Genomic DNA, 72,089 nt, shown 5'->3' with positions numbered 1-72,089 from the left:
TCTGTTTTCTTCCATACTGAGGGCCGTGATTCTCAAGAGCACAGATGATAGAATTAGAATATCTCACAATTATTTTTTTGTTTCATCCCATATTAAAAATACAGATGTTTCAGGGACCAGCCCAGTGGCGTAGTGGTTAAGTGCACGCGCTGCACTTCGGCGGCTCAGGGTTCGCAGGTTCGAATCCCAGGCGTGGACTGACACACTGCTTGTCAAGCACGCTGTGGCGGCATCCCATATAAAGTAGAGGAAGATGGGCACAGATGTTAGCTCAGAGCCAATCTTCCTCAGCAAAAAGAGGAGGATTGGCAATGAATGTTAGCTCAGGGCTAATCTTCCTCACACACACACAAAAATACACAAATGTTTCAGAAATAACATTAACAGTACCACCACTAGTATAAATAATTAAAGCAGTTACGATTTTTTGCGTATGCCATTTGCATTCTTCTCCATGTTTCTGATGATGTTTATATTGTCGAATCATATATCCACTACATATTACATAATATCCTTCTCTTTACATTCTCATTTCATCTTAGTTCTACCAAGAACCATAAATTTTATGGCCACCTTCAGTCTTATATCAATGTCTCAACTCATTTTGATGCTGTGAAATTCATTTTTTAGTAGATTCCTTATAGATAACTTGGAATAATACTCCATGATTTCTTGAATATTGATAAGTGTATATGTCTCCTTTATATTGGATGGCCAGTTTTTCTGGATATAAATTCTTGGCTCACACATTCTTTCCCTAAATATCTTAAATATGGTACTATATTTTTTTTGGCATAAAAAATTGCTGTCAGAAAGACTGATGATGATTCCATTTTATTTCTCTTCCAAGTCACATGTACCTTTTCTAGCTAGACGCCCAAATGATTTCTTTTTCTTTTCTTAAAAGTCGAGTAAATTTACTAGAACATGTCTTTCTGTCAGTCATTCTAGGTCAATACTCACAGGTACATGGTGTGCTCTTTTAATATGTACTTTTTTTAAAATTTCAGTAAAGTTTTCTGGAATTACAGTGCTTAGTATTTGTTACATTCTCCTTACTTCGGTTTTGTTCTTGAGGGACTCCTATTTTCCGTGTGTTGCATTCTGTCTGTCGTATTTGTTTCATATGGCTGCTGTAAAAAATTACCAGAAACTTGGTGCCTTCAAACAACAGAAATTTGTTCTCTCACAATTTTGAAGACCAGAAGTCCAAAATCTGTATCACTGGGCCAAAATCAAGGTATCAGTAGGGCCATCATCCCTCTGGAGGCTCTAGGGGAGAATCTTGCTTTGCCTCTTCCAGCTTCTGGTGGCTGCCAGCCTTCCTTGGCTTGTGTCCAAATCACTCCAATCTCTACCTCATCTTCACTATGTTGCCTTCTCTTTTATGTGTCATCCAATCTTCCCCTTCTCCCTCTTAGCAGGGACATATATGATTTAATTTATACCCTATTTCCACATAAGGTAACATTTACAAGTTCCAGAGATTCAGACTTGATACCTTTTGGGGGGGGGGCTGGGGGGGTGGCGGGGGCACTATTCATCTACAACACCTGTCTCTCATATTTGTTTCTTCTTATATTTCTTCTAGTTTAGTCTTCATTTCTAAAATGTTTTTTCTTTTGTTTCTAATCTTACTTCAATTCTTTTTCTTCTTTCTGTGGCTTTCTAATTCTCATTTATGTTGTTCTTTAATGTTTTTAATCATTTTCTTAATGTCTTTTGGCTTATTTCTAAACATGTTACAGTTTTGATCTGTTTTTTGTGTGTGTCCTTCTGACAGAATTTAAGCCCTGTAGGAATATTCTTTTCTCTTTATACTCATTTTTCCTATGGCAACTTTATCTGAGATTTGGTCATTTTCGGGACCTCATTTTTGTGTGAATTTCATTTTTCTACACTTTTAGGAGACTTGGTTCAGATATCTTTCCTAACTTCACAAAGCCTTCTCTTCTCTTGTTTTTGTGTAATGTTAAAGATATTGCACCTGGCTTTCTGAGATTCTCTGACTCCGTTCCCCTCCCTAACTCCTAATTATATTTCTTTTTATACTTCTGCCTCTGTCGATTTGTATCCCACGGTCAGCATTTCCCCTCAGGTGGAGCCCTGTCTTGAAAAAGTCCTGGAGCATCAGTTTCAGAAGATCCTAGAGCTACACTGCTGAACACCCTACAGATCCGACCACAAACCCCTGACACTCACTCCCCTTAGAGAGGGTAACACCCATCAGTTGCAGCTGCTATCCTAAAGCTTCCCCACTACACTCTCAAGCTGACTATGCTGGAGTTTTCCTCCTGTGGATGGGGGTCCCAGACTCCCCAGAACAACCGCATACCACACAGAGGCACAGCTGGGGCGGCCAGCCTCACCCCAGACCCAGGGCACTTTGGTTTCCATCTCAGCGCTCCGCTTCCCATGGCCTGGGTAGAGCCCCCCGAGCCCACAGGGCTCATGTTGTAGGGAACAAAGCTCCTATTTAATTTAGCGTTGGCACCCAGGCTCCATCCACCTCAACCTGAGGGGTGGGCATCGGCCACCATCAGCTTAGAAATGGTGCCACCAGCCAAGTAGATGTTGAGCTGCCCAACCCCATTGCAGGCCTCAGCTCTCTGCTCCCTGATTGACACACACATGAAAACACAGTCCAGGAAAAGAGGAAACAAGACACAAAAAAACAGAGACAAAACAAAACAACCCTGCCACTCCCCCACCCCCTACTCCCCAACCCAAAAGCTTCCTCCCTCTGCTTTTCCTTGCACAAATATTGATCACAGCCATGTTTGGGAGTTCTTGGTACTTTGTTCCAGCCCACTTGCATTTGGGAACTTGAGGGGTTGTGTAGTTTGGTTGAAAGTATTATCCATGGGTTTTTGGTTTTGCTCTCTGGTTGCTCTGTCTGTTTTTACGTGAGGATTCGAGACAATCCCAAATGTATGCTGCCAGTGCTGTTACGTTTTCCCAAAATCCTCTTTGGTACTTTTTTTTTTTTTTTTAGCCAAGACTCCTAATAATTCATATTATGTGTTTTTAAATCATAATTAATATTTTAATTAGTAACACCTCAACCAGACATAGCTATTGCTACTCATCTGGGAAGTAAAAAATTTTAGAAGATATGAGTCATTTAAAGACACTTGTATGTAAGAGCCGGCCCCATGGCTTAGTGGTTAAGTGCAGGCTCTCTACTGCTGGTGGCCTGGGTTCGGATCCCGGGCGTGCACCAATGCACCGCTTCTCCGGCCATGCTGAAGCCGCATCCCACATACAGCAACTAGAGGGATGTGCAGCTATGTCATACAACTATCTACTGGGGCTTTGGGGGAAAAAAATAAATAAATAAAATTATAAAAAAAAAAAATAAAGACGCTTGTATGAATATCAGTGTTTTTTCCCGGAGATAACTGCAGTAAGGAAATAGCAAATACATTTTGTTTAAGATATTAACACGGGTATGAATACTCTAGAAAGTTTAAAGGAAAGAGTTATGATGGAGAGCAGGAAAATTAGCATAGCTTTAGGGGAAACCAATAAAGATGTTCCGCTGTCTCTGCCATGAGAAAACAAACTGCTTCTGAATATCTTTAGTGATAAGTTTGGAAAACGAATTTGCAATAGCTGCATATTAGGTACAGGGAATATTTTTATTTCCTCCAATAAAGAACACAAATCTGGAACTACAGCTGGGATTGGTATCTCCAAGTGTAATAATCCACAGTCATTCCCCAACCCCTACCTAGTTTTGCAGCCAACAGGAGATTTAAACCTCCTGCATCTTTCAAGTCTTTGTTAGTGCATCTAAACTCTTAATTCCCCCAGGGATGCAGTATTGACTCACTATCTTGGGGTTTGCGGGACAGGAGCAAGGGTAGAAGGCAATTCCTGAGGCTTGTTTGACGTTACTAAATCTAACGGCCTTGACTCCATGGATCATGAAACTGACTTGGCAGTTCTTCCAGTTACTTAGTGTGTCAACTCTCATTCTACGTTCTGAAGATGGCTCAGTGGTAGCGTTAAACCCAATGTGGGATGGGTTTTGTCTAAGGCTTCACTTATCACATGACCTATAGGTCTCCAATCTGACTGATGAACCATGTAGAGTTTGTTGTCAGTAAGGGTTAGTGTTGGTTCAGATCCGTAATCCAATTACCCCTGAAAAGCCTGCTTTTTCCTTTTCCCCAAAAAGGCTAATAGCCACTCCTTTGGAGTAGGCTTGGGGGATATCAATGGTATGCATACCTCTGGGCCACATTACGTGGTCCTTTCTCATGGAGCTGGCATCACTTTAAATCAGAGGCTCCTACAATGCAAACTGGCTTAGTGAGAAATAAATAAGAAGCTATGAATTCCTTCTAAGGTATCTCAAGTTATGTTAACGTCCAGCAGACCTAGATTTTTCCTACCTATTGTAGTGAAGCAGCCCCTTAGTAGGCTGTGTGTGTATGTGTGTGCATGTGTGTATGTGTGTAGAGAGAGAGATGATAGATGATAGATGATAGACAGATAGATAAAGAGAGAGAGAGAGATCTACATCTATCTATCTATATATATATTACTTTTGAAAGCCCAAATATTTTCTAGGTTTCCCTGTTAGTATGGTGTTTTTCAGAGCTGAATTAACATGAAACCCTTCTTAGGTAAAAGGAAATATAATAGATTTCAGTATCTACTTATTCAATATAATAGCTAAATTCATTTCCAAGATGAATACAGCGTAATATTGACCCTTTTTCTAGAGAATAAGAGCTTTGGTAACTCATTTATTTTTTAAGAAAGAAACATTTAAAGAGCTTCTGTGATGTTCAGGCTTTATTATGGGAGAGCACAGCCATGGTCCTTGACCTCAGGGAGCCTACATTCTTGTATGGTAAGACAAAATAAATGTCAAACACAGCAGAAAAAGATCATTTTATATTGTGAATAATTCTACGGAAATACAGTAGGGATTACAAATAGTAACTGGATGGGTTTGGGTATTACTAAAGTTAGGGTGGTGAGTGAATGCTTCCTTGAGAAAGTAATCATTAAGCTGAGACCTAAGCCATGAGAATGTCTATAAAGATAGTGGAGTACACTCATTAGCAGCAAGGCTTCTGGAGCCACCGTCTTGGGTTAGAAATCCTGCTCTACAATTTACTAGATGTGCAACACTGGGAAAGTTACTTAACCTCTATGCACTTCAGTTTCCTCACCTATAAAGTGGTACTAATCATAATACCCACCTCATAAGCTTGTTTTTAGAATTAAATCAGTTAACACATATCAAAAATACTCCAGAGGAAATAGAATGTTCAAAGATTCTGAGGCAGGAAAGGGCTTGGTGTGTATATGAAAATTAGAGAGCAGTGGGTGCAGGGAAGTGCGCCGTGAGATGAGTTTGAAGACTTGAATGAGGACCCAAAAGCACCTAGGGCCCTGACGACTGGGCAGGCACAGAAGCTCACTACCCAAATCCATCTTGAAGAGATGTCTCACCGCCCAGCTGCAAGAAGTGTGGTTAACTGACAGCTTCCAACTCTCAGCACCATCAGATCCACCTCGGCATTTATGCTAACCATGTGCTTTCCTTGGGGTGGCATCAACAGGTGACAGAGCAAGACTCTAGTACAGGTATTGTACTGGCCATATCCACATCCACTCAATGCAGGACCCCTTTAGTGAGCAACTGTGGCTCCACAGCAAGCTCTTGGGGTGCAGAGACATTTTTAGATCTGCGTTGCCCTTTCATTGCTCTCTCTTCCAAATTCTGCTCTCTCCCTTTTTCTTTCAAAGGTGTTTCTCCCCAAAAACCTTAGCATTCCTAACTCCATCTCTACAAAGACCCGACTGATACAAAGACCATGGCAAATGGTTTATATTTTAATCTAAACACCATGGGAAGCCATTGATGGTGAAATGATCTGTGGTGTGGAGAATGGATTTTAAGAGGGAAAGGACACAGCAGGAAGACCATTTAGAGGGCTATTGAGGGACCCCACAAAATAACAGCATAAGCTTAGATTGTGGCAAAGGAGGTGGAGAGAAGTATTCATATTAAACATACATTTTGAAGCTAAAATTGACAGGACTTGCTATTGGTTTGGATGTGAAGATCAAAGAAATCATGACAAGGCTGACTTGTAGATTTTTATCTTGAGAAACTGAGTGAATTGAGACAAAAAAAAGAAGATAGGAACCAACTTTGAAAGGCAGAGGAAATCAAGAGTTCTATGTAGAGACATAAATTTGGAAAGTCTGTTAGACATTGAAGTGGTGATGTCAGGGGCGCACTTGGATAAACATGTATATTGATATATCAATATAAAAGATAGCCCTTTCGTAAGTTTGCTGTTTTTTTTTTTTTATTTAGTGTGAAACAAGCATTTGAACATTTTTTACTAGCATTTGATGTTATATATGAAAATGATTGCTTCATTTATGTTAAACTCTCCATTGACATGTTTTTGACAAGGCAAGGGTAATTTTGACAAATGCTTTTACAATAAGTTATGAGGTGGATAAATCAATTTAAATTTGATTGATCTTTCACCAGGAAACAAAAGACTTAGAGTTTTTTCATCTAAGTAGTAATTAGTGCTAATTTCTACTTTTAGATCGCTAAAAGGAGCTTCCATTTAATTTTAGACAATTCAACTTGATAATATGTAAATATCTACCGTATGGTGTATAGTCACAGCCACATGTGAAATGAACAAAGAATCAGAGGAGAAATAACCTTTTTAAAATAAATTCTGAAAGAATTAATTACTTTCTATCACAAAAGCAACAATAGCAAATATTGTAAGAACTCTAAAATAGATACTAAATTTTGTAGTTTAATTATGAGAGATTTTTTCATTGTTAATTATACCTAATGACTATTATTGACTTTAAGAATAAGACAAGCCTAATATTTAAATCATTCTAAAATATTAATTGTCTACCATGTTCCAGATACTACTAAGTGGACATAAAACACAATTCTTGTCTGCTGTCATAGGTTTCAGTCTAGTGGGGAGATACACATTGACAAGTAACCCCATAAATAATTACTTTTCATTATAATTAAAATCTTTCTATAAAGGAAAAATACAGAGTGCTAATTTAGTCCTGGTCTGTGTGTGTGTATAGATTTCTCTTCCCCTTTCCTTCACTTTAGTTGGGATTTTAAGGATGAGTAAGGGGTAGAGGTGATACTGGACAGGTCCACAGTGACCTATTCACAGCTTTGTGAGATATACGTATCTGTGCCTACTACTTTCTTTGAAATATAAAAAAGAAATAGATTTTATTTTGAGCCTCCTCCCCCCCAAGCCCGAAAAGAAATAATGCAAAGAATATTGGATAACAGAATAGGAGGAATAGCTGAAGATCTTGTCCTCAGAAAGTACTGGAACTGTATTGGCTATTGTCTCATAGTTCTGGGGGCTAGAGGCTCAAGATCCAGATGTCAGCAGGGTTGGTTCCTTCTGAGGGCTGGGCTATGAAGGAGAATCTGTTCCCTGTCTCTCTTCTAACTTCTGCTAGAAGAGAGACAGGGAACAGTGGTCTGCTGGCAATTTTTGGCTTCTGCTCCATTGCCCTGATCTCTGCCTTCGTCTTCACATGGTATTCTCCTTGTGTGCACGTCTGTGTCCAAATGTCTCCTTTTTATAGGGCACCAGTCACACTGGATTAGGAGTCCACTCTACTCCACTATGACCTGTTCTTAATTAATTACATCTGCAATGACCCTATTTCCAAATAAGGTCACATTCTGAGGCATAGTCTCTGTTTTCTTCTGTTAGTTTAGTACCATACCCTGGGCTCTGCCACATGAGAGTCTCCTTTCTTGCCAGAATCTCAGCCCATTTCAACCGTGGGCCCTTTCACCAGTATCCTAGGCCTAAGAGAGTCATTAAAAGTATTTTCTATAGATTCTAGGGCTTCTTCGTCAATCCATTGTTCAAGAGCTCTCTGGGCTGATAGGTTTAATCCAGAGTTCTAGTATTCAGAGTCTTTTTATTCCTTCCTTATCAACAGGGATCACAAAATCAAATTAAAACGAGTGCAGCGGGCTGGAGCAGGCCTGCCCTGGAGAGTGATGGGCCTAGAACAAACGGAAAAACACCTGCCCCCTCTTAGCAGACAGCGGCCAACTGTTGCCACATAGGAGTATGAGCTCGATGTTGCCAGATCTTTTAAAAAGAGGGTGGAAATAAAAGTTTTATGTGGGTTTCTTGGCATATAAATCAACAGTTTTAAAAGCACGGTGCAGGCCGAAATGATGAGGGCCAGACAAAGCATGTGGACAGGCCAGATCCAGGCTGCAGGCTGCCAGAGTGCAACCTCTGCTCTGCATGACGCATAGGGATTCCCTGGCCAATTCGCCTCTTTTAGCACGGGCCAACTCTGAATCCGGGGGTTTATTATTTGACCTAGAAATCGTTAGAATCACAGCTCTCACTCTGGCTAATCTACTAAATGCAGAATCTCAAAAAAGTATAGCCGTATCAATAAAGAAAGCATAATTACAGTTTTGTTACACCTGCCTTACTTATTATACCCTCAAAACCAACCCCCTGAACTTTTTCATATTTTAGATTAATCAAATTGGTAAATTCTTCAAATTCCCTCCTCTGACTCTGCACTTCAATGCCCTGGCAATTTGGACTTTGGATTCCAGTTACTAACAAGCCCCAGCATGGCATAAAGGGGTTTGTTAGCCTACTGCAGTTGGTGGAGGAGGATTTTCTCTAGCAAACAGCATGCCCACGGGGAGTTTCCAAGGACTGCCAATGTGGCACATTCCACATCCAGATCCTCTAAACCTCTCTAGGTATTTTTTCTCATAGTCAAATCTTCATCAGTTATTGAATAGTTCCCTGACTTTCATGCAAGGGACCTGATGAGGTTATGGATTCAATTGATATGATAATTCATCAATCTTCAGAGTCAATAATCAATTAGTGACTTCAGCACTTCTGCTATAAAAGGAAAAAATGTCTTTCAACAGAGTCAGAAAGCCCCTGGATTACACCCCGTGAGACAGGATGACAATTTAGTAATTTGAACTTTTATCCTTTTACTGTAAGTTATCCAATGCTGTCAGAGGCACTCACGTACGTGGGCCCTGGAATTCATACTCCTTTTAAAATTATTCTGTAGTAGCAACCGCTTGGATCTCAGAGCTTCACCCTCATGGTTCTATTTTGTCTCATGGGCCATTGGTTCCCTTCCCAGAATGTGAACTGGAATCTTGTCTCAGAATACCAAGTCCCATTTCCAAAAGAACAGTATAGTCAGCTAATTCATTCTCCGGAAGCAATTTTTGCATTAGTTAGGGTTCCTTTGTTGCAAGCAACAGTGGCCAAGTTAGTTTAATGCTGATGGAGACAAAAGAATTCTAGGGAATTCTAGATTTTAATTCTGAAAGTATAACTCAAGTGATCAAATATGTAAAGATATTTATTTCTCCATAATAGAATTTAACTTACTCATAAGCTTCTATTTCTACTGATTCTTTTTTCTTTGAGAGGTGGTGAATAAATTTTGGAGGTATGAAGTGAATCCCCTTGTAGAATCACCTTTTTGGTGAAGTCTTCGGTCAAATTCCTTCCTTTCTCCATGCTTGGGGCAGTCTAATGTTGGGGGAGGGTGTCTAGTCATTGCGTAGCCCTCAGATCCTCAATGGCTTCCAATTACTATATAGCTGGTCCTGCCTGGCTTTTGTTGCTTGGAGTGGCATGCCCTTGCTAATGTACATAGTCCCTCCCAGGCCTAATATGTGATATTTGTACAATATGGCCATCTTACTTCAAATTCCAGTTTCTTCTAGTCCAAAATCTGGGAAGAGCACAAAAGGGGTTCCTTACTAATCTAAATGTCTGTCTTATCACCTTAGAATCTCCCTATCCAAGATACTTCTGGTGTCCAGTGTGTATCTTTAAGGCCTCAGCTCACTTCAGTCATAACTGGAGTGGACAGTTCCATAAGGGCTTCAAGTCACTTCATGCCTCTAGATGCCAGTACTAAGACACACCACCTGTTTTACACTTTCTCCCCAGGACCTTCTCCAGTGCTGTGAGAGCCTGGATGGCATACCTAGCTCAGAAGTACAAGGAAGTTAACACTCTCAGGAGTAAGTCTTGACCAGCTTGGGATGGGAGCCAATGAATAAAATTCTTTTGCCTCCCATCCTTGGAAGGACAGTTCTGGAAGGCAGTCTCTATATTTCTCAGGAGGTTGCAGCAAATAAAAGGCTCTATTGCTCACAACAGGAACTTCAATAATATTCTTATATTGGCTTTTTCGGCTTTCCTATCTCACTCTTCCCATTTCCTCCTCCTGTTCCTGAAGATCACCTCCCCAAATAAACAAGTCTCATGTAAGCCCTCATCCCAGCCTCTGCTCTTAGAAAACCCAAGTTGAAATGCTCCCCACCCCAGACTACTTCCCCACTGCAGCACAGGGACGATTTTTCACCTCCTTGCAGAGTGAAATGAAACCATTCCCGTGTCATACTGTGTCTACTCTGTAGCTTAGACTAAAATGCCAGAACACATTTCCAAGTATGCTTTCTGCTACGTAAAAACATCCTTGGAAGTTCAGAGAAAAAGAAGAACTTTTTTTACTCTCAAGTGCCTAACACTTGCGACTGAAAATCAGGTTTCCTGACCTTTGGCACTCCTCTGAGATTTTAAAATTGTCTGGAACATTAAAGCTGAATCTTGTCTTCTTTACTTTCAGCCGTGTTCTGCCCTCTCCCTGAAGAAATAGTTGATTCTATTTCAGTGGACAGAGCACCACAAGGTAAAAAAGAGAATCACAGCAATTTAAAAAAAAAAGGCAAAAATATTATCCTGTCACATTTTTCTGGTAAATTCATTACAAGGAGGAAGTTCAGGTTTGGTGGAACTCAGGCTGGAGTGAGATAAGGAATGACTGGAAAGTTAGAGTGAAGCAGGAAGTCTGGGCTACCATTTTGATAAGCTTGAGAAGGGAAAGGATAGTGGCTGGGCAGGGTTATAGGGCCATAAATGGTGTGTTTATTTGTTTATATTTCAGTTATTCACTTAACTGTTCTAGGTGCTGGGCATATAGCAGTAAATAAAATAGTCAAAAGTCACTGCCTTTATGGAATGTGGCATAGACAGCTAGGCAATCGCCAAATGTTCAGGCTCTCTGTTGCCATCTGAGGGTGGCTGCCCAATCAGCAGCTACTTCCCCCACACACTCTCACCCAGGTGGCTGTCTTACAGGGTATGCTCACTGGAATTGGAATGGAATTAAAGTTGGTCATTTCTGTGCTCTGGTCATTAAGAAACAGGAATGGCCTCCAGAGTGACCTTAGATGATGAAATTAGAGATGGTAGTGCTTTTGTCAGCCTGGGTCACTGAATGACCATGTGAGGAAGAATGCCCTCTTGAACCACTGATCGTAAAATAACTGAACATCTATATGAGCTGAAAATAAACTGTATTATGTTTATTTGGGGGTTTATTTGTTACAACAGCTAGTGTTACTCTAACTAATACATAGGGCTTATATTTTATTGGGAGAGAGAAACAAAAACAAGATAAATAAGTAAAACCTATCTTCTGTTATGGAAAGAACAAAGAAGTAAGGTGAAGAGATATCTGGGGAAAGTCCATTGCAGGCAGAAGCAATATCATGTGGAAAAGTCTCAGCTGCAAGCCTGCTGGCATGTTTCGGGAACAACTGAAGAGCTAAGGGGCTCTTATGGCTGGAGTGGAACTTAGAAATGATGAAGTCCGAGACATCATTTGAAATGAGAACGAATAATGCAGGGTCCCGTTGATCACTATGAGGACTTGGACTTTTACCCAGAATGGAATGCGAAAGTTTTGGAGGATTTTGAGCATGATCTGCCTTTGAGGTTTCACCACATTTACTCTGGCTTCTTCATAGGTTGGGAATAGGTTGAAGGTAGACATAGGGAGACCGATTAAGAGATTTGGGGTGCAAGATAATTATGATTTTGATGAGGGTAGAATGACACTGGAGGTATAAGAATTTGTATCCTGGATATATCTTAAAAGTAGAGCCTATGATCTGAAGTGTGAGGGGGAAAGAGTTATTAAAGATGATTCCAAGCTTTAGCAAAGATTTCCTGAGAAACTGGAAGAGTGAATTTGCTGTTTACTGTACTAGAGGACACTGTGAGAGGCACGGGTTTGAGTGGTGGGCATATAAGGAGCTCAGTTTTGAACATGCTAAGTTTACGATGCTTATTACATATTTAAGCGGAGGAGACAAGTAGGCAGGTGGCTTTATGAGGCTGGAGGTCAGGGAAGAGTTCTGTGCTGAAGGTATTCATTTGGAAGCTGGCAGCTTATACTTGAAGTTCTGAATCTTGATGAGAATTCCAAGAAAGTGAGTTTAAATAGAGAAGAGAAGCCCAACTTGTAAGCCCTAAGCAATCCCATATTAGCAGTCAAGGAGACAAAAGGAATCAGCAAAAGGCAATAAGAGGGAAAGGCCAGAGAATTAGTAGGATAATCAGACAATATCTTGGAAGCCAGGTGAAGGAAGTGGCTCAAGAAAAAGAATGATCAACTATGGCAAATCTTTGATGAAATTTCAAGAAACATCACAACTGAGAAGTGACCACTGGATTTAATGCCTGTTGGTGACCTTGATACAAGAAGCTTGATAAGCGAAAAGGAGAGAAAGACATTAGAAACAGAAGTATACAATACTCTTTCAAGGACTTTTGCTATGAGAGGAGGACAGAAATAGAGCAAGAGTTGGAGGCAGAAATGGGCTAAGAGAGGGTGGTTTTAAGATGAAAAAAATAATTGTATGTTTATATGAAGAGGGGAATGATTATTTTCCTCAGTAGAAAGGAAAATAATTATTAATTTTTCTATGGATTTGTAATTAATGAAATTAGCATATGGTACAATGTATAAATGTATTGATAACACATATTACATATTATAATATATTCAAAATTGAAGAGATACTCACATGTGGTGTATTTAATTGCTAATAAGAGGGACTCAGTTGAGAGGAATGTGTTGAGGATAAAAGAGCCAGAGGGGGTACTTGACAGCTTAGTTTCTGAAAGGGCAAGGGAGTATCTAATCCACATCAAGGGAGGAGACATAATCCCCCATGTTAACAGAAGAGAAGGAGGAAAGGAGAGATGACAGTAAATTGGTAGGTGGGGAGAGGGACAGGAAAATTAATTAGGCGAAGTCTAATGGCTTCTATTTTCTCTCTGAAGTAAGATGTAAAATCATCAACTGTGAGTGATGTGGAAAGGGAAGAGTAGGAGACTTAAAGAAAGTGCAGAATGTGTGAAATCTTATCTGGGTTAGTAGGAAAGTAAACTGACTCCCAGTTGGTTAAGGGCCTGGTTGAGGCTGAAGTTATAGAAAGACCATTGTGTCGTTTACTTCAGCTCTGGCTGTGTTGTGAGAAGAAGGAGAATTGGATCCATTCAGAGATGGTAAAATGTACCTTTTAAGATAGTTGTAATTAGTCTTTGGGTGATGAACATGATGTAATACATGCAGAAATAGAAGTATAATGATGTACACTTGAAATTTATATGATGTTAGAAACCAATGTTACCACAATAAAATTTGAATTTAAATTTAAAAAAAGGTTGTTGTATGTAAGATAAAGTATATCATGTGAGATATATAAGTGTTATATGTAAATATAAGATAAAGTACATGATGTGCCTAATATAGTACCAGCATATCATAGGTAGCCTATAAATATTATTTCACTTTCTCCCACACCTTGTCTTTCCTTCTATAAAGTGAATTATTAACTTCCACATTCACTAGAAGACTGCCAAGACTTTATTGAAAATGATTAAAAAGACTGTTAGGACTGTGTCTTTCTATCAGTCTTTCTCCTTCTCCCAACTCGCTTCCCCTCTTACACTCTCCCTTGACGGGCCAAACACACATTGACCTAAGACAGTACTGCATGTGTTGAATTTATTGACTGGAACTTTTTGTTAGTTACTCTAAATTTCAAACATAGTTAAATATAATACAATATTAGGCAACTGGTGACTGTAACTTTAATTGCTTTTACCTTACTGGCAGCTGAATACTTTGCTTTTTGAGGATATAATCATCATCAATAGAATTCATTAATAAACATCAAGGTGTGAGGGATTGTTTATGTCTCCCTTATCAAGCTCCTAACAGGAAGGGCAAGAGATAGGCAACAATACAGCTGATATTCATTTTTGCTCCAACCTTAGACCTCAACCACCGATACTTTTTGAACCTTGAACTTATTGTTTATAACTTCTTAACTACTGTAATTTTAAATCCCAACGGATTTTACAATAAATGAGAGAGCAACAGAAGTCCTTAATTTTACAAGCTTCTACATCAGTGACAATAGCCAAGTTTCTCTGAGAACTGGATGAAATGAAGCCAAGGACTGAATTTGGTACAAAAGCCAGAAGTTCGCCACCTGTATGAAACTAAGAACAGTCTAGTGAAAATAAATAAGGAAGACAGAGAGACAGGAGACAGACAGAGACAAGGTAATTTTTTTTTTTTTTTTTTTTTTTTTTTGCTGAGGAAGGTTGGCCTTGGGCTAACATCCATGCCCATCTTCGTCTGCTTTATATGGGACATCACCCCAGCACGGCGTGACAAGCAGTGTGTCAGTCCGGGCCTGGGATCCGAACCTGTGAACCCCTGGCCACTGAAGTGCAGCACGTGAACTTAACCGCTACGTCACCAGGCCTGCCCTGAGAAGATATTTCTTTTAAGAACTTTACTCAGGAAGCCAAGACTTCTCCCAGGGAAAAAAAAGTGTAAACTAAAAAGATTTTAAAAATACAGATAATATGTTACTCTATCAAAATACCAGTGAACACAAGCTCAGAATCCAGAGAAAAGCAAATTTAAAAATGTACTGTATGTCAAAGAATCAGCTTTTTTGTTTTTACCTAATTTTACGCAAAATGAAAATGATGAGAATATTGTTTATGAAGACTTTTGGACATGGAGAAGTTCACAGTGAAACAGCTGTTAGAAAGAAGATTAGCAGCAGGTTAAAAAATATTTGAGAAATAATCCTTCTATAGGTAGAGATAAAGAGAAAAAGCAAATGCTCTGGCCCTAAGCCATTTCTCTATTTTAGGGAGAGACAATAACAGGGGCCTGGAGACAAAACTCTAAGTAAAATTCATTCATTCATGTATTCATTCATTCATTCAGTAATTACTGAGCACCAGTAACTACGTGCCAGGTGCTCTTCTAGACATGAGTGACTGAAGATGAACAAGAAAGATAAAGTCCCCACTCTTATAAGATTTACATTTTAATTGGAGTAAGAGAAATAATAAACAACAAAAAAATTAAGATTTTAGATAATGATAAGAGCTTTCACAAAAACCAGATGAGATGATATGACATAGAATATCTAGGAGGGCGACAAATTACCACAAAACTTAGCTGCTTAAAACAACACACATGTATTATCTCACAATTTCTGTGAGTCAGGCATCTGGACGAAATGAGCTGGGTCCTGAAGCTTAGGGTCTCTCACTAGGCTGCGATCAAAGTGTCCACCAAAGTAGCCTTATCTCAAGGTTCAACTGGTGTGGGATATGCTTCCAGGCTTACCTGGTGGCCCTTGGCAGGGTTTAGTTCTCCTTGGACCTGTAGACTGAGGATACCAGTTCTCTGCCACACTGGTTTCTCCATGGGGCAGCTCACAACATGGCAGCTGGCTTCATCAGAGTCAGACAAAGAGGGAGGAGTGGGCAAGAGACAGGGAGAGACGGAAGTCACGCTTTTATAGCCTTATCTCAGAGAGGACATTTGTCATTTTTGTCATAGTCTATTCATTAGAAGCAAGTCACTGGGGGCAGCTCACACACAAGGGGAGGGAATTACACCAGAGTGCGAACGCCAGACGTCAGGAATCAATCGTTGGGAACCACTTTAGAACTAGCCTCCCCTACAGGGAGTCAGAAAGGCAGAAAGAGACACGAAGTTGTGATACCAGAAGAAGAAATACAGACCCGAGTAACACTGCGATGAATCCAGATTTAGCTCATCTCCCTCTCCCAAGAAAGAAACCTTTACGTGGTAACAAAGACAGTCCAAAGAGAGAATATACTGCTCAACTTTCACAAATTTTACACAGGTCTGTCATGGCATTGATACTTCTACTTTTACTCAATATTTATTAAATGTTGAGTACTTATATGTTGAAAACGTTTGCTATTTCAGAAGTAACAAAATTCTCTTCTTCATTCTTTGCAGTACCAATTTCCATTCTCTTATTCAACCTACACACACTCTTCCAAAAAAACAAAACTTTTTGATTAAATTTAGCTCGAGTTTAGCAAAAGTAGGTTAATTCCAATGCTAGAGTTGGTCTACTCATATTTTAGTCAGAAGATAAGTGAGCTAAAATCGTTTAGAATTCTCCTACATCCTGAGTATGCTAAATTCTAGATGATCAGCTATGAGCATATCATTTAACCTCACTGAGTCTCAGTTTCCTGATATACGAAACAAGAAGATAAAAACAGTAATGATATTAATTCCTACTTCAAAGGCTAGATGAAGATTAATGATGTATGTGTTAGCATTTTGTAAAGTATAATATACTGTGCATTTTTAGAAAGCTTCATTTAAAAAGTATTTAACACAAAGAAATTGGAAAGTATAACCTTTGGAAATTATACAAGATTTTTAATATCACCACTCATTTCTCTCCTACGCAGAAAAATGAGAATGTGCTGACCCAGTTTTCTTCAATTCGCAATATTCTTAAATGTTAAGTAAATGCTTTATATCTTTAATTCATTGTTAATACCGTAGAGTGCCCACCAACACATGGCAATTTGAAAATTCTTAGAAGATGCATTTCTCTATTAAATCATAGTAAAATAAAGAGTCACAAAGCAGTTAACAGAGGAATGAAAGCAAAGGAGAATATGATATGTATTGGAAGAAAGAACTATATTAAAATGAGCTCATTTTTATCAGAAGAAAATGCTTCTTATTTTAAAACAGACGTGTGTCCTTTTACAATTACAGAAGCTGAAATATAACTGTAATCTACAACCATAAGGTAAGATTTCCATCTTTATGTGACATGAAAAATGTGCCAAGCCGAGACTTTCCCATAAACAAAATTGCTTTCTTCAACTCACACTTTAATGCAAGGTATCAATCATGTGGTGGATTTTATTACTCAGAATTTAGCTTTGTTTTTTGACAGATTGCTTGCAGTCAGCTTGAAGTACAATTGTATATCATCCCTATTATATACACATCTGAATTTGTGTACCCTTTTTTATTTTCAAAAAGAGTATTATAAATGGGAAGAAATACCTGGTGAGGCAGAATTAGTTTGACATCAACCATTTTAAGTCAACGGTGTGGTTTTGATAACGTGTCATCCTTTATCCACAGTAGGTCTGAGGCTGCGGGCTTTATCGAAGACATCAGGGATGGCAATGTCTCACGGCTGTATGAACAACCCCTCTGTTTTGACATCTCTTTTCCTCTTTCACATGCCTCTATCTGTCAAGCCACTCTCGTTTTGAATAAAAGGGCAGTATTGATATCAATACAATGCACTGACCAGACAATACTTTATAGGAGGCATATTCATCTATGGCAGCAAGACCACCAAAAGTATGATTTTTCTTTATAAAAATCAATCTACTATAGCCTCTATGGAGAACTGAAAGTAGCGAAAACTACACTTACGTTATTTGTGATCAGAAGCTCTCCCGCTCTCTAAAAGAAAGTCCCAGTCTTAAAGGGAGCTGCGAGGATCCCTGCTGTTCACAGCCTCCCATGAATATAGGATTCCTGGACACACAAATAAAGCACAGCAATGCATATTAAATGAAGATGTAGAGCCTTGACATGAGGAGTTCACAGCCCACGTTGCCATAAAATGTGCAGTCTATTTCCAGGTGGGAAAAGTGTGAAGACTTTCTAGGGCTGTCCTTTGCAAGGCCAAACTGGGAGTGATATTTGCTGAGGTCGCGGCAGATATGCAATCCTACCAGATCCCAGCTGCCTATGAACGAGCAGAATACTTGAAAAACCTTTTAACCTATCTGTAATGAGAAATGCATGCTGGTTTAAACTCCCTTAGAACTTTAAATTAGCCACTGCAGCACATCTGGCCGCACGGCCCAGTAGTCCCAAAACCACCAAATGCTAAGAAGAAAATAAGGTCTGCGGTTCCTCAAGAAAACCTTCACCAAGCCCGCTTATGAGGCTTTCCTTCTCCTCAGCATTTCCAGGGCTGCCTCAGCTGTCATCCTGCAGGGTGTGATTTTTGTTATTGAAAATAAAGGATCAGAGCCTGATCCCAGTGCAATCAGATTTAACTTGGGATCAGTGACGAAGAACCACATTCAAATGCGTAGAAGTGGAGATACTTTTAGATAATTCGTCTCTGTAATCCCTACTTACCCATGCTTATCCAGACGAGTCTCATCTCCACGGTTTTACTGTAATATTCTTTTAACAACTCTAAAACGAAGTAAGAGAGCTGCTCAACACACTTCATTATTGTTTCAAGAAGCCTGGTTTAAACACTCGCATTGTAAGGCGTCCCGGGCTCCATGTCTGCGTGATAAGAGTTCAGCTTTTCTTCAGACCAAACCCTATCAGGCTTAACTTTCAGTTACATAGAAATCGGGCTCTAAAGGAGAGTCCAGATTCCCTAAAGCTACCTTCTTCCCCCCTATAAAGAAAAGTCAAGAAATTGTTCTCTCATCTAATTTGGTAAGAAATACATTCCTTCTGGTAATTTCACACTCCTTTAAAATCCTGATCTTTGTGAGCAATTAGTATACACAATATTAGTATATATCCCAGGATTAGTACAGTGGCCAGAGGATGAGGTTCCCACAATGAGCTTATAGCCCCACATTCCTCCTTGGAAAATCATTTGCATTATTAACTCTTCTTAGTAACACGTCACTATATTCAATTCAACCAGAGCATTGTGCTCCTTCACCAGTGTCTGGAACTGTCACATGGTCTCATCAGGGTTACCTGGGGTGAGATATGATCTAGAGATTATTGAAGTTAGAATCAGTGTCAGTCACAAACAAAGTGCTCAGTAAATGGAAGGCATCGACTGTGCCTTTGCTAACTATAGTAAGGGGTTTAACATTTATCTTAATACCAAATAAATCCACCTTCTCTGTTTAGTTTTGGAGAAAATTTGAAATAATACTCTTAGTAGCACATTGATGAGTCAATGTGTCAAACACTGTACTAAGACTTTTACACATATTATTCCAGCAGATGCCGAAAGATTCTAAACAGTGCTTGGCATTCAGAAGGAACTCAGTGATACTTAACCATCTTCTGCCTACATCACACATTTCACAGTGTAAACAGACCTGCTTGGAATTACTTAGCTCCACTGTGAAGCAGTTACATTCTGCACTGCATAAAGGCACGCTGGGTGAAGTCCTAGACTATGCGAGCCAAGTATATTTACCAATGGTACGTGTAATTAGATTTAACCTAGAATGCTCCAGGTTTGGTTTAAGTCTCTAAATAGGACACACTTGTATAAAACTATTGTTGTAGAGGTACGTTAGAATTATAATAACAGTAGGTATTAGCACTATTACTCCCATTTTTTAGATGAGGAAACTGAGGCCAGGAAGGTTTAAGTTACTTACCCAAGGTCAAACAAGTAATAAGTGGTAAAACAGAGCTTCAAACTAACACTGCCTGACACCCCACTCTGGAATTTAACCACCATACTCTACTGCTTCCTACTTTTTGAAGCAGTGGTATTTGAAAGACAATGGCAAGTCCAGCCCCTGGAATAAGTCCCACAGATTTCATTATTTTTAAAAATTAACTTCAGGGAGCATTAACATCTTTATAATCTTTGAGGCTCTCCTATCTGAAGGCAAATCCTAATGAAAAATATTGTTGGAATAGTATCAAGTTAGCCAAATGCCACCTCTCCCTGTCCTGCACCGGGCCGAGAATAAATAGCCGTAATAAATTCCAACACATTTCCACCAAGTCTAAATGTTGCCTCAGCATCCGTGTCAACACCATGTTCCCAGCAGCCCCTCAAGCAGTGAGAACTAGCACGTAGATGAAACTTTTCCCCATCCTGGCCTCAGACCCCCTCATTTCTGTTAATAGATCAGGAAGCATTATTGACATTTATCCAACTAACTTTTGTTGTAGGTCCGCTGCTTCCCAGGCACTGTGCTCAATACTGGGACTACAACAATAGCAAGCACAACAATTGCCCTCAAGAAACTCACAGGCTATCAGGAAAATAGACTGGAAAAGTAAAAATCAACCATTGTAGAAAAAGCATAGATGCACCTATGAAGCAATGAGGGAGATTAATCAGATATTGGAGTGTAGGTGGCTGTAGGTAACAATTCCAAGGGAAAGTGACATTTGAGCTAATCTTCAAAAAATAGATGAGTTGGTCAAGGAAAGACCATGAGAGACAGGTCATCCTAGCAGAGAAAGCAGCATACAGCAGGTTGCTTAAGAATGTGTGACAATACGTAAGGCTGGAAAGGTGAACAAAGCCAGATTATGAAGGGTTTTGTTTGACTCGCTAGAGTCTCTTTTATCCTAAAAGAGTTGGGGAGATATTTAAGCATTTTAAACAGGAACATGACAGAAATCACTATTATGTTTTATAAAGTTCCCTGGCTGTGCTGTGGTAGATCCATTGGAAGGGAGCAAGATTTCAGTAGAGGACTTTTCCGAGGCTAGACCTGCAATAGTTTTAAGTGAAAAATTATGGAAACCTGAACTAAGGTAAGCACAGTGAAAATGGAGAGGAGAGGGGTGATTAGAGAAATATTGAGGAAGTAGAATTTATAGGACGTTGACAGTCATTGGAGGTGGTGGAGTGTGGGAGTGGGAAGAATCTATGAGGAAGGCTAGATCTCTAGCTCGGGAAAATTGATGTGTGATGACTCCATTTAATGAAAGAGGGGACACAAGAGAAGGCAGAGTTTTGAGTGGAAAATGATGAGCTTATTTGGGGATAGGTTATGTTTGACATGTAATAGTGCTTCCACATAGAGTCACACACTTTGCAGTTCCAAATAAAGATATGAAGCAGAGAATATAGTAGATCTGGTATCTAAATGACAGTTAAAATCAGGGGCACAGAGGAAGTCATCCAAGGAAAGTTTGTTGAGAGTCGATGAAAGTTCCTACTTTAGATTGTAGGGGGTAATGTAACATAGTAGTTGTGACAGTGAGCACTGAGCAGACTGCCCAGGTTCAATAATGGTTCCAACACCTATTATATGTGTAATCTTGAGAAAACTGCTTGACTTTTCTATGCCTCAGTGTCTCCATGTGTAAAATGGGGGTAATATTAGTACCTATTTCATGAGATTATTTTGAAATGTTAATACATGTCAGGACTTAGAACACTGTCTGTCACACAGTAAGCATGTAATACATGTTAGCTATCGCAATGATGAAAATGATTGTCAATGATGATACAAAAAAAATATATAGCCTTTCCCCACTCTTAAGACCTTTCAATATAGAAGACAAATACAAACTCATCTATAAAATAAATAATAATAATTAATGGTAGGATCACTAGTATCAAAAGAATAGCATGGTCTCAAGGGCTCGGTGAGTGCTGGGATGATGGATATGTTGGTAACTTAGCAGCAATAAGGCTGTACCTTAATGTGGGACATGGCAATCTTTTGGGCCAAGAAGATGTACCAGTGTGAATGCCCTAGAAAATCTTAGTAAAGACAAATACTACCTAATGAACAATTTTGTTTAAGGCCAGCCCTGCCCATAATCTTCATTGCTCATGCGGTACAAAAGACTCAGCCCAAGATGGAAAAAGTCTCAAAATGCATGATGCTTTAGATAGAGACAGGCTAGCTTGTGGAAGGTGGAGTCGATATTTTTTATTATGGTTCACATAGATCAAACCAAGGATCCTAGGTGGAAGTCATGAGGAGACAAACACACAAGAGAAAGCATCTAAAATCAAACCTATCCCCGGGTAAGAGTGGCAGTCCGGGAAGGTAATAAATAAACGCCCTTTCACAGGAGGTATTCTAGCAAAGGTTGGCTGTGCTTGTCAGGAATTTCATAGAAATGAGTCAAACACCAACTTCTTGATGATCCTTTAAGGCCTTTTGGAATCTTAAGATTCTGTGATAAGTACAATAGTTGAAACACTCTATATCTGTAATACGCATGGCAGAGATTGGGGATAATAAGGAATACTATTACCCCCTAGTATCATCACTAACTAGTATCAACACTAACTAATATCATCACTAACTAGTATCTATATTAATTTTTCTTCTTTTGTTGCACCTCAAACTTTAAAGTCAGGCTAAAAGACTTTTTCCTAGCTTCTCATACAAAACCCTGTGAAGGAGGCCTACCCTTTCTCTCTCAAAACGTGAAATCCCCACTGATATCTTTCGCAGGTCCTGCGGGTTGGAATGACTTGCTCTAATCTGATTTTACTATATTCTGGAGAAGTTCTCTACTTAGGCCAGTTGGCCAGTTTTATGCTTATTCTGGCTCATTTTATGCCTGTTACAGGGAGAAATAAGATTTGTTTTTGTTTGCTTTTTAAGCAAATTTCTGGCTTTGTTTCCCTCTGTGTCACACAAAACTGATAGTACTCTAAGTAATTAAAGAAAAGTCTAAGGCACAGTTAATATTTTTGCATGATTACTGCTATTCAAAGAAACTGCTCCTCTCTTCCCAAAAAAGCATGTAATTAATAAGCTATAGAAATTATCTTTATATAGTATCATGCTAAAGATTTAATTAAAAAGAAGATCTTATGGAAGGATTTTGCAGTGAGATGATAAAGTGTCCCTTCCACTTGTTTTAAGTGCACTGTTCTCAGCCATGCATATCAATTAGGTCACTAAGAAGTATATGACTTCCCTCACTATAAAGCAGCTTTCTTTAAGCAATGTCAGTTACTACTGCCTGTCCAACAAGACACTGTTGTATTATTGTTCCCTGTTGAAATTAGATGGTTCCACACAAAGCTCAACCTTCATCAGCCTTTGATTATCTCAGGGGTTGGCAGTGGTCCAGGTCATTCAGAATAAGTTCAGAAAGATTCTCAGGCATCAAAACGCTATGGTATTGTACATGGTAGATCCAATTTTGATGAATAAGAAAGAATAAGTTAGCTTATACATCATAGTGATAACATGGCAACATGGTATCAGCAGTGCATTCAACAGTTTTACTAATTGATCAGCAGTTGACACTATTATTTGCAGCAAGACTAGATATAGCTTATAAATGTAGAACACATAATGTTGGGATTTCCTGAATAGCCAATTTTTGTTTCATGGACCTAATTCATAAGGCTTACAAATGGGATACACTTTCTCTCGTATGTCTTAAATGTGTCCTATGACAATGAGAGAATATGTCTTTCTTTCTTAGCACTCTATTGCCTTTTACTCCCCAATCTAACTAGCTTATGATATGTTCTTTCTCTCTCTCTCTCTTTCATCTGGTTTGGCAAATACCCTACCGCTCAAAGATCTTGCCAGCTTGCCCATCACCAAACAAACTACTGACAAGAAAGGCCTACAGTAATTGCTCAAATTAGAGGGCCTCCCTGCGGGCTGATGTTGTAGCTCTGACTTCAGCCATGGATATTTTAATTGGCAAACAACCTGACACCCTGTTAACAACATGCACCCAAATCAGCCTCTTTGATTTAAAACCTATTTGTAACAGAACCCGTCTCATCACCCATCTCAGCAAAATTCTAGCCTGTTGGAAACTTGGATTTGGCCACACTTAATTGGAGATTTAATCATGTAGGTTGGGTGCTGGCTTCCATCCCTCTGGCTTCCAATTGACTTTGCCCAGTGGGAGACGTTAGCAGAAAATCCAGCGAGTAGGACAGGAATGATACTGGATATTTGTCCCAATGGCATCTCCCTGCCAGTTGCCATGGATGGGCTGTGTTTCTCTACCAGAGGCTGCAGCTCCTGTCAGGCGGCCCTCTTATCCCTTTTGTGTTCTGGTAACTTCTCTCTTCCCTCACCCCTTCATTCTTCTTTCTTCTTTTCCTGGCCTCACAGAATTGGTCTGTCCCTAGTTGGTTTCCTAAATCCTGCCCTGACCTTTGTAAAGAGTCTTTGTATTAAACTCTCCTCAAATCCCCTTTTGAATGTACCATAGGATTCTTGCTCAACCCTGAATGATACAATACTCTTTAGCCAGTTTTCCATTCCGTGTTTTCTCTTATCAATTTGTAGAAATTATTTTCCTACTCTGGTCGTCAACCTTACGTCAATTGTTTGCATTACAAATGTTTAATCTGCAGCTTGCTCTGAACATTATTTATGGTATTATTTTGTGGTACAAATATACATAAATATAAAACTTAAGGTTGTAAAATACATTAAATATTTCCCCTTTGTCCTTTATTTAAGAAATTCTTCTCTACCCCAATTTTATAAAAAGATTTTCCTATAATTTTTTTTAAGAGTTATAGATTTGCTTTTCTAAATAGGTCCTCAATTTGTTTTTATATAAAAATAAAATATAAATAAAATTAAATTAAATATTTTAGTTTGTTTTCCCACTTGTTTAACCAATTGTTTTAGTACTTTTTATTGAATAAGTCATCCATTTCCAGCGTTCCATGAGAACCAGCTAAACCTCTGCCCTTCCTATGGTTATTATTTCACTTTTTCTGCCTTAATCAGACAACTGTTTTTCTATTGATTACAGTCAAAACAGTGTTGGCTCATATTGACCCTAAGATATACTTTAAAATGAGAAGAAAGTGAAGACAGGAAAGACCTAACACATTAGTAAAAATAATTGTAAATAAATAAAAAATAAGGTGAGCCAGGCCTTGGAAGTCTCCATGAGACCCAAGATTCAGTTAAGCGGGGGGATAGTTGTGAAAGTGGTGGGCAAAGAAAATGCTGTGTTTCCAACAATTTTAGAAAACTAGCAGTTCTAAAAGATAACAAAATCCAGTGTGTGTTCATGGGGCTGGGTTGTTGAAATGGCACGAAGGTAAAGGTTAATGGAGTTGAAGAGGGCAGGAAAGTAAAGGCAAAGGTATTTATAAATATCCACACCCTGATGTAGATATCACTCAGGACAATATCAGAAATAGCCAGCTATGCATCCTATCATATAAGAACACACATGAACTCTAACCCATGCCAATTTTCTAGTTAATAAATAGCGTAAAAAGATACACATTTTCAATAATTAATAGGTTTCTTAAAATCCACTAATATTTTCAAATTCTTTGCAGATTTTAAAATGAGAGAATGATACAACCCCCCAAAATTTTAAAACGTCTAGTAAAGATGAATACAGAAAAAACCAAATTGTAAATGTAACAGTAAATAGCATTTATGGAGTGCCTATCTGCTTCATTGACCGGGTGACGTGCCTTCCATCGGTTAGCTCACTCAGTAGTGGAGGTTGTGGGGCAAGGAATCAAACCTAAAACTGATAGACAATAACGCATCACTCTCCGATACTTTGCCTACACACTTCCTTTCATCTGCAGTAAAAATTTTACAGAATCAGCTTAATACAATGTTCTGATAAAGAGAAACTTCAGCTATTAAAATATATTCCATATTGCCTTACAAACATTTTACTCCGTAGCACATCAGAACGAATTGTAACACGGTTTTTTTTCATTATTAAACCTCTATTGACCTCTTCTCTAATTAATTAAAAGTCTCATCAGGAGATAACCTTTACTTTGACACACCATCTTTCAAAATATCTTCTTGAAATTCCATTTGTTATATATTCTAATATCAAGTAAGAAAAGCTTAGAATAGAAATAAAAGAGTTGAATTAATTAGTCAACAATGATTAATTAGACATTTATCCAAAGTGAGATTTCAATTCTCTTCATTCCCTTGGCTTGATGCCACATTTTGTTTGTTTAATGAGAACTCTATCTTCTGTGAAGTTTATGATGAATTCAAAATTCTGGCATTTAGATACAAACATTTATTCTGGTAATAGTTGGCAATGACAGTAGCCATCCAGATGCTGTATAATTTGGGTAGAAATTTTAAAAAATACTATTTAATTCTTTTCTAAAATACATTTTAAGAGGATTAAGTATCTGACCTAAATTATGTCACTTAGTTGCTCTTTTAAATAGATGTTTGCCAAGTTTAAATAGATAAATTTGGAGCATTTATCTATGAGTCAGCCTAACTTACAGCATAAAAAAGTTTCACAAAAATATGATGGAATTCTTTTGACTTGATTTTTAAATAACTATTGCATAGATAACAAAATTGCTAAGTAACTATACAAACAATAATTGACTGAAAACTACAAAGACTTTGTGCGTAAAGATGGTTGTTCTGCTGTTTGCTATCTAATCTCACAGCAATTAATACATTTGGTTAATACCTTTAATGTTCTGCTTAAGCACTTAAAAGTTTCCCAAGCGACTTTCTCCCTAAATATTTATGTTTCAGGAAGTATTTTCCCTAGATAATTTAGATGGTTGGATTCCAAATTAACTTTCATTTTTAATCAGTTTTCTGCTTATAAATTTTGACTTCACTATACCCATTTATATTATTCCTCTATCTTCAATGGTGTTGGAACATAACATGAAATCAAGAGCTGTTGCAAATTCAATTAATTTTATCTAAGCTTGTTAATATAGATATGAAATAAAAGTAGGGATGACTCATAATTTAGAGTTAATCCTTTACTTAATTCCTGTTGAATCAATATGCTGTAACTGTCTGTTTTAGTTCTTACAATCTTCTGACATTTTAGTCTGTTCATAAGTGTATTACTTTACTAGAGCTGTTGTAACTAATTACCACAACTTGATGGCTTAAAAAAAAAAGAACAAAATTTATCCTCTCACAGCTCTGGAGGCCAGAAATCCAAAATCAGTGTTGGCAGGACTGGTTGCTTCTTGAGATTCTGAGGGAGAATGTTCTCCTAGCTTCTAGTTGCTACAGGAATCCTTGGCATCTCTTGGCTTGTGGACATATCACTCCAGTCTCTGCCTCTATCTTCACATGGCTTTATCCCCCGGGTCTCTCATAAAGATGTGTTTCATTGGACTTAGGACCCATCTTGGAAATTCAGGATGCTCTTATCTTGGGACACATTATCTATTTATTTATTAAATTTCCAAACTGTATTTTTCTTTATTATTATTTCAGAATTATACAGAATTAGCCTCCTACCTGACCCATCTTTCCTTATGTTAGCTTCTCTTCACAATATTCTATTTAACGGCCTTGTCCATTGCATAGTTCCTACTACTGTTCTACTCTCTCTTCAGGACGCTTAATTTCATTTTATCTGTCAAATAAATTCACAATCACAGGTACTAGGGGTTAGGATTAGGGCGTATCTTTGAGGGGACCACAATTCAACCCACTACAATATGTTTCATTACAAATTATTTTAAACTAATTTTTCAACTGAAATCAGATCAAATACATTACCATGCAACATAAAACTATTTTTACCAGAGTCCTTTCCTCTATGAACCCTATCTATGAATCACTAACCGAATCAACTTGTCCTAATTGATATTTCCATTGCCACACTGACAATATTGTGTCAGATATTTTTGAGTAACATTTTGCTAGTTGATCACCACGTAGTCATGAGTCATTTTCTGATTACTTTGATTAAGGTGTTAATGTGATCAAAATAACCACACCAGAAGTAATATCCTCTTTGAAAGCAGCAAACATGACCACATTTCCATTCTTTTTCACAAATCAATAAAACATTAATCTAGCACGGAGATTACTCTCAGTGATCATTTATCCCTATGCAGCGTAGAATTATCATCCAACTCTCTATTCAACTAATAATGTACATTTTGACACTGATTCATTTTATTAGCTATTTCCTGATTTTTGAATACAGAATTTGGAACTTTTTTACTTCAATCAGTCATCCACAAGAATAATCAATATATCCCTGTTATAGACCAACCAAAGAGCTGAAGAGATAATTAACGAAAAAATTAGTAAGTGGAATCTAAATAACAAATTAACATAGCTTGAAAGTTAAACTCCTGAAAAAAAAATTGTTACCCTCTACAGACACCAAATTCCTTGAGCTTAAAATGTGATGCTTATAGTAACCCAAGGGTACAGTGATATTAAAGTCAGAGTAGAGGACTTTGGAGAAGCAAGTGCTAACTCAGATCTAAGAAGCCATATAACTCAAGAAAGGCATGAGGAAAATAAACTTACTGTTCAGTATGCAAACACATTTATTTGACAATTTTACAGGCAAATGAGCATAGATGTGAATCCATTTTTCTGTGTGTGAATTTCCTACTTCATTTTTTTTTTCTATTACTATTTACACTTTATTCACTGCTTTCAGTCATTAGGCCAAAAAAAAAAAAAATTCACATAGGCAATTAATTTATTCACATAAAACTAGGGAAATTTAACTGTTCTCTGTTTTCAATGATATTGACAAAAGGATTGGCTGTTTTGCCATCAACTAGTTGGACCCAGTAAGTTTCTAATTTATTCTTCAAGGTAAAACCACAGATTGGCTTTGGTGATAAATAAAGTTTTTATTGATCCATATTAAAATCTGAAAAAAATAAGGAATAAAATAAGTTTTTCATAAAGTACAATTTTTTTTGGTAAAGGAGTGCACTTTACCCTGAGTTTGGGCTGTTTTGATGTTAAACCCTCTTTTTTTTAATGAAAAGGTAATGGCAGTAGATAGTAGTTGTGTTGATGGTGATGAGTAGCTTCTTATGACCTTGCTTGGCAAAAATACCCTGTGACTGTTTCCCATTCTTTTTAATTTTAAATTATGTTCAGTCTAAAATATAAGAACCATTGATTTAGATAACAAAAATTATAAATCTAAAGGAAGTGTTAAAAAATTATACTTTACCTAGAAATGGTGTAAGACTTATATGTGTTCATATCTGTAATGTGCTGAGGACAATAATTGGCACATAAAAAGCACTATGTGTGTTTGTATTTATTGTTATTATTATCAGGACCAGAAAAGTTTGAGAACCACGAGTGAATTCTTGGATTTCCTGATTGAAATGTACATTACCAGGCATTTTCTCCCTTGTTTCTTCCTTTAAAAGCTCCAGAAAAGCTCTTATGGCATTGCCTATTACATTTTGTGTTTGAACACAACTAAATAGCAGCACAGAAGAAAAGTCCAGGGAAATTTTTATAAAGTTAAGACTTTCTATTACTTAACAGAACAAATTTAATGTATTAGTTAGCAAAATAATTAGTTTAAAAACAATAAACATGAACATGAATGCAGTAGTGTGAGTTTATGGCTCCTAAGGCAGATCCAATTTCTTGAAATAAAATATATACTTACAAACAGAATTGGTTCAGCTACATATTAAAATGAAACAGCATAGTGCCTCTGGCTCTCTGAGCTCTAATCATCTTGGCTTCTGGGAAAAGATAATTGAATTTCTTATCTAAATATTGGATATTCCTCACCAACTAACTGAAAGTCAAAATTCTTCTCTGGGTATAACTTTAAATTATCAGGTATGATCCTGGGTTAATGACTCAAAGGACCACCATAAATTATACATTAAAATAACTTTCAGATGATCTCAGCTACTTTTAAAAGTGTGGATGTGGAAATCTATATTTCAAAATTAAGAAATTGTTGGAAAGCTAGTGTCTAAATTAGAATTGACTGCTTCTCAACGTCTACCTGAGATTCAATGAATTTTTACTGTCATGAGATTATTTAACATTGAGTATCTTATACCCTGAAATTGTTATTTAAAAATCCTAGATCATAGGGGCTGGCCCGGTGGCACAAGCAGTTAAGTGCATTCGCTCTGCTGCGGCGGCCCGGGGTTCGCTGGTTCAGATCCCGGGCGCACACCCAGGCGCCGATTGTCAAGCCATGCTGTGGCGGCGTCCCATATAAACTGGAGGAAGATGGGCATGGATATTATTAGCCCAGGGCCAGTCTTCCTCAGCAAAAAGAGGAAGATTGGCAGATGTTAGCTCAGGGCCGATGTTCCTAACACACACAAAAAAAAATCAGATGATACTGTTAGGATTTTATAACTTGCAATATCCCACATATTTATATTTCCAGATGTGGAAGTAAATGAGGACCACCCAAATGAGAACAAAGAGAGGCTATTTATTCAGAGCTTGCCATAGCAAGGGAGTCAGCCACGATCACTCACATTTGGCAGAGATTCAAAGGCAGTCATGGGAGTGTAAAATCTTTAAAGTGGAAAAGGGAAGGCTTCAAGCGTGCCCTGATTGGAAGCTGTTGGCATTTGGAGGCTGGAGACAGGCTAACTAGAAGTAGGGCATCCCATCCATGGGCTTGGCTAGGAAAGCATATTTGGCTTCCCTTGGTTGGTCCTAAGTTACAAGCGGGGCAAAAATTAGAGAAGCTGGCAGATATTGATCAAGTTCTGCTATTTGGGGCTGATTGCTACAGAGGTTGTGGTTTGGCTTCCATCCCTGGTTGCTAAAGAGGTTGTGGGTCAGAGTTCTATTTTTATTTAAGGCCCGCCATTGTCCATTTATATATTCAGTCTCTCACAGATACATACATATTTCTATATAAAATTATTTCTACTGTAAGTCCCAATATTAATCTGTAATAAAAGCTGCTCTTTGATTTATTTAAACTCTGTGAGATTTATTTATATTTCACCTATAAATTAAAATATAAAATAAGGTATGAATTTTCTCTTAAAGTAGATCAAATTCTTCAAATACAGCTCAGAGATCTTCCTCCAATATCTCAAAAAATAAAAAGCCAAAGTTGCTAATCAGTCAACAAATATTTAAATATTTAAAACATGATTCAGAAAGTTATCATCCAAAATATAGTGACACTAGCTTTATTGCTCCAAATTAGTCACTCTTTGCATCTCAGTCACCTCAGGTTACACTCATATGCTTAGGACAGGATTCTTCATATTTTACTTGACTCCAGGTCAGTACAATGCCGCTGCTGAGACCACTGACCCACTGGACTCGAGCGCTCTCCAGCTGCTGCTGCTATTACCAACGTTCTGGCCTCAGCAGAAAAGACAGGTGTATCTTATAAAGCTCTAAACTTTCTACTGTCTTAATCTTCCAGTATTCATTTCTTAAAGATATTCTACGATATTCATGTGTTCATCTCCTCACCAACAAATAAGATAATTTTTGGATCATAAATGAGCAGTACTAAGGTTATTTTTGTTAGAAAAAATAACTAAAATTTCAAAGCATTCTAAATCAAGAAATACAGCAAAGGCAAAGAATGGTAAAAAGTATATATTAAAATCAGTCACATTTCTAAAGAACATCCTGAAAGCAGGAGAAAAATTTGATAAAAGTAGTTTCTAAGCTAAATGTTGACACCAAAGAACATAAAATGTATTTCTTAACATGAAAGTTAAACTGAAGAATAAAGTAAGTAAAAGAAAAACTGTGAGTTCATGTTTCTACTTTTTTCCATTCATAAAACTTTTATTCTGCTTACCTCAACTCAATACATATATTCTTAATAATTATGCTTGGATTGTTCATGAAAATTTCATAAGACCTTAAATAAAACTAGCCATCATCTCAAGTTATTTCCCTGTTAATTGTTTTTACAGCACATGCATGTTAGATAAGTTTCAAAAAAAATCATAAAAGGAAAAAACCTAAAAGAAGTTAAACACTTGGGTTTTTTATTTTACTTTTCTGCTTGATATACATGAAGTAATGGATATCAAGCAATTCATTTTAACTGCATCTTGTACATTTGTGCTTAGGTTGCTTAAAATGTTTAAACACAAATAAAAGTGTTTCAAAAATAATGAAAGCAAGCAAACAATAGGTAACTTTACAAATAATGGAATGTGAATAATTTCTGCCCTTCCCTAGACTAAACTGGGTCACAACTTTGTCTAAAGGAACACTTCTGCAGCTATAGTCAAAGGTGTGCACATCGAGATTGTGTATTCCACGGGTACATATGGTTCAAAATGTAATGTCCGTGGGGTGTCTATTTCTACCACAGCATTGTTAAGTGCTCCAAACCTTAACGTACCACAATAACTATATCTGTTATAGGAATCAGTTATCCCTCCTATCCTACATGAGGACAAACCAATAGGTAGGCAATTTGCTTAGATATAAAAGCAATTTCAACATAGGCCCTTTTGAAGCCACAATGTAGCAAAAGTACTATGTATAAAAATTCCACATCCCCATATTGGCCACCTCAAGATGAACACAACTCTCAACAAAGTGGGTACAGAGGGAACATATCTCAACATAATAAAGACCATATGTTACAAGGCCACAGATAACACCATACTCCATGGTGAAAAGCTGAAAGCGTTTCATCTAAGATAGGAGTAAGACAAGCATGCCCACTCTCACCACTCTTATTCAACATAGTATTGGAAATCCTAGCCAGTGCAATTAGGCAAGAAAAAGAAATAAAACACACACAAATCAGAAAAGAAGTAGTAAAACTGTCACTATTTGCAAACGGTATAATATTATATATATAAAACCTTAAAGACTCCACCCAAAAACTGTCAGCACTATTAAACAAATTCAGTAAAGTTTCAGAATACAAAATCAGTTGCATTTCCATACACTAATAACAAACTATCGGCAAGAAGAATTAATAAAACAATCCCATTTACAATTGTATCAAAAAAGAATAAAATAGATAGGAATAAATTTAACCAAGGAAGCAAAAGGCCTGTACACTGAAAACTATAAGACATTGACGAAAGACATTGAAAATACAAATAAATGGAAAGATATTCTGTGCTCATGGGTTGTAAGAATTAATACTGTTAAAATGTCCATACCACCCCAAACAACCTACAGATTCAATGCTCCATTGGAAAGTTCCAGTCGCATTTTTCACAGAAATAGAATAAACAATCTGAAAATTTGTATGGAACCACAAAAGACCCTGAATCACCAAAGCAATCTTGAGAAAGAAGAACAAAGCTGAAGGTACCACATTCTCTGGTTTCAAACTATATTACAAGGTATAGTAATCAAAACAGTATTGGCATAAAAACAGACACACATAGACCAATGGAACAGAATACAGAAGTTAACTCACACATATATGGTCAATTAATTTATGACAATGGAGCCAATGGGAATATACAATGGGAAAAGGACAGTCTCTTCAATAAATGGTGCTGGGTAAACTGGACAGTCACATGTAAAAGAATGAAATTGGACCGCTATCTTACACCATACACAAAAATCAACTTGAAATGGATTAAAGGCTTGAACATAAGAACTGAAACCATAAAACTTCCAGAAGAAAACATAGGCAATAAGCTCCTTGACATAGGTCTTGGTAATGATTTTTGGTATTTGACACCAAAAACAAAGGCAACAAAAGCAAAAATCAGCAATTGGGACTACGTCAAATTAAAAAGCTTCCACAGAGCAAAGGAAATCATCAACAAAATGAAAAGGCAACCTATAGAATAGGAGAAAATATCAGCAAATCACATATCTGATAAAGGGTTAACACCCAAAATATATAAAGAACTCATACAACTCAATAGCAAAAAGACAAACATTCCAGTTTAAAAATGGGCATAGGATCTGAATAGACATTTTTCTAAAAAAGACACACAAATGGCCAACAAGTACATGAGAAGGTGCTTTACATCATTAATCATCAGAAAAATGCAAATCAAAACTACAATGAGGTATCACTTCACACCTGTTAGAATAGCTATTGTCAAAAAGACAAGAGATAACAAATGCTGACAAGAATGTGGAGAAAAGAGAACACTTGTGCACTGTTGGTGGGAATGTAAATTTGTGTAGCCACTATGGAAAACAGTATGGAGATTCCTCAAAAAATTAAAAATAGAGCTACCATGTTATCTAGAAATTCCACTTCTGGTGTTTATTCAAAGGAAACAAAAACACTAACTCAAAAAGATATCTGCACCTCCATGTTCATTGCAGCATTATTTACAATAGCCGAGGCATAGAAACAACCTAAGTGTCTATCGATGGATGAATGGATAAAGAAAATGTGGTATATATACACAGTGGAATATTATTCAGCCATAAAAAAGAATGAAATCTTGCCATTTGTGACAACAAGGATGGGCCTTCAGGACATTGTGCTAAATGAAATAAGCCAGATAAAGAAAGACAAATAACATATGATCTGACTTATCTGTGGAATCTAAAAAACAAAAAACCAAGAGAAAACAAACTCATAGATCCAGAGAACAGATTGGTGGTTGCCAGAGGCAGGAAGTGGGAAAAGGTGAAATGGATGAAGGAGGTCAAAAGGTTATAAAATAAGTAAGTCGTGAGATGTAATGTACAGCATGTTGACTATAGTTAACAATACTTATTGTACATTTGAAAGTTACTAAGAGAGTAGATCTTAAAAGTTCTCATCACAAAAAAAAATGTAATTATATGTGCTGATGGACGTCAACTAGATTTATTATGGTGATCATTTCACAATATATACAAATATTGAATCATTATGTTGTATACCTGAAATTAATATAATGTTATATGCCAATTATATCTTAATTAAAAAAAAGTCTAATTGACAATAGCCAAATAAAATGATAAAATATCTAGTAAAGTAATAAAGGTTCAAAACCTATATGAAGAAACAACAAAACCTTATCAAAGCAAGATATAATCTCTTGTTAAAACAAGAGCTGAATAAATGGAGAAAAAAATCAAGTCTGAATATTTAAAAAAATGAAACAAATCTCTAAATGTTAACTGGCTCTATTCCCTTAATATTAAACATAAAAACCATACGGGAAAAAAATAGAAATTCAAATAGAAGTAACATATACTTGTCATAAATCGTGAAGAAAAAACTATTCGTGAGGCAGTATAGACAACAAATGGTCCGCTGTATAAATTTCAGAATGAGAAAAACAAAAATCGGGAGGCTGTTTAATTGTCCCCTTCTTCTCCTGTTTTAGCTTCATCTCCTTGGGTATTTGACATCCACGATGTCAAGCTGCCTCTCAGTCATTGCATTGTTAGCATGCTGTCTTTGTGTGACTCTTTACTAGATGTATCAAGTTCAGCAATGGTTTCATCCAAAGCTGCCTTAACAACCTAAGTGTCTATTGATAGATGAATGGATAAAGAAAATGTGGCATATATATACAACAGAATACTATTCAGCCATAAAAAAGAAAGAAATCCTCCCATTTGCAACAACATGGGCGGACCTTGAGGACATTCTGCTAAGTGAAGAAAGTCAGAGCAAGAAAAACAGCATATGATCTCACTTACATGTGGAATCTAGAGTAACAAAACTCATCAAAACAGAGTCAGATTTGTGGTTGCCAGAGTCAGGAGTGGTGGCGGAGCTGGGAAAATGGATGAAGGGGGTCAAAAGGTACAAATTTCCACTGATAAAATAAATAAGTTCTGGAGATGTAATGTACAACGGGATGACTATAGTTAACAATATTGTATTGTATATTTGAAAGTTGCTAAGAGAGTAAACCCTAAAAGTTCTCATCACAAGGAAAAAAATTGTTAACTATGTGAGCTGATGGATGTTAACTAAACTTACTGTGGTAATCATTTAGCAATATATACATATTTTAAATCATTATGTTGTATACCTTAAACTTATATAATGTTATATGTCAACTATATTTCAATAAAACTGGGAGAGTAAAAGCTATCTTTGCAAGAGGCAGGCTTTCTCTGGGAAGTTCAGAATCATACAATAGAACACAGAGAATTTACAGCCCAAACCCAATACCATAGGACGTGTGGTTTGTATTTCCTTTGTCTGATTTGAAAAGCTTCTTTGTATGCTTGTTGTGACTGATCCATAATCCCTTTCTGGTCATCAGCAGCAGCAACCTGAGCCAAGTAACAGCAGTCCTCTCCTTTAACTTTCAAGTAGAAGACTTTGCTCTGTGCTTGTGAAGCGTTGGGATCAAGAACTTTTCCAAGAGACAGTAAATCCTTTGCAGATATCTCTAAGGTCATTTTCCATTTTCTCTCTGGATTCTCAAGCCATCTGCTGTTTTTCTCAGCACCTTCTATCATTTGCTCAATACTTGAGATGACCCTCCAAGGTGACCTATGGGCTGCTACAACATGTTTATAAGCAACTGAGAGAAGACTTCTCTCCTCGTTGGATAATTCAGCCCCTTGTTCAGTTACGGACATCGTGCAGGCTGCCACATCAACATATCACTCAGCTTGCTTGGCCACTTTGGGCTTCTGCACCAACACCTTTTATCCATGTCTGGAAGTTTGTGTCGGAAGGGGGTGGTGGTGGTTGGAAAGGGACTTTCTGCAGTCTCTGAGCAATGCAGTGGCAGGGCTGAAACTGTCCCTGGATCTCTCTGCTCACAGGCTCCATGTTTACACAGCAAAGTTGTATATAATACAACAAAGGTTGTATATCATCAGCATTGTCTATAATTAACTCTATCTCTTAATACTTAACTTGACCTAATTAATGCAAACATTTTTAAAAATGCATGTTTTTCCTTGAAAGTAACATAGAGTATGGTTTACTACCCTGTGTTAGAAAAATTGACAAAAGTTTAAGTTACTATTGTCTGAATATGTAATTTCAATATGATAATTTAGCAAAGTGGGGCACAAAAATTTGAAGTTTATTAACATATAATTTGCAAATTTATACATTTTTTTAAAATCCACAAAATAAAATATTTTATAACTTTTTGAATCTATTAATAGTAAAGCCAACTGTGTTGAACAATTAAAGTCAGATACGCGAAAAGAGAAAAAATTAGAGTCCATTTAGCTAACAAAAGCAAAGAATCATCATCACAAAACCAAATCATTGTAAATTGCAATAACAAGCCTCAAGCAGAACCACCACATTGCGTTATCCGCAGTATTCCAGCTCCTTAGAATAAGTAAAATTACATGCATTTTCACATAAAAAGTTACCATAAACCCATCCTCTGAGTTATTGTTTTCCATCATGATGACAGATTTATGTTAATCCTTCTATCCTCTTTTGTGCAGTAAAATCTACATTTGTGAAAAAGAACAAAGATTAAGTGTGCTAAACTTCTGGGTAATATTCCCAGTAATTTGTTGACCAAGATGGCCTGAGGCCTTAAAGTTCCCCTCAGTCTGACTAAATTTTAAACAGCTTTCTTTCAGTCTATAAATCGGCGACCTCCCTTTCCTTAGAGCAAGTACTTTAGAAAGTTTTCAATAATAAATTATTTCTCTGTCCCTTTGAGATGTAAATCTTCTCCCAGCCTCTCGCCCATTTTACGCCTGAGGAATGTCTTTCTCAAGGACCTGGGAGCCATCATTTGAAATGTAATCATCAAGAAAGATAGGGACCCTGTCTCCCAGTCTTTGTGAGAGTACAGGGGTCTAACTTCCTTAAGCACTGATTAGCAAACACAGCTGGCCTAATCACAGTGACCAACCTCCCCTTAAAGTCCTCCAGGACTTTCCATGAGCTCACTCTAGTGCTTAAACATCCTCCCGCCTCTTGTTTAGTGGAGCTGAGTTCAATCTCTCTCCCCTATTGCAATGGCCTTGAACAAAGTCATTCCTGCCTGTTTAACTCTATCCAGTGAATTTTTTCTTTGACACTGTGTATAGAATTTTTCACCTTATCCCAGAAATGTACTTATTAATCGCCAACTATTTGCAAAGGAATGGCTTAGGCACTATCAAAGTGAGTGCTCCCCCTTAGAGATTACATTTGAATGTAAATATAGGGTGTCCTAATCAAAATTGTGACTTAAGCCAATTTTCTCTCCAGTGTTTTTAGGATTTTTTAAATCATCATTAAATCATCATTTAAATCATCATTTAAATCATCATTAAATTATCTTCTCTAGCTAAGAGAAGTGTTTTTCCCCTACTTCCAGGTGCTTCGGAAAAACTATACATAGAGTTGCAGATTAAAAAAAAAGTCCAAGGGGCCGGCCCGGTGGCGCAAGCGGTTAAGTGCGCGCGCTCCGCTGCGGCGGCCCAGGGTTCGCTGGTTCGGATCCCGGGCGCGCACCGACGCACTGCTTGGCAAGCCATGCTGTGGCGGCGTCCCATATAAAGTGGAGGAAGATGGGCACAGATGTTAGCCCAGGGCCATCTTCCTCAGCAAAAAAAAGAGGAGGATTGGCGGATGTTAGCACAGGGCTGATCTCCTCACAAAAAAAAAAAAAAAAAAAAGTCCAAATCCTCTAGTCAAACTGATGTTTTCTTTTAGAAGTTTTATGGTTTTAGGTTTCATATTTAGGTCTATAATCCATTCTGTGTTAATATTTTATATGATGCAAGCTATAAATTAGAGTTCATGTTTTTTGTTTTGTTTTGTTTTTGGCATGTCGGTATCCAATTATTCCAGACTATTTCTTGAACACAATGATCCTTTCTCCAGTTACTCGCTTTTGCGCTTTTGTCAAATATCAGCATTTCATGTGTATGGGTCTATTTCGGGACTCCTCTTCTATGCCATTGATTTGTCTAGTTTGATGGGAATACACCCTGTCTTGATTATTGTCGATTTATAATAAACCTCCAAATCAGGAAGTATTAGCTGTCCAACTTTTTTTTCTTTGTTAAGGGTTTTTAAATTTGCGTTTAGTTCCTTAGCATTTCCGCGTGAATATTAGAATCAGCTTGGCAATTTCTACCAAAGACAAATCTCTTGCTAGGATTTTAATTGCGATTTTGTTGAATCTATAGATTAATTTGATGAAAATTGACATTATAACAATATTGATCTTCCTGGCCACGAACATAATTTCTCTCTCCATTTATTTAGGTTTTTTTTAATTTCTCTCAGTAACATTTTATAGTTTTAATGTATGTATCTTACACATTGTCAGATTTATCTCTAAATATTTAATAACTTTGGTGCTATAGGTGGTATCCTTCTTTGTTTTAATTTGTGAATATTTGTTGCTAGTATATCAACATACAATTAATTTTAAGTATTAATCTTGTTCTTGCAAATCTGATAAACTTATTCACTAGCTCTAACACAAAGCTGAGTAGTAGAAGTAGTGACAGACATCCTTGATTTGTTCCTGATCATCGGGGAAAAGCATTCGGTCTTTCATCACGATGTATTACATTAGCAGTAGCATTTTTGTAGATGTCCTTTATCAAATTGAAGTAAGTTCCCTTCTACTCCTAGTTTGCTGATAGTTATCTCAGGAATGCAAATGGGATCTTGTCAATTGCATTTTTGTGTGTCTACTGGGATGGTCATATTTTTTTTTCTGTTTTAGTTTTCTAATTTGGTGAATTACATTGACTAGCTATCAAATGTGCAAACAACCTTTCATTCTCAGACAAATTCCACTTGGTCGTGATATAGCCCAGTTATGTACTGTTGGATTTGGTTTGCTAAAATTTTATTAAGGATTTTTTTGCATCTATACTCTTAAGGGATATTGTACAGTTATTTTTTTATTCTTATGTTTTCTTCTGATTTTAGTGTCATGGTAATGCTGAACTCATTGAAAAAGTTGGGGGATATTCAGTCCTCTTCAGTTTTCTACGGGAGTTTATATAGAATTGATATTATTTCTTCTCTAAACGTTTGGTAGAATTTCCTGGTGTTTTCCATGTGTTAGGACCTTTAAATGCAAATTCAGTTCTTTAACAGATATAGGGCTTTTGAGATTACCTAATTTTTCTTAAGTGAGACTTTGATAGTTTACGTCATTAATGGAATGTGTCTATTTCCTCTAAGTAGTCAAAAATATTGGCATAAAGTTGTTTGTAATATTCCCTAACTATATTTTTAATATCTACAGCATCTGTAGTGATATCATCTCTCTTATTCCTAATTTGTGTTTTCTCTCTTTTTTTCTTGTTCAATCTTGTTAGATGTTTATCAATATTATCAGTCTTCTCAAAGAATCAGCTTTTGGTTACATCATTTTGTCCTGTCTTGTATTTGCTTTGGACATTGTAATCAGCTCCTGTTAATCCATCCTGACCAGAAGCAGAAGTCCTAGTATGTGTGTTCTTATAATTGATTTAAATCCTTTCTTGATAAAGTCAGGAAGTAAATTCACACACACACACACGCACACATTCACACATATGCAAACAAACAAAACCTAAATAACTATTCTCACCATGTAATATCTTTTTTCTCTGTCCAGTCTAAGACTCTAATGCTAAGTCCCATTACTCCTGGGTCTGTATATCTTACTTGCCCTGGGCATTTCAACCTCATACCATATTCTGTGACTTCACTTTTCATTTGCTCTCAGAACACCTATTGATAGGTGTCTTCAGTATAGACTATCATTTAAGCCATCAATATTTGTCATATCCCTTATGTCTTCCCAATGCCTTCTCAACCTGCCCTGTCCCACTTTCCCCATAGCCTGACTCAAATAAGTCTATCCTGACCCAAATAAGTCTATCCTGCCTACAAGGATTTTGATAACATTAATAAAATATAATTATTTTAGAAAATTCTTTATTTCTGAGACAGTGCACATATAATATCTGGGGGAGAGAAGGAAGAAGGAGTATGAGAAGATATCATCAGGGGTAAACAAGCAGAAATAATATTTTTCAACTAATGACAATATAATTTAATGTAACTTTTTATCCTCTATAGTTCCATTACTGACATAATTTTTAAATGTCAAACTTCTTGTGGAAACGTTCTGTGATGCTATTAAAATCAAAAGAATATGGGCCGGCTCCGTGGCTTGGTGGTTAAGTGCGCGCGCTCCGCTACTGGTGGCCCAGGTTCGGATGCCGGGTGCACACCGACGCACCGCTTCTCCGGCCATGCCGAGGCTGTGTCCCAGTGCAGAAACTAGAAGGATGTGCAGCTATGACATACAACTATCTACTGGGGCTTTGAGGGGAAAAATAAATAAATAAAAATCTTTAAAAAAAAAGAAAAAAGAATATGATCATGTTTGTGATTCATATTCTCTGAAGGAATACTGACTTTGAAAAATATGAGATTTTACAAAATTGCTGCCATATTGCTTGATTCTTAATGAGACTATATCCGTCTTTTATCTGAAAGATTTTTTAAAAATCAAACGTATTTTTTAATAAATAATACCCCAAAAATACATTATATAAAATCTATGTTCACCTAACAATGTGCATACGCATACGCCTAAGCCCAATTTAGGAGCATATGTCCAAAGCAGGAAAGAAAAATCTGTTTATTACCAAAATGGCCTTGGGAGTTAGTGACTTAACTTCATTCGGATATATCTTGAGGACGCTTATCACCCCACTCAGTTTTAGATAACTTCAGTGACACCTTCCCAAATCCTTTTTAGAAAACGAATATATCAATCTTAGACATGGGCCCATCCCTCAGTGAGTATATCATCTGATTTCACCATTTCCCAAGAAGAGGTAGCAACCCTCATCTCTGCGCCCATGGTACTTTGGACATATGTCTTTCTACTTCAGAATTGCTTGTTTAATTCTACAGTTTATGTTTTTGTTTTTATTTTTAAGTAGTGAGAAATAACACTCCCCAAGTAGAGTATAACCTCTTTAAAGGGAGGGAACATGTTTATTTTTATCTTTATCCTTAAGCTCTGGCAGCGTGTCTGACCTATTTTTAGGGACTCAATAATATTTACTGAGCTCGTGAATGAATTAGAGGAAAAATAAACAGAATAATAAATAGATTTAATACAAATGGACAGAACCTATGGCTTCATAGAAATCAAATATTCACATCTCTTTTATATAAGCACATTGCTTTTTAGGATTTATTTCCTTTTTAGATATACATCTATATTACATACAATATATATATATAATATAGATATATAGATATACAGTATTATATTATATATATATTATATTATATATGTTAATTATTATATAAATATATTATATATTTTATTATATATATAATATATATTATATATATAATATATATAATATGAATATATATATTATTATAGAAATATAATATTATATATATTCATATTATATATGTTAATAATCAAAAATCTCAGAGATACTGTTTATAGTTAATTAGAACTCATTTCTTCCTTGCTAACCAAGTCCATGACTCAGCTCCTTCTAACTATCAATGATGAAAAGGTATTGGATCTAAAACAAGTGTGTCTGAGATGCTGTGACCACATTTAGCTCTGGGACTATACTTAGAAAATGGTGGTTGGGAACCCAAAAAACAAACCATTCCACTTATTTCATTTTTCAGATTAAATCTATTTGTTTATGTTCATAGAAATTAGAAGACGCCATGAACATTTTTTTTAAAGTATGTGGCAGAGACAATGCTATATATTCACCCAATTATTCCATATTTTTATACACACAGCTAAACTTCATTTCCCAGCCCCCTGCGTCTAGAGGCCGTCATATGAACAATTCTCACCAATAGAAGGTGAGTAGGTGGGATGCCTCACTTGCAGCCTGAGGCGGTAAAGACCAGGTGTGCCTTCTCTGTGCTCTGGGTTTTCCTTCCTGGCTGCTGGAATAGACTCCGAGGAAACCAAGTTGCGAGATGGAAGAGTTCCCGGCCCCTTCGCCACTCCCTGGAGGAGAGGCACGCAGACAGCAGCCTGGACTCCTAGGTACTGTAGGCTTCGCAGGAAGTAAACCTTTGCTGTTTAAACCACTGAGAGAACAGAGTTTAATTTGTTTTTTTCTCTCAGCTTAGCTCAGGCTACCCTGTCTAATATAAAATTTAAATCTCACTAAAATTAAATAAAATCATCTCTGCTGTTGAAATAACTATAATGCGAGGCATAAATTCCTTTATTTTTCAGTCCTACTTTAGATTAATAACTATTTGACTCAATGTCATAGCTTAAAACTTGTTTGAATTGTTTCTTTTCTAAAGCTATATGATTACATTTATTCTTTTTAATTGGATATAAAAACAAAAAGCAAAATGGCAATGGAATAATAATTACTAAATAGTTTCTACAGTGAAAACACTTTTTAAGGAGAAACATCACTTTGGGTGATGCTATTCTCATCACCCTTCCTTCACTGTCGCCTCAATATTATCATAAATATTAACAACAGTGACACAGCTTCTTCCCATTTTTCTACTCCCATGTGTGGGTCTGCCCTCCCCACAGTATTTTACTTCTGGTGAATGCCCAGGAAAATATTTTCCCTAGCAGTGATAACACCTGAACTGAGCCTAGATCTCAAGAATGTCTTCTCATTTTGGACACAAAAACAGGCCTCTAATTCTTCCAGATGATGAGCAGACGTCCACCTTCTAAAGGTCTATTTTTGGTGTACCTTTCAGCCAACTTTGACAAAACTCCACAATCTAAATGTGTAAGATTATAACACTTCAAATTATAAAGTCAAATAAAAAATCAAAAGCTAAGTAAGAAACATCTAAAGTAAACAATGAAGCACAGTTTCACTTCTAACGTTTTTCTTATGTGGATTGATCTAGCTTAATTTAAGGTGAGTAAAATGGTAATTATACGATCTTAATTTAAAAATGTATTTCTTCAGAGGAACTTAAATGAGTTTCTAGATGCAATTTTATTAATACCGTAGTTAGGTAATCTTGTCTTTATTTAACTGAAGGACAGTTTTATTCTTCTAAAAGTGTATGACAAGAAATACAAATTATACAAGACTTCCAAAGGCTGAAGCTATGAGCAATCTGGACACATTTGCAGTCTCATAACCTTGTTAAAACAGGAAGATTGACTCAACAGGAAAATAAGCGAATAAGCCAGATCTACTTCAAATTCTGATCCCAAAGTGAGTTAGATGACTTTCTATCAGTCCCTTGATCAATCTGTATAAGCATCTCTTCCTCTGAAAAATGAGAGGGGATAATCAAGACAAACTGTTCCAGCAACAACATCCAAATCCAGTGATAATTGATTTTTCCCTCTGGGTCCAAATGGGAAACAGTAGAGATGAAAACGAGGCTAATCACCTCTTGTCACCTAACTGAGTCTGGGAACTATCAGGCAGTGGGAGTGATAACAATAATAATGATTACACTCACACACACACACACACACACACACACCCCCAGGCTACATCACACCTTCTCAGTGCTCTGCAGCTGTCAAAGGTAGCATGTCATGTGATCACCAAAGACTCTGCTCACTCCCTATTTTTTATTTGTTTTCATTTTTATGTCTTTATGTTTTAATTTACACTCAATAAATTTGCTCTTTTTGGTATCAAAGTCTATGAATTTTGATAAATGCATAAAGTTTTATAACAACTACCATAGTCAAGATACAGAGCAGTTCCAATAGCCAAAGAGAATTGTTCCATGTTGTCCCTTTGTGATCAACCCTTCATACACTCCCAATCCCTGGAACCTACTATCTACCCATTTCTTCTCTGTGCTTGTAGTTTTGCCTTTTCCAGAATGTTATAGATATATATATATAGAGAGAGAGAGAATATCACACAATAGCCTTTTCTGTCTCCCTTCTCTCACTCAGCATAATTCATTTGAGATTTATCCATGTTATTGGTTTGTATCAATAGTTCATTCCTTTTTATTGCTGAGTATTATTTTATTGTATGGATATATCATAGTTGGTTTATCCATTCACATGGTGAAGGACATTGGTTGTCCCCAGTTTGGGGCAATTATGAATAGAGCTGCTATCAACATTAACTATAGGTTTTTATGTACACATCAACTTCATTTCTCTTGGGTAAATACCTAGGAGTGGGATTGCTGGATCATATGGCACAAATACATTTAACTTTATAATAAACTGATCAATCGTTTTCCAAAGTAGTTGTACCGTTTTGTATTCCCATCAGCAATGAATGAGAGCTCCAATTCTAATTGTTCTACGTCCTCACCTGGAATTGCTATTGTCAGTTTTTTGTTGTTTTATTTTGTCTTGTTTTGTTTTAACTTTTCTAATATGTGTGTCATGGTATCTCATTGTGACTTTAATTTTCATTTCCCTAATGACGAATTATGTCAAGCATTTTTCACGTGCTTATTTGCCATCTTTAATCTTCTTCGGTGAAATATCTATTCAAGTCTTTTGATCATTTTTGAATTGGGTGGTTTGTTTTCTTATTTTTGAGTTTTGAGTGTTTTTTACATATCCTGTGACTACTTCTGAATTGTCATTACAACAGGCATGAAATCTCCATCCAGGATGTTGTATCAACAGACTCTCACACATACATTAGGTGGCTTGCTCAGAAAATTGTAGTAATCTGTTGTAGCAGGAAGTCAAGTCTATGTTTTATCCGAACGTGCTTTTTTTCTAACTCACCTTCTTCTGATAAGGATGTAAACTGATGTCACTTTCTGGAATTTTACCAATGTCTACCAAAACTTGAAAATGTACATACTCTTTGACTTAGTAATGCCATTTTTAAAATAATTAGTCAGAGATACATGATATATCAGAAGTGGACTTATTTACTTGGGATGATGTTCCTGACTGATGTTCTGAAACTATTATTTGATAAGAGATATTAGCAAAATTATATGCATAGTTCTATCTATTTTTAAAATAAATACTATATGCAAATCTATTTGTTCAGTAACTATTTACTAAGTGTCTTCTGTTTACCAGTAACTGTGCCATGCACAGGATACATGGAGATAAGCAACCATGTTCCCAGAAAAAAAAAATTTGTAAAAATGCCTTAGACCTTAAGGATAGAAAATAAAGTGGCAATTTGAAGAATAAAAAGAAAAGTATTGTCATGCAAAATATGGCTCTAAAAGTCCAAAATAAATCAATTTACATTTTTCCTCAGAGGCACCTAGATAGCAAGGTACAAAAAGACAAACTATACTATAGTGATTAAATGTGAGTGTGGAGGGGGTTCTGGAGCTCATCCTGGAGTCACTCAGAAAGACGAGGTTTCAAATCCTAGTTATGTCATTTCTACCTCTGCAAATTGGGGCAAATTACTTAACCTCATCTATAAAATGGATATATTACAATTGCTGTGTGAATTAATGAAATATTCCAAGTAAAGCAGTGTAATGGCTGTCACATGATAAGTACAAAATATATATCAGCTATTATTATTATCATTACCCTTATCCAAGGGAATAAAAAATGGTAATTTTCATTCAGGCATATCAATGATTTTGTCTGCATCTAAAGTGGACTTGGACTTCTAGGCATTTAATTTAAAAACTGTATGTTTCTTTACATTATTTATCATTAATTAAAAATGAATATTTTGTGGGAATAGTGGGGGTGGGGAGATCATTTGAGATATTCCTCATTAATATTATCTGCCTCTATATGAGGAGAATGATGCAAAATTTAGCTATTAAAAAAATATGCTTGACTATTGGAGCAGTAATATTGGCATCCCTGAAATAAAATACCTGGTTTGCAAACAATAGGAAGAAGGTTGCAAAGTGCTTTGAAATTCTATGACATCTAATAGCTATAATTAAGGGGTCAGTAATTGCATATGGTTAATATAAGGCAATGAGTCACTCATCCTAATCCTTAATGATACCGAGAAGAAAAGGTTATGTACTGGCAAATTTGTTAGCATTTTCATCACATTTCAAATCTGCTCATGAAAGATAAGTGCAGCTGCTGCAGAGAGAATTCAAAGATAAAAGCAAGCTTGGGCTCTATAAAACTTAAGATAGACATGTTATCCCGGAAGTGTCTCCTCAAGGCGTGTGTAATGTGCCTCTGCAATTAGCATGGGCAGTTGATTTTACAGAAATGAGCTACTGAAAGGACAAGGTGCTGAGGAAAGGAATCCTTTCAACAGGATAAAACAGAAAATAAAGAAAGCAAGGGGGAATAATAACAGGGATTTGCAGAGCATGCTTTGCAAACTGGTCATCCAAGAGGGTTTTTGCACTGCTCGTTATGCTACCATGTGGCTAAATTGTTTTGACTTAGAAAAGATAAATATTCACAAGACAAAGAAATTCTACAAATATCTTGCTGAAATTCTTGGATTATGTTATATAATCCAATTATATGTTATATAATTTTTATGTTATAAAAATGTTTTTACTGGGACTGGCCCTGTGGCATAGTCCTTAAGTGCGCGCACTCTGCTGTTGGCGGACCGGGTTTGGATCCCGGGCACACACCGACCCACCGCTTGTCAGCCCATGCTGTGGCGGCATCCCACAGGAAGTGGAGGAAGATCAGTATGGATGTTAGCTCAGGGCCAGTCTTCCTCAGCAAAAAGAGGAGGATTGGCACGGATGTTAGCTCAGGGCTGATCTCCTCACAAAAAATAAATTAATTAATTAATTAATTAATTAATTAATTAATTAAATATGAAAATGTTTTCTATTATTTCTCCTTTTCATACCCCTTTAGTTTCATTTTTACTTCAGAAGAAAAAGGAGAGTGGTTAATGCCACATCAGAGAGACAGTTTCAAAGATCTGCCCCCTGTGGTCTTGCAGTCTCACTCTCTGTCTCCATAATTCAGTAGGAAACAAGGTTACCTGTCTCATTCCAGCAACTTGATGGCCCTCCTAGTTGAGCTAATAGATTGTCGAGTCAGTCTTAAGTACATTAGACAAAGAACACCTTTGTATGTCTTGCTTCTGAGATTCTTAATAATGAAACTTGAACATGCGCTGTCCCTCAAGACTTTCCTCCTTTGAAATCTCTTTGAGTTTAGTTTCTTCAAATGAAGTTAAATTTTCAGGAATGTTTATACTATTAATTGCAAACTCCTTAAAGACAGAGGTTATTTATCTTTTTGTATCCTCTGCCCCCAAGACAGTGCCCCCACACAGTCAGCATTTAACCAATATGTAAACAAAGGGAGGAGAAGGAAGAGGGAGGTGAGGGGGGGATTCCCACTGTGAGATGGTAACTGGAGAGAGCACTAGCCTGAACTCTACACCTGTTTCTGCTGAGGAATTTTAAAGTTAAATTGGACTTTCTGCTTAATTTAGCCATGAATATGAATTTATTTGAAATTATATAAAACTTATTATAGCTGAGCCAACATGTAGTTTCAGGGAATACTCAGTATGTTACAGTCTCTGTCCTTCCTGTCATTATTCCTAACAATACCATTTATTGAAATCACCATTATTTCTCTTTAGAGAAAAAATAGAATTTTTGGATTGTTTTTAAATATAAAAATTATACATGCTCAGCTTAGCATTTGGAAAATATTAAAAACCTATTTTAAATATATATTAAAAAAGTGTAAAGAGTATAAGCTTACTCATGTAGAGGTGAAGAATTTACCACTCCAAAATATGACTCTTCAGCAACAGGATTATGTAGAGCTGGTTGTTTTTAAGAAACAGCAGACATAGGAGAAGCTCTGAAAACCCTTTTGTCCGAGTTACTTTAAAGTTACGTTTTGGAGTTAAAGTTGCTCTTTTAAAAGAAAAAGTTTAGAGATAAATTTACCCTTTTGTAAGAAACATTTACATTTATAAGGGAAATTTCCATTTGTAACAGTGTCTCCCTCTCTGTACCAGGAGGAGGAGGATGCGTAATCTCTAGAAACTCTTATCAGTGCAGAAGGTATTGACTTAAATCTGCATAACAACCTTACCCTTGTTTACTGTCCTTTGCCTGAAACCTCCCATATCTGACCCCCATTCTCAACAGCTTTCTTTTCTCTTTAGCTGGAGATGATATTTAAGGTGGTGGGTTGGGCGACTTCAGGGAGTTAGTTACTTAGTTTTCCTGCGTATCTCCCTTGTATACAGGAGGTATACATGTTATTAAACTTCTGTTTGTTTTTCTCCTGTCAATCTGTATTTTTATTACAGGGGGGTCTCAGCCAAGAACCTAGAAGAGTAGAGGGAAAATTATTTTTCCTCCCCTACATCCAGAATCCCTCTTCCCAAGAATAATCACTATTTATATTTTGATGTATTTGATACCTAACCTCTTAATCTCAAATTCGTGTGCCCCCGATGCCCAGCAAGCCAAACGCTGAGACATTGGTGCTTGGAGAAGAGACAGATTTATTCAAATTGGCCAAAATGAGTAGGTGGGAGCCTGGGTTCGTTCAAATCCACTTTCCTAGAACAGAAAGCAGGGGGCTTTTATAGAGCTAAGGGGCTTGGCAGGAGGGACCTCAGGGAAACAAAGGGGTCACTCCTGATAAGCCTCTGGGCCATCTGATTCTGGGCTTCAACAGCTGCTGAGGGCCGGCCATCCATCTGGTGATTGCAACCTTCCTGAAGGCATTCTCTTTCTCCTGCAAAACAAGCTCACAAATCCTCTAGACCCCTGAGTCACTCCTCAAGTTAAACAGGAAAAACAGCAAATTGCTTTAGTATCTGCAGTACCCCTCAGACACCCAGCCGCATACTTCCTTCTTGAAATTTTTTATTTTTCTATTTTTCCATAACTGAGACTTTCTATATAATTTTATATCTTGGCTTTTTACCTGACATTATGCCTAATTATCCTGAGGCCCTTTGTAAAAGATGGGGACAATTCACATTCCCACCAGGAGCAAATGAAAGAAATCTTACCATACACTTAAATTCATAGACTATAATGACGTTCTTAATTTTTGCTAATTTGATAGAAATAAAAGAAATATATCTTGTAATGTTTCTATTTTTTTCATTTTTCATAAAATACTTATCATTCTACTTTAGCTTCAAGAGACCCAGTGGTTTTCTAAACCATTCCCAAAAGGCAAATTGACTCCTGGAGATTCAAACATTTTTTTAATAATTCAAAATAATCATTTGTTTCATTTCTTTCCAGCAGAAGATTGCTTCACTATTTTGATCCTTCAGTACAGTAGAAACTGGAGTGGAAAGGACTCTAAGAATAAAACCGCTAATGATCCATATGTATAGTATTTCCATTATGTCCTCTTTTAAAGAATGTTTCTGAACATTCTCGCTGAATATATAGGGTTGTTTCTTGCTGATACACGTCTCACTACCAAGTGGAGTATAATAAAAGAAGATGGCAGTAAGGAGCTCAGTGTAAGATGGGTCAAGTTGGCCCATGAACGTACAATGTGCTCATTACTATTCAGAAGGGCAGGCTGACAGGCTGTGGGCAGATCAAGGAATCTAAATCCACCTCTTCACGGGACTCTCAGACAGATCAAATGACTGACCCTACTTAGAGTTGACGAGAACCAAAATGTTTGTTTCACAGGCCCAAATCCTGCCTCTTTAGTTTCATCTGGCTTAAAGACTACAGCATTTGGAAATAAACAAAAACTAAAAACAGAGTAAACAAAAATTAGAAAATTCTACAATCATAGCTGGTCATAAATGCTAATAGATTAGTAGTTGCTTGAACAAGCAGATGGAAGTGCTAAAAACCACTGAGTTTCAAAGGATGAGAAACTTATAATAGCCTTAATGTTGACATGTGGCCTAGGCAATAGTGACATGCAATTAACAAAGTGTTCCTAAAATGCAGGGACACAGCAGAGAGAAGAATGGCTACTAGGTTAAACCTCTAGTGAGGTAGATTATTGAAGAAAATACATGGGAAATAAATACTGAATTGTGTATGAAATATATTTAAATGCCAGATTTCATGGTGCATATTCCAAGTATCCTGAGAAACAGAAGGGAATATTAAAGTGGTCACAGAAAACTCACAAAGGGTAACAGGTAATTTCCTTATTCTCAAAACTCAATGAAAATAATGGAACAAAAACAGATATTTTTCAATAATTTCAGAATAAATAAAAAATTGATAATTTAATTGCAAAGTGGTAGAACTTTTTGCCCATTGTTAGACCTTAGCTGGTTGGATAAACTGGTATCAACCTAGTTATAATTCCTAAATGAGCTTCACCCTAACTTTCCTTTGCTCACTTCATTCTGTTTTTAAAAAATATATTGTAAAAAAATACAAATCTTTCTATATCACTCAGAAAATTTACTACAGAAACATAATGTATAGGTTTTTTAAAGTACTTTGAAATATACTATTGCATGATAAAAATTATAAATATGAGGGCCGGCCCAGTGGCCTAGCAGTTAAGTGTGCGCTCTGGCTTTGGAGGCCCGAGGTTCTCAGGTTTGGATCCCAGAGGGGAATGCACTGACACAGCGCTTGTCAAGCCATGCTGTGGTGGCGTCTCACATAAAGTAGAGGAAGATGGGCACAGATGTTAGCCCAGGGCCGATCTTCCTTGGCAAAAAGAGGAGGATTGACTTCAGATGTTAGCTCAGGGCTAATCTTCCTCACCAAAAAAAAAAAATTATCAATATGAAAAGATCACTAAAATATTGATTTTTATAGATTCTTCATTAGTGCTAAATGTATGGACATTATAACAGCAAATTAATCCCGATATGACATCACACTAAATATTTGCCTACAATTATTTACCCTAAAACTGTGTACACAGCACTGAGAAAGTTACCATCAAAACAAAAGAGTAAAATAATCTATAAAATTATGCAGTGCACAGTTGATTTCAGGTAAGAATATTAGTCCTCAGAAATCTGTTTGGATACTTATTCATTTTTCTCTACTCTTGGTTTAAGTTAATCTTAATCATCTCCTGATTTCTGAATTTAGTATCCCAGAAATAGCCTTTATTGAAATTTAAATAGTATTTTAAAAATTAAAGATATTTTGAAATCTTCATCCACAAGCCTATATTTCTAGTACAACAACATTAATTTAAAAAAACTATGGGGGCCGGCCCCGTGTCTTAGTGGTTAAGTTCGCACGCTCCGCTACTGGCAGCCCAGGTTCCAATCCGGGGCATGCACTGTCGCACCGTTTGCCCGGCCGTGCTGAGGCAGCATCCCACATACAGCAACTAGAAAGATGTGCAGCTATGACATACAACAATCTACTGGGGCTTTGGGGAGAAAAAGGGGAAAAAAAAAGAGGAGGATTGGCATGGATGTTAGCTCAGGGCTGACCTTCCTCACAATAAAAAAAAAAAGAAAAGAAAACCACGGCTTTAAAAAAAATAAAAAAACTATGGATCCTTTTCTGCCTTTTCTTCTCCCATATCTCCTAATCCTCACCTTCTCATTCCTGCAATGGCATGAGAGAGAAGCAAGAAGAACAGAGTTCTTTCTCTTCTGGGTTTTCCTGCTTACATCCATTATCCCTAAGGCAAGAGCACTTTAAGAATCCAAACATAAGGGAATAATCCAATCTTCTCACTTTACTTAAAGCGAGCTCTTTAGTCTATTGCTTCTAAACTCAATATTTAGTCCATATTTGATTGCAAACCTCTGTTATCTCATCTAAACAAGTAGCAACAGAATCCAAGATTAAAGTTGAAAATAAAAAAGATAATTTTTTTACTACTTTTTGCTTAATAATAACTATTTCTAAACAAACATGTGGGCAGACACGTTGAGAATATACATAAGATCATGGTTTATATTCATATTTTCATAAATCCCTTACTTATGATCTGTATTTTAAAGTTCAGACAGAGTCTAGTACTTTGCATTTCCCCAAATCTGCCTTAGGGAGAACACTGCTCCTCAATTCTCTCAACTGCACGCCTGCCGTGACTAACTCCACAACTGCTGCCACTTCCTGAAGGGGGTGTGAACCTTCCTTCTGACTGTGTGCCAAGAGGTCATCTGTTTTCCACGTCCAAGAACAACTATTTAACTTGGGCAAGGCTGGCCTTGTTTTATGGAATCTGGGAGTATCTTTTTTTTTTTTTTTGTGAGGAAGATCAGCCCTGAGCTAACATCCATGCCAGTTCTCCTCTTTTTGCTGAAAAAGACTGGCCCTGAGCTAACATGTGTTGCCAATCCTCCCCCTTTTTTTTCCTCCTTTTCTCCCCAAAGCCCCAGTAGATAGTTGTATGTCATAGTTGCACATCCTTCTAGTTGCTGTATGTGGGACTCTGCCTCAGCATGGCCGGAGAAGCGGTGCGTTGGCGCGTGCCCGGATCCGAACCCAGGCCGCCAGTAGTGGAGCGCTCGCACTTTAAGCCATGGGGCCGGCCCCAGAATCTAGTAATTATTTTATGTCACCTTGGGAATCTAGGAATTCTCTTTAATACCGTTGACTAAATTAAAGGCAAGAAATCCACCACTTGAATTCAAAATTTATTTTTCCTGGTTCCCAAACACATGTAAAATATATAAATATAAATTCTGATATTTGGTAGGAGGGGTAAATTCATCAGAACTGAAAATTACTGATTTTGTATTTCTCCTAAGATCTAGGCAACAAAAAAGGGGGGAGGTACAAAATGACAGCATGAAAGGGTCACTTTGGAAATTTCTTCCATTTAGTAAGATGTATAGGTTGGGTCATATGAAATTGCCAATATTCAACTGTTTTTAACCTATAAAAACAGCAATTTTATATTATTCAACCTAAAATACTAGTAGATATCACACTTAAAGAGAGGATTCTTGGTTGCTAACGCCAACCAAAGGGCAGGAAACGGGTCCTTATTTCACAGCAATATTCTATGTTGTGTCAGTATCACCAGCAATTATTAATAAATCCTGTACATTTAGAACTTTGTAAATTTAAAACAGCAGTTTTCAAAGACAAGAGAAACAGAGGTATTACTGATAATACAAAGTTTAAATGTCACCAAAAAAAGTGGTTACTGGAACTGTCCCTTTACTGATTCCCCAAGCCCCGATCTTGGCCCGTGCACCCTACCTATGCTCTGACAGGTGCTGTATTTTCTTCTGTACTTGACTTTTTATTGCTCTTAGGTGGTATTACAAGTGCACGTCGAACTGTAAGCTCTTTGAAGGCATGCCCCAGGTCTGTGACGCCTAGCCCTCTCTCAAGTAGCAACAAGTGTTCAATTATTTTTTGAGGATTGATAAATTGATAGAAACTGGAAAAATAATTTTGTTATCCTGGATTCTTTTTATTATATTAATATGCAGAGAATTCACTCAGCTCAGAATAACAAAAACTTCAATTGAGAGAATGCAATCTAGGTTTTGGCTAATACCATTAAACTGTAATATGCATCATGGTGGCATCTTAGATTCAATGAAATATGGAAAATAAAGGAAAAAACTTTAGTAAGCTAAAATAAAGTCACAGGCCCTGTGGATGTCATTTCAGAACAGTCTTAGTTCTTTGTAAGCTCTCAGACTCAGGCTCGGGACAGCTGCGTGCTAAGGCCGTGGTGCTCTGTCTCTGCAAATCTTGGAGAACTCATCCATTACGAAGAAAGAAGGCATTTTTTTTTTTAATGCCATATTTCTATAGCATATTCTTGTTTTAAAAGCTCCTTCCTGATGGTCCATAACAATAGCATTGTCATGTCTATTAAATTTCTTAAACCAATCTGGTAACAAGAGTGAGCCAAAGAACTCAAATGGTAATTTCCTTCAAGAAAATTAACTCCGTGGAATTATGTGCCTTCCAGTTTACTCTGGCACAAATGGTCTGGATTGCTTTTTCTTTACTTAAGAGTGTGACAGAATGCCTCCTGCCTCCAAATATAAAAAGGACTATTTAAATGAAAAACCCAAAAGAGTAAAACCATGTTCTCCAAAAATATCATTACTGTAGTATTACGTCTAGTTTTTATTGGGTTCGTGGGAGCCCTGCTGTGTTATGTAAAGAGAGCCATCAGTCCAGTGTTGTGTTCTGTAGACTGAGGATATGGACCATATGTTCTCTAAATTGTTAGTTCAGATTTTTCTTAATTCTGGGTTTCTACATGTCTCCTGGATATCACAGAGACACAAATGTCTGAATTCTTGACTGAATGTTTTAGTTTTCAAATGTTTGCTGTCATGCAATTAACCCAAATATATGAGAAAATAGACTAAAAGTGAAGGTTTGGAGTCACAGCCTTTGAATAGATAATGTATGGCTGTTTCCTGGGACAACTGACACGTCACTCAAGAGAAAGGATCATGATTTTGGATTCTAGAGTCCTGGGTTAGAGTCCCAGCTCTCACTCTCACTAGCTATGTAAACTAGGGCAAGAGAAAGTGATCAATGAAGCTGTTTTACGGGTGAGAAAACTGAGACCCGTTGAGATGAAGGAATTTAATCCTTCTCTTCTTAATTCACAAAATCAAATGTAATAATTATGTTACCTGTAATACTGTTACCTGTAATACTAATGTAACTGTTATGTTATTTGTTTTCTGTTACTTGTTACTTATTTTTTGTTACATTATTAATATATAATGGTACCTATAATGATATAAATCTAAGGCATTATCATTATTTAACTATTACCTCTACTAGGCTAAGGTCAGAGCAACTGACCTTTGATCGGAGAATCAAATATAAGGAAAATTCTTAGTCCTGGCTTTAATAAATTTTTCTGTGATGACCGCATTATTGCAGCTTTGCGCCCAGGGGTGATGATGCGCAAGACCACATGCAAGGCTCCAGGAGACGATACCGAGAAGACCCTCGATCCCGCCGCCTTAAAGAAGAGTCATAGAGAGCAGACATTGACTCGAAATAAATGCCGTGGGCTCTCTAGGAAACTATTGCTATTCAAATGAGTTTTGAGAAAAATAATGAGTGCAAATTTTACTATTATATCAAAATGTCTCTTAATAAAGTTCATTAAGACAAGAAGGCAATATTTCACTACAAATAATTTTTAAACATATTCTCAAATACACCTTTTGACACAAATATTTTCTTCTCCCTGGGTTCCTGCACCTTATTATCTTTTTCCTCCTATATGAGCTTCCTCTAAACCACCTCAGGAAAATCTAGTTTAAAAGTTTCACTTCCTAGAAATAATAAAAAGAGGAAATCAGCACCTGTTCAAATCTCCTAAGTCAATTTCCCAAAACTATTCCTTTGGTATGACACTTAAATCTTATTATAATATTCCCCCAAACATTATATTTCCTGCAGTGAATAATATACATAGAAAATTCCAATGCACATAGAGAAAGGCTGAAATGAAAAATATCTTATTGATATGGAAGATGTATATTTTGGTAGTAGCAGTACACAGAGTTCCTCATCAGCAATGAACATCTGCTTCTTTTCATTATGATTGTCTTTTGCAATTTCAAATGGCCATATGACAGCATTGCCATATATTGGAAATGCAAATATTCAAGAAAAATTCTGCAATACTCCCTATACAAGTATAGTCAAGAAATAATTTAAAAAATGATATATGAAAAACAAAGAATAAATTACTATTAGGAACCAAGATTTAAATATATACTATATACATGACTTCTTATAATCAAATTTATTATGCAGTATTTTGATGGTTTAATGAAAAGAAAGAAAATAATTAGTGAAATAATTTTAACTTTAAGAGGATGAAAAAATATCTAGTCTTATTCCATTCACAAAAGGTAAAACTAATTAATGCAAGAGAGAATTTTACAACATGTTTGCTAAAAGGATTATCAAAGTTACACCTTCTACTTGTGAAGCAAATTTGGGCTTAACTTAAGGTACTTATACCTGATAACCCTGCATTTTAAAATCCGGAACAATATATCTAAAGCAGTTATGTAGTTTCCACTGCCAATTTGTTTGAGGAGATTTGTTTAAATACTTTATTGTAGAGCATTTTGGCAATCCCACAGATTAGATGATCTAAATTATTCCTTTTCTTCTGATTCTAGCAGAGCATGTTAAATCCCAATCTTCCCACATTTTCCTTATCAGTCTGTACTTCACATTACAATCGATCCAAAGAAGTCACTAGTCACCTAATACCTCCCATGTGTCCTCATTTCTGTGCCTTGTTTCATGTGATTTCTCTCTGTCTGGACTGCTCCTGAACCCATTTCTGACTGTTGAAGTTCTACCCTGTCCCCTAATGCCATCACAAGAATCCCTTTGACGTGCCCCTTCCTTGATTTTCTTCCCTCCCCAATCTTTACCTGATGTGATCACTGTCTCCTTGAAATCTCACATCACTTTGAATCTTTCTAAGGCACTTATACCCTTATAACCTCATGTTGTGTTATGTTAACTGTGCATTTTTCTTAGATCCATTCTCCATTACATTCACTATGGATTCACTTTTGTATTCAACATGTACAGTGTTTAATGAGCACCTTCTACGTGTAGACTATGTGCCAGGATCTGGCTCAATAGAGACGAATACAACATTATCCCAACCTCATAAAATTTACCTTGAAGACGTGACCTTCTCATTTTCTTTACACTTTGTATCTTACATTGTATTGTGCATATTTTAGTCATGCAACAAATATTTGTATAATTGAATTAAGTCATTATAACTTGAGTGTTGATAACAAAAATAAGAAATGTAGTTGATAATTTTGTATTCTATGTACATTAGTCATTAATATCTGATATGAAGTCAATGCTTCTCTCTAAAAATTGATATGGGGAAAGTAATTACAGTCATGCACCAAATAACAAGGTTTTGGTCAATGACAATGGTCTTATAAGATTAGTACCATATAGCCTACATGTGTAATAAGCTATATTATTGAGGTTTGTGTAAGTACTGCACAGAAGGAAGAAATTTTTCTCTACCCTTCTAGGTTCTTCTGGCTGGACTAAGAAATAAATTGACGCGACACAGATTAATAGAAGAAAAACAAACAAAAGTTTAATAACATGTATACATAGGGAAACTCAGGAAAACCAAGTGACTCACCAAAATGGCCAAAGCCCTCACCTTAAACATCCTCCTCAGCTAAAGACAAAAGAAGATGTTGGTGTGGGGAGAGTCAGGGACTTCAAAGGGAAGGATGGCAATTCACAGGTAGGTGCAAAGGAACAAATGTTTGGAAAACAAGTGTTTGGCAACATAGAAACAGAAGAACACAGAGAGGAGCCCAACAAACAGGCTTTTCTAGGTTCCTCCCTGCCCACCACCCAGTTCATGTTATGCCAAGGTGAGGACTTGCTTCCTGAGACAGGTTTTTTTATCTGAATTCTTTTAGGCAGATAGGGGGGAGGTAAAAAGAAAAACTTTCTGAGTCTTTTGTTTCTTAAAAGTAATCAGCCTAAAATAATCCTCATGTTAAAGAGACACATTTAGGGGTAGCAAATTTTGTTCCCCTTCAGTGCGCTCTATGGTGTTTGCATAACAACAAAATCACCTAACAACCCATTTCTCAGAACATATCCCCCTTTATTAAGCAACATGTGATAGTACTTTTTTCCTTAACTTTGGGGATGCCACTTAATATAGAGGAAAATTGAATGTCACACAGGCTAATTTTATAAAAGAGTTTTTTACAAGATTGTCATATCCTAGACGCAAGATCAAACTTAATTAACATCATTAGAGATTCCTTAAACACATTAAATTTTATAAAGCACTCTCTGGGTCACATTATATGCGTTGTATGAAACAGAAGGGGGATAAACTAAATTCAAGTCTAATCATAAAAGTCCCAGCAATTAAAATTGTTTTCAAATAATTTACAGATACAAGTACTGCATAAAATTATTTTTCCATGCATAAGCACACAGCATTGAAGTTGTAAAAAAGACAAAGTATGTGGCAAATTTAGAGGATAATTTCAATTGTTCATTAGTATTCCCTCTCTCCATAATTTGCATATGATCATATACATGGGATTTATTCCAGAAAGTTCCCTAAAAAATCACTTTTATTTCATTTTGGATTATCTAGCTTGTGTTGGCCAAAGAAATCATGAATATCAGTAGATAACAGCTTCCAAAAATTTACCTCACAAATGTGATGAGATAATTTTGTGTTTTGCATATATACAAGGCCAAAATTTCCAGACTAAACAGAAAGATAAAAATAACACAAAGTCACTTAGCTATTGAGGAAAGTATTTTTCACTTCATTAATCAAAAAAATAGGTCATGTGTTAAAAATACACATATTTCTCACTGTTAACCCATTGAGAAATTTTAAAACAAAGTCCTTTACATTCCCTGAACAGGGTTTATGAAGAGGTCTTTCCACCCCATAATTTGGATGTACTCTTAGTCAAATCTTGGGATCTTTTTGTCAAACTGCCACTACATTTATAATCAGATCATAACAAGAATCTACTCCTTCCTAAGAATAAAGTATTTTCCTAAGCACGACTGCCACTTTGTTACAGAAGAAATGATGGTCAGAACCCATTGTTTTAAACTAATATACACAAATGGGAAGATTGTGTTATGACTGCACTTATTTATTGAAAAGTTATTTTTTCTAGAAGAATAATGGTTTCTTTCTAAAACTTTAAGTGAAAACTTCGAGAGCATTTTTCAAACCAAATAAATTCTACCCATTAAACAAAACCAAGGAACTGTTGAGAGTTCTATTTTGCTTATTTTCTGTGAAAATGATTGTGCTAAAAAATATACCCAGCAGTTTCTGGTAGACAATAGAAGTGTGTGTATGTGTGTGTGTGTGTGTGTACACATTCACACTACAGGTATGACATATGAAGACTTAAAAAATCTTTTCCTGTTACTGAATAGTTCCTGTGTTGCACCATTTTGCCTTAAAATGGTTCTTCTGATAGTGTTATCTATCTTGGTATAAACTTTTGAATTAGGATCAGTACACATTTTCTGTGAAGACCTAGAAAGTAAATATCTTAGGATTTGCAGGCCACTTACGGTCTCTGTTATATATTCTTCTTTGCTTTTTTAAAACCTTTTAAAAAGTGAAAACCATTCTTAGCTCCTTGGCCATTCAAACACAGGACACAGGCTGAACGTGGCCCGTGGAGCACAGTTTGCTGACTCCTGCTTTGAACTATCAACAGCCAGTGGAGCATGTTGCAAGTTCAACAGTAGGTTTCAGTAAATGTTTACCAAATACAAAACATCTGTTCTTATGATTTTCCAATGAAATAAAATTAGCAGACCTGGTGTTGCCTGAGGGGGAACTTCCAAATTCTGCTTCATCCACAAGCTTCACTTCAGCAGTAGTTACCCAATCAGTTTTGAAGTGCTCCGTGGTGCTCTGGGAGGAGTGGAAGTTTAACCGGTGGAGATTTCAAAGCTCATTAGTTATATTTACTCTTCCCCTCTTCTCTCTCTTCTCTGTCTCTCTCTCTCTGTCACACACACACATCCTTCTGTACAGCAAATAGACACAGAGCAGCTGGTGGAAATTGTCTTCTACACCCCAGCAAAAAGAGCCTTCTCAATTTGGTGGTATTTTTAAACTGTGTCTTTCTAAAAATATCACTCCAGCCTTAAGACAACCTTCCCATTTGCTTTCTTCTGTCCAGATTTCTTGAATAGATAGAGATTTTTCTATTTTATTGAACAAATATTTATCAAGTTCCTAATATGACTTCACCGAGATTTCCAATTTTAATGTGGATAGGAATCACCCTGGGATACTGTTAAAACACAGATTCGAATTTAATGGGTCTGAAGTGGGGCCTGAGACTCTTTCTAAGGAATTTCCAGGTGAGGCTGATGCTGAAGGTTTGTGTGTCACATTTTGAGAAGTCAGGTGGTGAGGAACACAGGTGCGTAGACAGTGGTTATGATACTATCGTGGTGAGTGCTATTTGAGGGAAATATGCTATGGAAGCATATAAACCTGGATGTAATACATATTTCAAAATTCAGGGCAAACTTCTTGGAGAGTATAAGAACAAAACTGGTCTTAGGAAGAGTACGGCTTGTGCAGATAAAGGGAGGAGTGCAGGGGGAAAGGCAAAGAAAGAGCAAAGGGCTGCAAAGCAGATGTTTAGTGGCTATCAGGAAAATTTGCGAAAAACCAGGACAGTGGGGAATCTAGAAGACAAAGAAAGGAGTTTTTAAGGAGAGAGTACACAACAGTGGTTCACTTCAGAAAAAAGTTGAAAAGTGTCCACTAGATTTAACAACACAGATGTATTTGGTGATCTTAGTGAAAATAATTTCAGTAACTTGGTGGACACAAAAGCCAGAGAACAGCAGGTTACAGAGTGTTTGGGGGAAAGGAAGCTGAGTTAGCTCTATTGTGTTTTTGTGATGTGAGAGACTTGAGTCTGTTTAAATTCTTTTGATAATGAGGAGGTAGGGAGAAATTGAAGACACAGGAAAGAGAGGAAATAATCAGTACAATCAACTCCCTGAGGAGGGAGGAGAAAAGATCTAGAGCAAAACTGAGAAGATGATTTTAGGAGATTCCTAGTATATTTCATTGTAACAGGAAGGAAGAAATAAAAAAATGAGAGCAGAATTAGTTGAATCTGTGTTTGTTGGCAGAAAGTTGCAGGAATTCCCACCTGTGGCTTCTAGGATCATTGGAAATTAGAAATTACATTTATACTCTACGGGGAAAGGCAAAAAGACCAGGCATTTCAAGAGTATGGAAAAGGGTATCAGTTACCGGAAATGGAAACAAAATTTAGTCGATGAAAGGGTAAAAAATGTCCGTAAGTATTTGATCCCTTGACTGTTTTGTGTTTTGATGATGGACGAGACCACGGATGTGACAGTGGTCTTGCTCCTGGCCCCTTTCCACACTAGCAGGAATCCTGTCTTCCTTTTGTCAAGGTGGAACTTGAACTCAACCAGGGCCTGCTGTTCCGACGGATTCCACCCCGCTCCCCTCTTCTGATACTCTTACATCTATACTGTGGGCTTGAATGCCCAGGTTATTGGCACAGATCTCAAGTTAATTCAGAGTTTACTATACTCCATGGGAGTTGTTTCTCATGGCCTCTCATTACTCTGTGCTTACTTGGTTCTATATCCCTATACACAACACACGCACGCACACGCATACACCACATCCTTGTCTAGGCTCAAAACTCTCCACTTAGATATCTACTAACACTGCTGGATATCTACTCCTGTTCTTTCGGTCAGTGCTGTGCTAAATGTCTCCTGGAGGAATCCTTGACAGTCCTACTTCTGAGGATGCTAAATATCCCCCAATGTCCTTGACATTTTTATAAGGTCATACTTCTTATGTGCAGAATTCACATATTTCCATCTACTCATTGGTGGTCGACTAGTGCAATCTCTAACCACCCGTCCTAACGCTGGAGAAGAATTATAGGATATTGTATTTTCTTTACAATGCCTGCTTTTGATTCAGGACCATATCCAACAAGGATCTAATAAAATCAGTCAAAGATGTATGAGTGACTTTTCTTTCTAACAGTAAAAATCTGAAGTTTTCCTGTTTACGAATGCTGTTATAAGACTTTACGCAGGATAGAAAAATTTCTAGAACAGAGTTATCTGAAAGAAATTAATTTATGAAATGATCAGATTTCCTCTTCCTGGATTAGCAGAAAAAAGTATGGTGGGGCAAAAGGGAGGTTGATACAGTTTGAGATCCAGACTGCTTTAGGAAAGCAACATGGCGTATTGGTTATGAATGTGGTCGCTCATGGCACCACTTGACTGATTCCACCACGTAAGCAAATTAACCTCTTAAATTCACTGGCATTTAGAATTGCCCTAGTGCTTGGTGATAATAGACAGGACACTGACTTTCACTTAAATTTATAACTGTTTTCCAAGTCTCTACAGACAAATCACACCCTTGTTGTTTACATGCCTAGAAGAATTAAAGGAATAAATAACATTAAAGACATCACATTTTGAAATATAAATTTCTGAAAAATAACTACGTTTTACACTGTTAATTTGCTTTACTTAATATTGAGTTAGCTTAGGCCAGAAAAATGTGCTACTGTGAAATGGAATTGAATGTGTTTATCTCCTAAAGTACAAATATACCCTAATTCCTTGAAGACTCAGCTAACTCATTGATATGGATGAAGTTCAATGTTATCTGGGCACAGTTAGAAAGCCCCTTTTTACAGAAGTTCTATAAGATTCTGGACATCTCTTTCATCTCGTATATCTTTTGCATCCAGGCATTTCCCAACTTCTAGGGCATGTAGATCCAAAGCACATAGCTGAGCCCATGGACAAGCTTCTCACTTCTGCTCCTTCAGCAAAGGAGAGTGGAGCATCCCCTTCTGACTATGAAATCCTCACTCAACATCTGTTGAGTCCTAAGCCTTTGCTTCCCTAGATGGGCTTCTGCTTTCAGGTGTGGGGGAAGAGGGAGAATCCCCCTCTGCCCTTTTCCTTAAGGTTCTTATGGCTTGCCAAATAACCAACAAGACAGGTTAGCAGGAGAAAATAATACCAAGTTTAATAACATGTATACATGAGAGAAACTCAGAAATGAGCAACTCGTCCCTCTGTCTGAGCTGCTTGCTTAAGTATTGTAGCTAAAGACGAGGAAGGTGTCGGGGGTGGGTAATGGTCTGGGACTTCAGAAGGCAAAAAGACAATTCTTTTCAGGGTCATCTATAGACAATGTGGTCAGGGAGAGATAGAGTTTTTTTGATAAAAAGGGCTTGGTGCCCTTCCCATTGTAACATCTATTTTACATTATCATTACAGCCATCATGATAGACTAGAGGATCTGTTCCAGGAAGGAGCCACCATGTCAAATTCTTTAGGCAGTTAGTGGGGGAGGCCAAATGTCCCTCAGAGAAAACAATCAAGATAAAGAGATATATTTCAGGGTGACCAAATCTTGATCTCCCACACAGGCAAACATGTTTAAAGCAAATCTCTTGGAAAGGAAATCAATCAGTCTCTCCATCTTTCCCTTCCTCTCTCCCTCTCCTCTCTCCTCTCTCCCTTCCTCCCTCTCTCCCTCCCTCTCTCCCTCTCCTCTCTTTGTTTCTCTCTCCCTCTCTCCCTTCTTCTCTCTCCCCTCTCCTCTCGCCCTCTCTCCCTCCCTGTTCCTCTCTCCTCCACTGATACACATGGGCACACACACAGACATATTTGTGGATGCAGTTTTCTCTTCTTCTGCTAAAAATAAATTTCTTTAACAAGCATCCAAGTTTAACACCTAAAATGTGAGAATGTTTCTCTGAAGTAACTAGTGGATAGCTGTGCTTTGCTTTTCATTTTTTAACATGTGTTTTCCTGACATATCTATTGTTTCAGAAATCTATAATTAGTAAAACATAAACCCACTATTTTTATTTTCCATCTGCTGGATGATAAGTTGCCTTGAGAGTCTCTCAAAGCACAGCAACCAACATGGCTCTTTTCCTTTGCATTCTTGTTTACCAGAGTGGGTGACAATGACAGCTTAAATGAAGAGCCACAGCTAAGGGAAATGGTGATGTTTCTTAATTGGGACTGGGCTGTAATCAGGAAAAGCCCAGGGATAAAACATAAACCAGTTTCAAAAAATGGTGGCTCGCTGTTCATTTAATTTTTCAGAATCTGCTATGATGAATTTTAGCAGTGTTATCTTTCATTACTGAAGTAAACTTACTTGAATCTAAGCCATGCTTAGGCTACAAATGAGATGACTCTGAAGTTGAATATGTCCTTTCAACAATCAGCATTCTCTTTAGTAAAAGAAGATATTTGAAAATGATAACTTGGAAAAAAGGTGCTCCTCACAAGAGTTATTAATGGGACAGGAGTGTAACTTTAAGATACACGTAGAGGTGATGGGAATTTAAGAAGAAGAAGGAAATGACCTAATTTTCCAATTTGGTAACCTATGCCTGTACTATAGAGAGTCAGCCAACCATTTAACTTCTCTACCTACCTCCGCTATCTGGAATGTTCTTGCACTTACTACCTAGGATAAGAATATTGTAAAGCAAAGTAAATCATTTCAAAAAGTATTTTCCATCAGTTAAAGATAGTAATATTAAAGTACTAATCCACTATACTCTCTGGTTAACTCTCCTGCTATCTGTCCTAACCCCTCCAGATGGGCTGCTGGATGGCAGCAAAGGGTAGGGAAAACAATCAAGACAAGTCGTCATTATAATTATAATTACAATAAACACAAGCCATCTCACAAAAGTCACTACCTTTCAGTCTTGATTTCTTAGTGAAGACTCCAGGTATGCAATACCCCCAAAATTCTTGAACTCACAATTCAATACAATCTCTTTTATTTATAAGCTATTCTGTCTTAATTATACACCAATCATTTTTTATTCTCTATTATAGTCCTCAGGACCTCATTCTCCCCCTTGAACCATCCACCAAGTATGAGCTAGCTGGAACACTTGTTACCCCATGTACATTATTTTCTTGTAACATGGTTCATTATATCATCATTAATGTGATAAGGAGATCCCATAACTTGGGCAAATAGCATAAGTGCTTCCCCGGATCAATCTTAGGTGGATTATCTCCTCTATTTGGTTACTGTCCCACAATGCTCTTGGCTTTCTTCACTTTTATAGGGACAAGAATATAAATATATACATTCTATTCATTCAACAAATATTTTTTGACTACCTGCTATGTGTCAGGCACTGTTTTAGGTTCTTTGGATAATGCATTGATCAAAATATTGATATCAAACTATCCATCCTTTGAGAAGCTTACAGTCTTTGTGGGGGAGAGAAACAAAATAATAAATGAGAAAATTATATAATATGATAAAAGTAATAAATGCTTTTATTTAAGAGAAACAAAAAGCAGAAACTGATAAGGAGGAGAAGGAATGGGTAGGGCTGGGCAGAGAGCCCTTGCTATTTCACCTAAGGTGGTTGGATTGGGCTTCATTGAGAAAGTGACTCTGGAGTAAAACATCTCCTATGTTGACCCTTGATCTCTACTGTTGCTCACAGTATCACACCCCAATTCACTAAATAAGCATATATATTCTCTATTAACAAAACTAAGACACTTCCCTCTTTCAGTACAATAGATTTCACTCTATCAATCTTTCCACAAAAGCAGACTATTTTAGCACTTAGGACCTACCTCTAAAACAGGAATTAATTAGATACAGGATGATCTCTAAAACCTATCCTTAAAATACACATTTCATTACCATGTCATGTGTGAAATAGAATGATAACACCTTCTTCGGTGCTCCCAGCAATAAATCAGCTGCAGGGCTATAGGAAAGACTCATGCCCTACACCAGTGATTCTCAACTTCAGCCTACATTCTGATCACCTGGAGGACTTCCTTATTAAAACACAGATGATTGAGCATCTGCCCCAGAGTCTCTGATTCAATAGGCCTAGAGTGGTGCCTGAGAATTTGCATTTCTAACAAGTTCCCAGGGTATGCTGAATGCACTGAGAACCACTGCTTTGCATCAACCCTAGTAAAGTTACAACGTTTTCCCAACTCAGTTGTAGAATGCCAAATGAAACTAACAATCTCAGTTCTAATTCTATGTAACTGAAGGAAAGGATATTATCTAAAATTTATTATTTTATTGTTATTTTAATCCTTTCTTTCTGCCAGATATTAGAAAGAGAAGAAACTACATTTTTCATAACTCTATCATCTGTCAGATATAATACCATCTACCAAACCCGATGAAACAAATCCCTTCTTTCCAGGACCCAAACATTACTCTATTTTCCCAAAGATTACATCACATTCCTAAACTTACAGTGTGTATTTCTAAGATGCTCACTCAAGCAGGTTAGTCACTCAAGATAGTCACTCAAGCAGGTTAACTCTAAGCTCAGCAAAAACTCACACTCCTCTTCGCTTTCCTCATCAACTGTGGAAAATCCATTCTTTGTGTATAGAAACTAAAACACTCCAAATGAATATAAATTGAGAGTTTATCGGTAGGAAAAGTACAAAGAACTCCTTCTCAAGCGTGAGAGACTCTGATTTCAAATCCTTCTGTCTTGGTCCCTAAGCAATCTGGTGTTCCATAAATTGTACCCCAAATTGATGGGTGAATTGAGGAGAGGACTAGAAACAACAAGTGGTTCAGTGCTGCTTTCAGAAACCCGGTAAAATGCAGCAAGGAGAGCGAGTTGTGTCTTGAACAAGCTGTAAGATTGTCTCAGCTCATTTTTGTGGAACTGAAGCCTCGCCTGGAAAGGTTTCTTAGGCAGAAGTGAAGCGCCACTCCTACCACTACAGAAATAAGCTTTGTGTACTATATTGGTCAAGGTCTGCTGGACACGTCAGGGAGATGGCAGCAGTAACAGAGAAAGCGCTTTCACCTCCTCATGAGTCAACATGGGCAGTTGCTCACCAGGAGAAACTAAAGATTCTTTTCCCTTAACAAAGTGATCATGCATACTTTATAGAATCATGTTCTCCGAGAATATAATGAAATGTTCATTAAAATGTGTTAATTAATCTTCATCTTTAAATCACTCAAAGAAAAGATATTAGAACAAAGGCCAAAGACGGTCAAAAGACACAGAAAATCTACTTACTGGTTAAATAAAATTGTTAAATGAAATTACTCTCTACACTCTAATGCTATGTAGACTGTGTTACCTAAGCCACACGTGGGTGTTTAAAAGGGGGTCATATTGAGTGATGACTGGATTTCACTGGCTTTGCTGCTATTCACTTGCTACCCCTATAGGGTCTCTAGTTCCCCGTAAAAGATCTTGGATTATTTCAGAGACATTGGGAGTGGTCTCACCTGTACTCCTGAACTGGTCTGTCTGTGACCACTTGAATCTGCCATGTTCCACCTCTTCCACTCTGTCCACTTCAGTGAGAGCTTGATCTTGGCACGCCTGCCAAAGCCTCTGCTGCTGACTAAGCTGCAGGAAATCGCTTTAGTCCTGCCTGTAGTGTCCATGTCAGAAAAGTTTAGGCTAAAATTGAGTCTCTTATATAAGTAAAATATTTTTGTAAATGTAAAGTTTGTGAATAGCTGACACCAAAAATTATAGCTTGGCCAATGCATTTTACCGATTCATTTAAAAGGCAAAAAATTAGATTTATTATAAGCTGGAAAGTAGAAAAGGAGAAGCCAAACAGATTTCAATGTGACACAGGGACTCTGGGGAGTTATTGCCCCAACTATAAATCTTTGTTTGCTCTCGTCCCCTCTCACTGGAAGCTAATTGCTGATTAATTTTCCTTAGTTTTGCATTTTGCAGCTATTAGATATAGCATGGAGAAAAAGACTTGAAGGTATGAGTAGGGATTTAGGCTCTCCTGAGAGAGAGAGAGGGAGGGAGAAGGAGAGCCAGAGGAGCTTGTACCCAGCTCTCTTGTGCATTGTGTTTGACCACAGCCTGGGGACCAAAAGTAGAGGGTCTTAGGGCAGATATCACACCTCTGTGCTAACAGGGAAAGCTTGGCTAGGGGAACCTAAACCTGAAAAGATAGACTGAAAAGAAGGGTTCTTTCCCACTCTTCCTACCTCGGAGTTTAGGAGAACTCTAGACTTTGCAACTAAGGAGACCCAGGAACTGAGTGGTTTCAAAGACATCTTACCCATCTACCCACCTCTTACCTCTATTAGCCAAAGGGGCAAAGACTACCACGCAAGAATCAAATATTCAGCCAAGATATCATTCACTTAGGAGAAGGAGTCAAACATATTGGCATATTGGCAAAAATCCTCAATAAAATATTAGCAAACTGAATCCAACAATGTATACGAAGAGCTATGCACCAGGGCCAAAAGGGATTTATTACAGGTATGCACAGCTGGGTCAACACTTGAAAAGCAACTAATGTACTCCACCATATTAACAGGCTAAAGAAGAAAAGCATAAAATTCAATACCCAATCTTGATAAAAACTGTCAGCGAACTACGAATAGAGGGGGCCTTCCTCAACTTGATAGGAACATCAACAAAAAACCTGCAGCCAACATTATACTTAATGGTGAGAAACTGAATACTTACCCCCTAAGATAGGAAACAGGGGAAATCTTACTGAAAGTCTTGTCTAGTGCAATAAGAAAAGGTATACATATTGGGAAGGAAGAAATAAAATGGTTTTAGTTCACTGATAATATGATTGTCTATACAGAAAATCCCAAAGAATAGACAAAAAAACCTCCTGGAACAAATAAGTGATTATAGCAAGGTTTTAGGATACAAGGTTAAAGACAAAAGTCAATTGACTCCTACATACCAGCAACAAACAATAAGGAATTGAAATTAAAAAATATAATACCATTAACATTAGTGCCAAGAAAACAATGTATAAATTTAACAAAATATTACAAGATCTACATGAGGAAAACTACGAAACTCTGATGAAAGAGATCATAGAAGATCTAAATAAATGGAGAGATATTCCAAGTTCACAGATAGGAAGACTCAATAAAGTTAAGATGTCATTGCTTCCCAACTTGATCTGTAGATTCAACACAATCTCCCCAAAATCCCAGAAAGTTATTTTGTGGATATCAACAATCTAATTCTAAGGTTTATATGGAAAGGCAAAATAGCTAGCACAATACTAAAGAAGAATAAAATTGGAGGACAAATACTACCTGACTTCAAGACTTACTATATCAAGACAATGTGGCATCAGCAAAGAATACACAAATAGATCAATGAATAGAAAGCCCAGAAACAGACCCACCAAATATAGTCAACTAATCTCCAACAAAGGACCAAAGGCAATATAATGGGGAAAGGATAGTCTTTTCAACAAATGCTGCTGGAACAATCAGACATCCATACGCAATAAATGAACATAGACATAGACATTATAACTTTCACAAAAATTAACTCAAAATGGATCATAGAATTAAATATAAAATTCAATATTACAAAACATCTAGAAGGAAACGTTGAAGAAAATCTGTAAGACCTTGGGTTTAGTGATGAGATTATAGATACAACATCAAAAGCATCATCCCTGAAATAAAAAAAAATGATATTAGACTTATCAAGACTAAAAACTTCTGCTCTCAGACCAGCCCCGTGGCTTAGCGGTTAAGTGCAGGCGCTCCGCTACTGGCGGCCCGGGTTCGGATCCCGGGCGCGCACCACCGCTTCTCCGGCCATGCTGAGGCTGCGTCCCACATACAGCAACTAGAAGGATGTGCAGCTATGACATACAACTATCTACTGGGGCTTTGGGGGAAAATTAAATAAAATAAAATAAAAAAAGAAAAAAAAAAAACTTCTGCTCTCAAAAATACATTGTTAAGAATACCAAAAGACAAGCCACAGACTGGGATAAAATGTTTTCAAAATACATATCTGATAAAACACTGGAATCCAAAATATACAAAAAGCACTTAAAACTCAAGCATAAAAAAAAAACAAACCCGATTTTAAAAATGGGCAAAAGATCTGAACAAATATCTCACCAAAGAAGCTGTAAAGATGGAAATAAGCACATGAAAAGATGCTATCGTCATTTGTCATTAGGTAACTGCAAATTAAAACAACCACGAGATGCCATTACACACCCACACCCATAGGACAAGCCCATGCTACTTGTCCCATGTAAAAGCTTTTAGAGACAGACAGTTTAACTGAGTCACCTGAGAGGTAGCAGACATTTCTGAGAGCAGGTGCAAGTCTCCTGGCTGGATTGTCATGGCCGGTGATGCAACGGATGCAGGAACTGTGCCAGGGACCAAGGGAGCCCCAGAAAATGTAGATACCTGTGAGCGAATGACTAACCAAGATAATATTACTTTGAATTTGAACCCCTGGTTTATCCTTATTGGGAAGGAAGTCTTTTTGAGCCCCCTGGAGGAAAGAGGATAACACGAGATGAGGGAAGAGATGGAAACAGAAAGTGTTCCCCTCCAAGCGTCTGGTGTAGGGGTGAGTTAGGATAACCTAGAGATGAGAGGGTTAGGCCAGCCCTCAACACTTCTATTGTAGTCTTTGAGGCAGCCAACCACTTTTAACTTAAAATCCACTATTTGCAACATGTTACACGATGGTATGAGGTACAGCAGGACGAAACAAGAACTAGTCTCCCATTGAGATTGCTGTCATTAGCATCTGCAGAATATTTGAGGCTTAAATTTTTTGTTTGCATAATGAAGGGGCAATGTTGGTATTATTGAATGAAAGAAAGTGGCAGGCAATGGGGGCAACATATATGATCCCATTTGACATAGTGAATTCTATGTGTTAACTAACAGTGCTGGGCCAAGAATTGCTCTCCCAATCTCAAATTGGATATTTGCTAGAATTGGGTATATATTCCACCATCAGGGAGATTTCTCTGAGAAGATAAGTATAAAAGGGAATATCACCACTGTGACTATAGTCTCTTCAGACAGCTCTCTGTATTTGTGTGATTTTATGAGAAGCTGGGTGTCAAGGAAGAACTTCTAACACTGTTTTGGTCTAGTACACAACCAAACTTGTAGCTACCATTTCTACTGTCATCCACTGGATCCTTGTTTGAAAGCCCCAGTTGTAATGGAACCATATAAAGTACTGCAATGCCCAAACAAGAGTTTTTTTGGCACACATAAAAGCCAATGATAACCCACAAAACCTCTACTATTTGCCAATCTCTTCAACACAGTCCTCTAAAGGGCTAGCTAGTCTGGTAGTCCTTGGTAATCTACAAGTAGCACACTACTGTGTTTTTCTCAGCCTTGACTAAGGTACTAGGCATCTATATGCCAGGGAAATGGAACATGAAGAACTCAAGGAAGTTTTCAAATGATACAAATTTGAGGCTGAATAGTACAATACTCTCTTGTTTGCCGATTTTCATTTGACCCTAGCAGATGGATAAACAGCTTGAACTGCTCAGATCAAGGACATCTGGATGGAAGAAACTTGAATGCTGACTTGGCCTCAGATGGTTCTATAGTCATCTCCTTCTATCCCCAGAGATCACTATGGTGACAAAACAGCCATTCTTGGCTCCTTCCTGAAATAGGAGAGACAGTCTGGATCATCCCCGACGGGGAATGGCAGAACTTGTTTGGTTGTGTGGGAACCCATCCAAGCTCATCAAGTGATGGTTGAGGAGGAATTAATAGCTCTCTCTGTCTCCTGTTGTATTTCAGATGTGGACAAACCAATCTAGCCTTTCTTAGACTCTCCCAAGCAGAGGCTCCAGTGCAACTCATTTCCATGATAGATTTGTTGTTCATAATCCCTCCCAGATTTCCCATAACAATCCCACCACTCCACCAAAAGAAGAATATACGTGGTGTTGTGGTTGTTGATTTGTTCACGTCCCTGGATTGTTAACCCCATCCCCTGTACATTAGTGGCTTTCAATTTTTAAAGAAGATATTCATGTCTCCTTTAGGAGATGCTGTCAGTATGCCGAATAGGATGTGGATAAGGAACACAGCCCTGCTGGCACGTGTTCTGGTGCTGCTGACAAGTTTGGTTTAATTATTTTATTTTGTGAAGTGTTTTAGTATAGTATAGCTCCCATATTAAAGTTACTCTTCTTCTCAATAAAAATTTAAAATGTTAGATATATTTTTGTTGTTCATGTCATAGAGTCAATTTTGACTCCTAGCGACCCTGTGGACAGCAGAGCAGAACCCTGCCCATTCTTTGTGTCTCATCCTCTCACCTTCCGTTGCTCTATAAGACAATGCTCCCCTGCTGTTCACAGGGTTTTCACGGCCAGTTTTTTTGGAAGTGGGT

At 37.2% G+C, this 72,089-nt stretch overlaps 1 pseudogene; it reads right to left on the bottom strand.

The window, feature by feature from the left end:
- Positions 1-34,922: 34,922 nt before the first annotated feature.
- Positions 34,923-70,048, bottom strand: LOC131405259 (14-3-3 protein zeta/delta-like; annotated as a pseudogene).
- Positions 70,049-72,089: the final 2,041 nt, after the last annotated feature.

Source organism: Diceros bicornis, chromosome 5, assembly GCF_020826845.1.
Source record: "Diceros bicornis minor isolate mBicDic1 chromosome 5, mDicBic1.mat.cur, whole genome shotgun sequence".
NCBI lineage: Eukaryota > Metazoa > Chordata > Mammalia > Perissodactyla > Rhinocerotidae > Diceros > Diceros bicornis.
This window is presented reverse-complemented; position numbering and strand designations above follow the sequence as displayed.